The 72,089-nt window shown below is 43.5% G+C and overlaps 1 protein-coding gene across 1 annotated transcript; it reads left to right on the forward strand.

Annotated features, from left to right (window-relative positions):
- Positions 1-15,714: 15,714 nt before the first annotated feature.
- MSRB1 (methionine sulfoxide reductase B1) lies at positions 15,715-41,988 on the forward strand. Its single transcript, XM_078664869.1, has 4 exons — positions 15,715-15,898; positions 23,764-23,906; positions 32,609-32,723; positions 39,825-41,988. Exons 1-4 carry the CDS (start codon positions 15,844-15,846, stop codon positions 39,845-39,847), a joined length of 336 nt encoding a protein of 111 aa, XP_078520995.1. The 5' UTR covers positions 15,715-15,843; the 3' UTR covers positions 39,848-41,988.
- The last annotated feature ends 30,101 nt before the right edge of the window (positions 41,989-72,089 follow it).

A 72,089-nucleotide genomic window follows, 5' to 3' on the forward strand; every position in this document is an offset into this window, starting at 1 on the left:
TTCCCGAGGTTTGGTTTGCCGTAAATAGTCTGGAGTGACAATGGAAGTGAATTTGTAGGCCAAATTATGCAGAAGGTGTGTTCGGGTCTCGGTATTAGGCAGAAATTCCATGCGGCAAACCACCCTCAGTCAGCGGGCTTGGTAGAGTGCTATAATGGCACTCTCAAGCTCAAATTGGCAAAGATTCAGGCCAGCACGGGTCTTGCTTGGCCCGATGCTTTACCTTTGGCACTCCTATCTACGAGAACAGCTGTACACTCTCGCTTGGGACTCAGCCCATACGAGGTTGTTTTTGGGTGCCCAACTAACGTTTGGGGAGTCCCACGACCTAAAAAGTACTCCGATGTTCCGTATCCCATGTTGATTGACTACTTACATGACCTCACCACTAAATTGCGTGTTCTTCATCAGCAGGTCCAAAACGTTTTTTCCCGGAGGCCTCCGCAGACCCAGGACACTCCATCCAACCCGGAGACTGGGTCTGTCTGAAGAATTTTCAGCGAAAGAAGAATCTGGAACCTCGTTGGGGGCCGCCTCGGCAAGTTCTTCTGGTGACACGTACAGCAGTAAAGGTCGCCGGAAAGAAGAACTGGATCCATGGCGTGCACTGAAAAAGGGTACCTTTGCCTTTGCCATTTGACCAGTGGGTCCGCAAGGGTATAGGTGATAGTGAGGGCGAAAGAGTCCCTTGGTTGGTACCTTTCAGTAGTGCACGTCTGGATCGGATGAGATCTGAGAAAGAAGACGACGACGTGTTGCAAGAAGCAGTACCATCACATCTGCGATCGAACACAACAAACCCAGAGACTTTGTTTCGAGAGCAAACGGTACCTGACAAGACTCGGTACAACCTAAGACCTAGACTGATTAAGAACAATTGAACTTTTTCTTTTCTTTTTCTTTTTTCTGGTTACACCTTTTAAGAGACATTCCTTTTTGCACCATCCGTTAAGTTGCAGGGTCACGGTAGGAGTCTTAGGCTGTGACCTGAGTAGTGACAGTAGGTCTGCAGGACTTGCAGTGTCATAGGACAGCTAATAATCACAACTAAGTGATCTAGGAAGATTACCGTGAGCAACGCTTTAGAGGATGGATATTGAATTGGAAAAGAATGATAAAAAACAAGAAATGAAAAGTAAATATAAGAAACTGTTGTTTAGTCCATGTGGCATAACTTTGTGCATTTTAATATGTTCATGTATTTTATTGGCTTGAGCGGGTTGGGTTATTTACACTGTGCAGCAAGCACCTGTTCCTACTTCTGTTTCCTTGCCTTTTTCTACTACTGTTTCCCCGCATCAGTTTCATACATTCCCAGAGCACGAACAAATTAGGAGAACAGAATACTTTAGCAATTCATTCATTCAGCTGTTGCATCAGCATCAACTGGCAGTCAATACTACTGACTGTTGGGTTTGTGGACTCATGCCCCATAACACAGAGAAAGGGATGCCATATTTAGTCCTTCCGTTTTCTTATGAAGGTTCTGCTTGGGCCTATTTGGCCATGTTTTCCAATTCATACCAGAATCAACTTCGACATCCTCTTGTTGGTCCATATGGTGGTGGAGCAGATTTTAGTCGTAGTTCTTTGATAAAGGGAATAGTGTCTATGGCTAGAGTCGCCGAAAGTGGTAAGATTCCCGTTGATGAGAAACGAGCGTATGATGGTTGGAATGTGACTCGTTACGTTACTAGCCTCACAGATAAGGCTAAACGAAGGAGATCCCCACCAATTTGGACCATACCTCATCGAAGCAATTTGTGTTTACAGATAATTGGTCAAAATATTAAAAACCAACAGAAAAAGAGTGTTTGTTCTCGTACATACATCTATTCATCCCAGATTTCTTCACCGTTAATACCATCTCAGGGCACATACTTTGTTTGCCACGACAGAGCCTACACGTGGCTCCCCACCAACTTTTCAGGAACATGTTATGTGGCTTTTCTTCTCCCTCCGACATACACTGCTCCTTCAGGTCATCATAGAAATAGATATGGCAGAGGGGTTATCGATTCTAAAGACACAGCAGGACAAGAGAGAGGGGACTTTTTCAAAGGGTTCCTTCCTTTCTGGGGCCCAATGGCCAATAGCAGAAACATTAGACAGTTAGTTCGTGTTGTTGAGGCTACCATAAATGTGACTTCTGGAGCCTGGAGTAATCTAATGGCCGAACTTCAGACGGACCGCCTTATGACTTTGCAGAACCCGATGGTTCTAGATATTGTTCTTGCAGATCACGGAGGAGTCTGTAAATTGATCGGGTCCAGTTGCTGCATTTATATTCCTGATAATGCCCCTACAGTATACCAAGCCATCTCTAAATTGCACGTAATATCCAAGTCGATTCACCATGATGCAGTAGATTGGTCTGTGATGGGATGGTTTTGGAGACTACTGTCCACATGGGGATGGAAGGTATTAACCTTCCTTGGAATGGTTTTGGCCATCATTTTCTCTTGTTGTCTTTGTGTACAGTGTGGCCCTGCCATCTGCGGTCTTTGTACCACCATGTGTGTCCCGAGACCTGTGTCACAGAAAACAGAGCACATTAAAATGATGTTGCAGCAACAGCTTGACAACCTCATGGCCATTGACATCGACTCAGACTAACTTGAGTCTTTTGTGTTTTGCCTGAGTAATGGCAAAAGGAGGGACTGAGGTTCTTCGGTTTCCGACTTCGTCCCGTATTTGGCCGCCATTTTGTGTCCCGTCGCCATTTTGTATAGCCTTCACTCAGGCAGCACGGCGACCGGAGTGTTTTTGCCGTTTCTAGCTGCTACATGTCTCTTCTGTTAAAAAGTAACCCCCTGCCCCTGTTTACGAAGCCGATGTCAGGGTCTGGCCGAGTCTACTAATCCATGTCTGGACTGATTGATCCCTTTCTCGACTGACTGTTTGTCTCTCTCTATTCTTTTCTTACTTTATCTTATCCGACTGGCCTTCGCTATTCTCTCCTTGTATTCTCTTGTTACACAACTATCCTTTGAGGCACACAAATATGTCCTGCCACCTGCAAATTAGATTGCAGGCACTAGCACTGATTAACTTGTGGGGAGGGTTGACACACAGGGTCTGAAAGAAGGGCGTATTTGGGATACTTGATAGCTTGTTTTTCAACTTTCCTTATTGGCTAGCCTTGTATGTATTGGGAGTATACGTTGTAAATATGTGTGCTATAAAAGATTGTGAGCCACGTAGTAAAGTGGCAGTCTCCTAAGAACCTACTTTGTACTTCTGGGACAACTGTGCTTAGCTGCAGCTAATAAACCGGATTTTCTACGCCTAACAGAGTGTCTCGTGTCTCTGTTCGACAAGGCAGGTGAACTCGGAGATTTAAGGCGTACCCTGCGCCGCCAGGCCCATAAGGCCCGGTTCTTCAAGGTGGGTATGGAATTGTTTTTGTTGGACCTGGGCAAAGCTCTGCTAACAGCGGGTAGAAAGTGAAGAAAGTTACCTGCCTTGGTGGGGGGGCTTTGGATGTGACGGCTGCCACATCCAGAGCATTGGCAGAGTTACAGGGCGATCCGGAGGCTGAATGGTACATAGGGGTACTGATGTGATGCTTATGCTCTTACCTTGTTTGGAGCTTCCAAGCTCCGTTCGTTCTTCCTTCTAGAATGGTAGGCTGACGGCACTCGACGACTGGCAGTTGCATCTGTCTCGTCGAGGTGGTCGGACGTCAGGTTGTGCTTACAGTAAAAGTACTTACCGTTACTTGATGGCTCCGTGTCTCCTTCATCTACTTATCATCATAACAATTTCGCCGATGATCTTCTCTTATCTGGGACCCCTTAAGCACAACTTGGTGTCATTTCCTGCTTCTTGTGACCTTTCTCGCCTTCTCAGCGCTTCGTGGGACACAGGTTTTGATGTCTTCTCTCAACGCTTGACTTCGGTTCTCTCCTGCTTTTCGAGGTACTGTTTCCCTGGTTTTTTGGGGCTTTTGGCTTCCTGCAGCCGTTGAGGCACGCGCTACGCTACTGTTTGCAGTGACGTCTGCGGTGACGTGTTCCCCTACATCACTGGAACGCACCGCTCACTGTCACAATTCCTTACGTCTCCTGAGCAACGCACGCAACTTCACGTTCATTGCCGACATTTTGGTTTTGTATTTCGATCTATATTTAATTAAGATTGTGACATTTACATTGGACTGCTTCAATAGACTTAGCCGCTGGACTGGTTTTATCCACATTTTCACCATTTATACGGTATCGTTTACTTCAGTATTGCTTCCTTGGAATTCTTTACGTCCTGATATTTCAATCCTGTTACATTGAACCACAGTGACACCAAGTGGTCTTTCTTGGTATGGTTTCCTCCATTCTTTACAGTTATCTACAGAGTTGGCTCCGGTGCCGAGAAGACGCCGAACGAATTCCCTCCACTGATAAAAATAGAAGGGAGGAAAGACCATACTTACCGCTTGGAAGTGGGTCCAGGATTTTTACATAGCCATTTTGGTAACGGTATGAAAGCTAAAGGTGCCGTCCAGCATTTAAAACACAGTACCGCTGGCAGTGGCACCCTAAATTTCGCTTGCCCTGAAGAAATTGCCTGATAAAATACCTAAGGCAATGAAACATGTCGGCTGTGAGCTGAGTACGAATCGATAGGTAGTATTCGTACCTCTCCTTTTTATATATATATGTTTACTGTTGGCAACAAGAAAATATGAGTAAAAATGTTTTTGTATCTTGTTGCACAGTAGTTTGTGTGTTATATGTTGAACGTTGTTAGTCCTTGTCACATATACGTTTTTTGCGTACACTGCACCATTCACTGTCTTCCTTCTTCCTTTGGGTTTTGGACACGTTTACGTTAAGCTATTTGACACCGATGATGAGAACAGGGCCATCCTGGTGAGTACCAACCAGGGGTTCCATTGGTGGTGCGCCCGTGAGGTGTCATCTAGCTATTCACACTTTTTTCAAATGTTGTCCTTCTAGTGGATGTTTGTACTGTGTTGTCTGGTTATATGTTTATCAGAGACTGGCTATTTTTTATGTATGGCAATAGACTGGAACAGGGTAATAATCTCCATAATTAGAGTTATGATTGGAATGATCACTCGACAATCCATAGTTGTTCACAGTTCCACATGGATTATTTGCCCTTAGGACTGGGTCAATTTGTGATTAGTGGTTGACTGAGTGGAGGGCGACCTAGTCCTTTATGCCCCTCTTGACTCCTATAAAGTGGATACAGCTGTATTTCACACAATTACAATAATCCTTACATCCTGTTTTTTTTTTCTGGAAGTACAGTTACCCACAGTGATCTACACACCTCGTTCAGACTCATTTATTGAATTCTCTGTATTTAAATTATGCTGATAGCCAAACGCTTATAGCTTATTACTGAATTTACTGTTTTTAGATAACTGTTATTTCTGTTTTATTCTCCACCCATTCATCTGTGTTTGGTAGGATATGGCTGCTAATTTCTCAAATTAAATTTTTCCGCCAATGTTTCTTTCCCAGCCAGGTTCTCCGCTTATAATTTGGGAAGATTGGATTGAAATGTTACACAGTTACATTGTTGCTCTAGATGGTAATAATTTTTCCCCTGACAGGAAAAAAACTTTGTTATTGAGTGCATTAGGTAATGAAGGACAACGTGTATTTAAATATTTACCTGTAGCTATGGGACTGAATGGACAACCAATGGACGATGTATTCAAAGAAGTGATTAAGAGACTTGAGACAAGATTATCTAAGGAAGTAAATTTAGTGTTGGCAAGATACAAGTTTTATACACAACCACAATTAGAAGGTGAAAGCATTGATGATTTTGTTTTTAGGTTACGTGAATTATCTGTTAAGTGTCGTTTTGGCATTATGACGGAAGAACTGATTTGTGACCAGTTAATTGTTCAATGTTGCGATAGGAAAATACAAGAAAGGTTGTGGGCTGCTAAAGATCCTTCTTTGAAAGAGGCTATTGATATGGCCAAAGTCATTGAAGAATCTCAAAAATGTATAAAAGAAGGATAAAATGTCACAAGAAGTAGCTGATATTGAATCAAATGATGATTGCTTTGATGTTAATGCTGTATCAAAAAAAGGTTTTAGACCTACCAAAGTTTTGGGGAGCATATCTAAGTCTAAGACCAGAGAATGTTTGCGGTGTGGCAGTCATTACCAATTAGCTGATTTTAAGAAATGTTTTGCTATTGACCACTCTTGCCACAAGTGTGGCAAGAAAGGACACTATTCTAGGATGTGTAGGCAACAAGATGCCTTTGAAAAATCTAAGTCCAAAGTGAATGTTGTTCAATTGAGTAATGATGTTAAATCAACTGCAAATAGGGTCTTAGTGGTGGGTGAGATGTGCGACCAAACTTTGGTGGGAGTTACTCAAGACTCTCCAAGATTGAACAGGCCTACTGCTGTATTTAATGTTTGTGGCAAAGATGTAACCTTGATGGTTGATTCAGGTTCCATGTTCACAATCATTTCCGAGTCTCTGTTTCGATCTACTTGGGTGAATGTCTCTTTGTTGGACAAAGATATCAACCCACTTGGTTACCAAGGTCAGTCTATAGATGTCATAGGATACATGTCTGGTCAGATTTCCTTTGGTTCACATACCACCCTGGGCAAAGTCTATGTGGCCAAGGAGGGTCCCCCAATCTTGGGTTGGATGCACCAATATGACCTTCATATTGTCATTAATCCCAGGGCTCCAAACCAAATAATGGTTGTATCAGATGACATACAAGTTCATGATATTCTTAGAGACTCTCACAGAGTGTCCGAAGATAGACTTGGTTGTGTCAAAGGATATCAGCATCAAATCATTCTCAAGCCTAATGCGTCCCAGATACAACACAAGTTGAGGAAGGTTCCTCTATCTGTGAGGCAGGGTCTAAAGATGTGTTGGATGATTTGTTAAAATCTGGAGTTATTGAACCTGTAGAGGCGTCTGCTTGGATTTCTCCGGTAGTTTTGGCGCTCAAATCTGATGGTCGACTCCGTTTCTAAATTGATCTCATGTCCTTAAATAGAAACATTGTTACTGACACATTCCCACTGCCTAATATAAATGAGCTGTTGCAGTCTGTTGGTGGTGGTAAGTACTTTTCCAAAATTGATCTACAAACTGCTTATCATAAAATCAAATTCAACCCAGACTCTTAGTCCCTTACAGCATTCATCACAACAGAAGGCGTCTTTCAGTTCACTCGTATGCCCTTTGGGTTAGCTTCGGCTGCGAGTGCCTTCCAAAGAATGATGTTGAATATGCTCAAAGGTCTGTCTGGTGTAGTCTACTTCCAAAACGGCATTTTGGTGTCAGGGAAAACCATTCAAGAACACAATGCATCTCTTAGACAAGTTTTGTGGAAGCTTGAACAACAGGGTCTCGCAGTCAATAAAGAAAAGTGTAATTTCCTCACCAATCAAGTTGATTACTTGGGGTATTCTATATCCAGTGGTAGCATTTCTCCCAAAAACAATTTGTTGGAAGCCATAATAAGTGCCCCGTCTCCAAGAGACAAGGACCAACTCAGGTCATTCCTGGGACTTGCGAGTCCCGTGCAGGGATTTGCTTATTTATCGGAACCTTTGAGGAAACTTCTTCGTAAAGGTTGTAAATTTGATTGGGGCAGTGAAGAGTCTAAAGCTTTTTCAAGAATAAAGGAGCAAATTTGCAATGTCGGCATTCTTGCGCCTTTCAGTGTTTCTTGCAAATCATTTCTAACAGTTGATGCTAGCTTGACTGGTATAGGTGTGGTACTTTCCCAACTTCAGAGAGGTAATGAGAGGACAATTCCATTTGCATCGAGGAACCTTACCCAAGCTGAAAGGAATTATTCAGTGATAGAGCGTGAGGCTCTTCCTGCAGCCTGGGGAGTGGAGAATTTCAGGGTATATTTGTGGGGCTCTAGGTTTGTATTAAGAACCGATCACAAACCTATAATGAAAATTCTGTTGGGAGGCGGTGCTGGGAAAGGTTCAGCACGGCTTGCCAGATTTGCTGCGAGGTTACAGGAGTATCTTTATGATGTTGAATTTATTCATGGCTGGAGGAACCTACAAACTGATTGCTTGTCATGCATGTCACTTGATTGGGAAACAGTGGACAAAGAAGTAGTCAAGAAACTGGAAAGTGAGGAATATGTTGCCTTTGTTTTTGATGTATGTGAATGCAGTTTGGGTACTTTCTCTAAATCACAGTTGTCCGAAGCCATGATCAATGATTCTGTTTAGCAAGATGTTATTGTCCTCATCAAGAATGGTTCACCTCGTGAGAGTATGGTCTCAATACATGTGAGACTGTATTGGAAATTGTTAGATGACCTCTCTCTGAGCGGTAAAGATGTCATTATGAGAGGTGAGAGATTTGTGCCTCCTGTGGACCTCGGGTTGCATATTTTTAAACTAGCGCATGAGGGTCACTTGGGTCAAGGTATGACCATCAGACGTATCAAACAGGAATTCTGGTGGCCTGCTATGGATGATCAAATTAGACACTGGGTGGTTGATTGTTCTCTTTGTAAAGAGAGTGAGAAGAGATTGAAAGTTGGTTCTCAGACTTCAATGGGGCACATTGAAGATCCTGGGAAACCGTGGCATACCATTTGCCTTGATTTTATTGGTCCTCTTTCTGAGTTACCTTTGGGCATGTGATTTGGAGCTGTTATTGTGGATGTGCATTCAAGATGGCTGTATCTTGAATTTTTTAAAGAAATTACCTCAATGTCTACGATTGGTGTGTTGGAGGATTTGTTCTTGCGTGAGGGTATACCGCAAGTTTTACTCACTGACAATGGGACTCAACTCAATTCTGGAGAGATGCTTTGTTTTTTGGAGAAGTGTGGTGTGAGGCATTCATGTACTTCTCTTTACAATCCCATGGGAAATGGTATCGTAGAAAGGGCAAACAGACTTGTTCAGGGTACCATACAACTTGCCCTAGTCAATGGTTTGGCTCACAAGTGTCTGGTCCAAGACATGTTGTGGGCTTATTGTACTACTCCCCACAGTGTTACTTTGAAGTCTCCGTTCTTTGTTATGAGGAGGCGTCTTCCTGGTTCACGTCTTGTACCATCTTGGCTCAAAAATTGGGTATCTTCTGATAAGGAGACAGATTTTTATGACTCTCTCTCTAGACTCTCAGTCGGCGATTGGGTCAAATTGAAGTCTGGAAGGATTAGGGGTGGTCTCACTAAGTTTAAAGGACCTTTCCGTGTTGTCAGTGTGGGAAAGTATTTTGTTGTCATTGGAGGAGAATGTTGGAATTTACGCAGAGTGACTTTGTACCAAAAAGGTGGTTCAGTTTCCAATGGTGCCACAGATGAAGAAGGTTGTTCTTGAGTAATGTATATGCCAGATAAGGTTATGGGGCATGATGCTCAGCCCAGTCTGGTGAGAGATCTTTCATGTACCAATAATTTATTTTCTTCTTCTCGAGGATTTAGAGAGGAAAATCAGGAGGGTTTGTCTAAATCTTCTAATGTTGAGTAGCCAGTTAGGAGTCGTAGACCTCCTGTTTACCTTCAGGATTATGATAGATCTTGACTATTTTTTTTATCTAGAGTTGGCAGTTAGGACTCACAGACCTCCTGTTTATCTTCAGGATTTTGATTGATCTTGACTCCTGCTTGTCTTCAAAGTAATGTCAGACTTTACTTTTGTGCTTTGCTTCTCTTCTTTTCCTTTCTTGTTTTTCTTCTTTACTGTTTCTCTTTCTTCTGTATTTTCTCTATTGCATTTTAAGGGAAGAGGATGTGATGTGATGCCTATCCTCTTACCTTGTTTGGAGCTTCCTAGCTCCTTTCGTTCTTCCTTCTAGAATAGTAGGCTGACGGCACTCTACGACTGGCAGTTGCAGCTGTCTCGTCGAGGTGGTCGGATGCCAGGTTGTGCTTACAGTAAAAGTACTTACCTTTACTTGCTGGTTTCGTGTCTCCTTCATCTACTTATCATCATAACAGGTACCCTCTTCAGGAGCACAATAGAGGTGTGTATGCCAAATCCCAGGAGTCTTTACGGCAGGACCCTGGAGGAAAAAACTGTGCCCCGCTAGTCCTTCGGGTGGTTGAAAGCCTGAGCAACCAGGGGCTTGCCTTGCAAGGCTCTGCCCCTAATAAGGCGTGAGTAAAGTCACCGCTGGCTGCCCTTGGATCGCCCGTAAATTAACCCACCACGTTGGCATACTTTTATGAAATAAACCTGCAGGAAACTGTTTTCCAAATAACCAGCTTTGTGTGATTATTTATTGCAGTGCATGCTATGTTTATCATGGGAGAGTGTGGGGGGGATGTAGTATCGTGTGCAGCAGTCTAGTGTTTGGGGATAGACTCGTGGGAGGAGCAGGAAAGGGAGGAACAGGAAACGGGGAATGGGAAGTTAGTTAGGAGCAGGCATGGCTGAATAAAGGCTGTGTTGTAACCTCCTCCTGGCTCCTGTGTTGATTGGGGAAGGCGACAATGGCGACGAAGGTGGGATGAGTACTGAAGCCCACATTGCCTAAGACCCCTGCCGTCTGTGAACGGCCAAAGAACAGAGAGCCTGCAGCCTGTGTCGGCGCAGCGTGTGAAGAGCCGCGCCTGAATGCTGCCCCAGGATCCAAGAGACTTAGACCAGCGGTGTGTGAGCCAACTCCACGATCGTGTGAAGCCCTGACCAGCAAGCGCTGTTGAGCACTGGAGCCGCCTGAAGCCGAGCGCTATTGGCGCCCAAAATCGGGAACTAACCCCCGATGCGTGCAAATCGGCATGCACCGCATGAGGAGGGATCGGGAGCCCACACCGACCCTGCCTACCGCTCCATTGACTAAGGAGCGTCTCCGATGCTGCCTGGGGCCCAAGAAGGGTCCTACTGACCAGCGCTGTTGTGCGCCAAAGAAGATTGACTTCGAGCGCCACTCGGCGCCGACATCGGGGTCTCACCCCCGATGCGTGAGACTTGGCAGGTGATTGCCGAGTGAGCGCGTGACCAAGAGAAGTAAGGCGGGAGCCCACCCCGACCTCACCTGATTGCTGTGGCGCTGTAAAAAGGTGTGGGGACCTGGAGAAGAGTTGCTGCCTCTGAGACTGGCTGCCAGTGAGTCCTGTTCGAATCGGCACTGGTTAGAATGACTGGAGAGGAAGTCTCGTGTGCCCTGAGACTTCAGTGACGGCGGCCATCTTGGAGTCAGGCAGCTATGAAGACAGATCCCATGTGGAAACTATAAGCGGCCATTTTGAAGTCAGGCAGCATTGGAAGCTAGAACAAGCACTGCAAACAAGCGTTGGTACATGCCAGTTGCAGTGTTGATAACAGCCAACAAACATTGATAACTGCAAACCAAGCATTGGTCACTGCAGGCGAGCACTGAGGATTGCACACAGCGAGCGAACAAACACTGGCAAGTGCATGGATTACAGAGCAATCATCCATCAGGCAAAAATACAGAAAACGAGTAAAGACTACGCTGAATACTAAGAAGCACAAGTACAAATAACAAGTGATGAAAGGAATAAAAGTGACCAGACATACAACAAGCACAAGCCCATGCAAGAGGCCGAACAAGCAAAGAAACACATGCCAAGAAAAGGGTGAGAACACAAGCAAACACCAGAGCCAACGCAAGCAATCACGAGTAAATGCAAGGAGTACAACAATGCAACAAACAAAAGCAAATACAGATCCCGAACGGAACAAGCACGAGCAAAGACAAGTACCAAAGTAAACTCCAGAACCACGGGAATAATAATAATAATAATCCACATTTGTATAGCGCACAATCACCCGTTAGGGTCTCTAGGCGCTGGGGGCCGTCGGGAAGATTAAGCAAGCTATTGCCCAGAGTCGCATGGTGCTGGGCTAACCTGCCGCCGGAGCCGGGGATCGAACCCTGACCCCCAGATTCCAGCGTCAGTCGCCCTGGCCGCGGCGCCACACAGACAAATAATTAAAAGTGGAAGAAAAGGGAACAGTCCTATGACATTCTTATACATCCCACCATCATGTTGGTGAGAGAAGAAACACGTACATCCAAACCCTGCATTGAAATACCACCCCCAGTGACGCGGACCAACAATCGGAATTTGGGTCACCGATGGAACAGGTGGCTGGAATCACTGGACGACTTTCTCGAAACAACTGGCGAGCGAAGGGACGGGAAACGTCTACTATTGTTACGTCAGCTTGTGGGTCACGAAGGCCGACGTCTAATCAGAACATTGTCAGCAAAAGACACAGAGACATATGGAAAACTCAAAGAGACGCTACGCGCTCATTTCGACACAAAGGACACCGTGGATCATGAACGCATCACCTTCAACTTAGCATGGCAGGAACCCGGAGAATCATTACCAAACTTCATAACAAGGCTACAAAGTCTAGTGCACCACTGCCATTTCAACACATTTAGAAATGAGGAAGCAGTTCGACTCCGGGTAATTGAAGGAAACCTGAAACAAAACGCAAGATCCTTCAAGGGCAGTTCTCGCTACAAGAAATCATCAGGAGGGCGGACGTTGGAGAGCGAGTTAAAGCAAGACAATCAGCAAAAGAACTGCGCTCGAATACAAGTCACGAAGACAAAAGAATGGAGACGTCTCTCATGTCTGTGGAAAAAGCCCAGTTAACAAACAAAACCAGAAAGAGGGAGGGCGAAGGCAGAATAGAGACAAGACAGCGGAAGAAACCAAGTGACGTGAAACACCCTGAGTTAAAAATACAAAAGGCAGTGAAGGATGACTACGACAGCCCCACTGATACGTCTTCGTTGAATCATTCAACAGACATCACAAACTATTCGGATAAAGCATCAAGTGAGACAGACCACACAAAAGAGACAGATGACAGTCTGCTCAGTGGATATGTGGAAAGGACCAAATACAAACGAGTGGACAAGTCACGCCAACTCTGGACACTGGTATGCGACCACACTCGAGCAACCCACTGCCTACTAAATGTTATAGACACTCCTGACGAAGCGCCAAGCAGGAAGACACATTACACAGGTGTCACGGCCGTTGGTACACACAACAAACGAGAAGAAGAAACAAATCACATGAGGCGTGGTAAGCCACTCAGGCACCGGAAAGGGATGGGCATGTGCACTAAAGACATCCACGACAATGAGAAAACCGGGGAGAGACAGTCCGTGTCACGTGAGAGAGACGGTGACCAAATGCTCCACGACCAGACCAAAGGAATAAATGCGTGGCTAGCGAATAACCCATTCACAGCATTAACACAAAAGACACCTCAAAAGCTACACTCACAAAAATATCTCACAGATCACTCTGACTCCAGGAGCATGTCTTCACAAACCACCAGCTCAAGAAATGTATCAGTCAAAACGCTCTCAAAGAAACGTTTCCAGAGGAAACCAGCAAAAGGCTCCTCCAATTCAGAAAACATGTCTGTACGGTCATTTTGATCAACCGAGTCAAGGTCCTTACAATACCCATGGCACCAATCACCAAAATACACAACAGAATCGGAGAACATTCTCCCTGTCCAGAGCAGCATATCTCACGTCAATGACTCAAAACATTTGATCACCTCACAATACAACACGTCATGTCAGTCACGGTTATCCCAAGACATAAAGAACATACCGGCACCCCTGAAGGGGCCCGCAAGGCTGACTCAACGCGCTGGCAGAAGAAAACCAGAGCTACGGGACAACACCCCTCGGGTGAGAAAAGACTACCCTGCCACTCAGCAAGGAAGGCAAAATGGATGGATAAGAAAGGAACGTACACATGCCAGGATGATCAAAGAGTCCACCAGTCCCAAATGCGAGTGGGAGTGGGAGAGACAAACAGGGTCAACAAATGAGTCCCGAGACCAAACCGGGTCACCCATGTCAGACAGTGCCTCACTGGCTGGTATGCACGACTCGGAACCAGAGGACATTGCTGCCCAGTCAGACAGTGCCTTACTGACTGGTATGTACTACTCGGAACAAGAGGACAGTGCTGCCTCGAGTGGAAGAGACAGAAGGAAGTAAAATCTCATACAGATGTTCGGAAGAGAACCAGAACACCGTCCACTTCTGAAGGAGACCGAATGTCGGTTGAACGAGAGCTACCAAGAAAGGCAGATTGCCGCTATCGAGCTGAGCCACCAACTGTCATCTCACACAAAGCAGCCACGATCGCGTCACAATCTGTAAATGAGTGGATAACCCGGAAGACCATTGAAACCCGCAACGAATCTGAGAACAAGAAGATCACACACAATACCCCGCATGTTCAAAGGCACACTCCCGCAGTCAAGGATATTCTTGTCAAGGCAGCCGACAGCAGCTCGAACAATGCAGTGCCCCCAACAGACTATACCTTGCCAACGCCTGAGGAGCTGACTGGGTCTAAGCCTGGAACGGCAATGTGTCTATGACCCATGCAGACAACCCGCAGACCTGTGCGGACAGTCAAAAAAAAAAAACTGTAAACATGTTGAAGATTACTATTTTGTTAAGAAAGGGGGAGATGTAGTATCGTGTGCAGCAGTCTAGTGTTTGGGGATAGACTCGTGGGAGGAGCAGGAAAGGGAGGAACAGGAAACGGGGAATGGGAAGTTAGTTAGGAGCAGGCATGGCTGAATAAAGGCTGTGTTGTAACCTCCTCCTGGCTCCTGTGTTGATTGGGGAAGGCGACAGGGGCGTTGCCTATATCGGCACTAAGGATCATGACTAAACAGGTATGCCGACATGACACAGAGGACGACAACTATAACCCTGTTTAAAATAAATCACTGTTCCAAATTACCAACACAGGATCTTATACAGAAAACTCTGCAATCCACTAAGGGTTTTCAGTGTCAATCAAATACCAGTTTCAAACTGGTACTTAACCCCTTCAACACTCATGACGAGCCCAGCTCGTCATGGAGTTTCCATTGACTTCAATGGAAATTACATTTAAAGCCATAAAACACCTTAGCATCCAAGTGGTTAAAAGATGACAGGTGCGGTCATAAGGGTTCAGAGATATAAAACGTGTGCGTAAGAATTATGTTCTTGTACGCATAAAGGACAGGATATCAAAGTGATATCAGTGCTTGGTGAAATGATCTTGTTAATACAAGGTGGCAGTCAAACGCAACATGAAGAAAAATCTTTAACACACTGCATCCCATTTTATTCGTTTCAGCAATATCTTGACTTATTAACACGAATTCATGCCTGTTTTCCTAGTCAATGGAAGGGGATGAAGAGAGAACCCGATTTAAGCACAGAGTAGGATCCCGCCTCCTTATATTGGCTCAAAACACTTTTTACCCCATATTCTACGAGTGTGATGTGCCATGCCTACACTATTTGATCTGAAACATGTTTTTTCTACACGCGCATGCGTACTATGTCACGCGCCCTAGAAAACGCTGTAGAAATGGAGGAAGTACTTAAGTGAGAAACCAGCCATATCACTAGCATCATCCAATCATCTACGGCGAGGCGGCCATCTTTGAAAACGATGTACTTGTCTTTCATTACAAGGTAGACTTGAGCGAATGGAATAATAGTTTCAAATTGCACAAATTAATTTAGCAAATATTAAAGTATCCATACGAGGTAACGCCGAATATAGACGCATTCCACAATTATCTGGCAATATGAATGTATTAGTGTGCAGTGCATAGAGAACACTTTATGCTCTTTTCTTGTTACCATTTCTCATCGGTTTGCCCGGAAAGGCACTGCATTATAAGATGGCCGCCCGAAAAATGACAGCAAAGCAGTGGGCATGCTAGTCCTTTCTCCCTGTCTTAAGAAAACGTCGCTCACACACTGTGGTGCTTGTGTAACTGTCATGCAACAACCCTGCGGTGTACAGTAGTGTGCCAGGTTGATAAGAAGGCAGAAGCACCCAGTCGACAGTCTGCGTCCATTATGTCTTTCTGCTTTTTCAATGGAGGGGAGAAGTTCAAGGAGCACTTCAAGCCGGGTAATGTAGACACTGCCATGTTCGTCTTTTATACTGGGGAAGCGTCCACATGTTACAGGGATATGAGATCGTATCTGTCAACTTTGTAAGAGAAATATGAGACTGATATTAGCACGGAGCATCGAATCACATCAGCGGGTCATGGAGGTATTAGATGTCTTTCACATGGCGAATGTTTTTGAACTTTGTAAACATTACTTTGGAAGATAACCTATATAAGGATGAAGGATCGACCACTCCACCTTGCGTTTGGTGATCGTTCGGCAGTGTTACATTTAGAACTTCTGTAGCAACTAGAGCTTTTTAAAGTGCAGTTGGCCAGTGACATTGGTCAAAGGTGTTGTGACAAACTACTTCACGTGGTGTGATAAGAGGGGGCTGCCCCATTACTTCCCCCAAATTTGGAGAAACCCAGAGCACAAGTCCTTAAAAAACAGAAGTGGGTTGACTAACCAGGTTAGGCATTATGCAATTGATATAATGGATCGTGACCTCACTCATGGCATCACAGGAAGTGGCATCACAACCCATGACCTCCTAAGAAATGCATCAGATCTTAAGATCTCTTACATATGTTTTACCAATCTATCATGAGTACATTTGAGCGCATTACAGTATTTAACCAATTGGATTTGCGTCAGGGCTATGCCAAAAAGTGGCGCTACCCCGGCGCTAAATCTGGGCCTCAACTTCTACATATATTTTTTTAAACCTTACCACAAAGAAATTAGCAACAAGGAGAAACGTGGCAGTACATCTTTTCTTCTTAATTGGTTGCAGAGTCTGCATTTTAAAATATTTATGGGGTTAGGGCACCTGCTGCAGAGATCTTAGTGTGCCCAGTAAATCTTGGGGAATAATATTACTGATATGATAACTCTGGTGATGTATTTGCTGGACAGATCTGTGTTTTGTCTAGTCCCAGTTTTGAATCAAAGTAGCATAGAGGATTTATCTGTCTTCTTCAAAGCACATTACGTAACATACAGATGACAGATTTTTATTTGATGTAATTGGGTAAGCAGGTTACTGCTTTTAAAATGAATCCTTTTGTTACTTGCAGTTCATAAATTGTAATCCTTGTAATATAGCACAGTAAGCTATGAATTACATCTGGCTCCTACACCTTATAACCCTCACTCTCATATATAGCACATCCTGTACATTGATTTACACACCTATGATTTATTGTCAATGTATAATGTGTCTGTGTGATGTCAAACGCTCTGACACACTGTAAAGGGATGAGTAGCACTATAGCGCTAAAAAGAAATAAAACAAAATAGTGGTGTTTAAAAAGTTTTTGTGTAAATAGGGAACAGAGCAACACGTTTGACATTCTTACAGTGCATTCATATCTCTTACATACAGGGACTCAACAAAGTCAAAAGCATGCCTCAAGTACCTGTGAAGTGATGAGCTATGCTCCTTTGTTTCCACTCCATTGCATTTAGATGTGAGGTGCCAGATAGCTCCCAGCCAGGATACTCCAAAAAAAGGAGGCCTGATGGCCCCTTATCTTTGGCTTTTGTTTTGGGCCAGCTGGAATCTGATAAGACCCCCTCATCAACTGCATGTTGCTGCTCCGAGCAAAGCAGACAATATGCAGGTGCTGTTGAATGTGTCCCAGTGTCTAAAAATTATACTGGGACAAGTTTAGCATGTTTCTTTGGGGCCCAGCCTTTTGGCAGGATAGATGGCTTCAAACCCTATGAAAAGTGTGTGTAGATGATGTCTACCCTCGACTCATGCCCTGGAGAAACCATGTAATATAATAAACAAAGGACTGATTAGAACCAATAACTTAAACTTTAGTTTATAAGATCAGAGGAGGGGTAGCTCCCAGACAAATCCGGAGCCATGTTTTTGGAAATTGGGTACCTGTTAAGTACATTACAATAATATGTGTCATCTAAAATGGTTTAAATTCTTATTTGCGAGAAATAAGTGGTCTTACCTACGAAACGTGTTGTGGGAGGTGATGCATTTTAAAGCATATAGAGCCAGTAACATTGGTCCGAACTGGATACGACGTTACGGCCACTTCAAGAGGTGCTTGGTGTTTTACATTTACAAGAAACTTCATTTTAAAGAGGTATTTTGAAACTGAATAAAATGATGAGTTTTAAAAATACAATTCCTGACTATATTACTCAGAAACATGGTAGGTTTATTATAATATATGAACGTCCGCATAACAGTAATAACTTGTTTTATATATACAGCTTCATAACACTTTTCTTGCACTTGTAAGTGCTGTAGGCAACTGGTATTACTATTACCAAATTTAATAGTACTCAATTTACCCACCTTGGAAGGACGGAATTCTGAGCCGGCCTTCTCAAGAGTCCTGACCTGCAGATCAGTGTGTTATTCAGCAGCGAGCTTTCAACTCGCAGAGTGATCATGCTGTTGGTGTGTAATTGCTCAAGAGAGTAATTTACCTGACCAAGTCAAGGATGTTAATCTGACAAAAATAAATGCTGTTTATTTTTTATGGATCTTTACTAATTATGAACTCTCTGCTGCCTTTACTCAATCCTGGTGGTACACATAAAAAACTAGTAGTATTGGAAGAAGAGGTAAGGCAAGATATCACTGGACTGACATGTAATAAGGTCCCGGGCCCAGATGGAATCCCACCTTATCTTTATTTGTCGGATGTGGCACTTTGGGCTCCAGTGCTCAATTCAGTAATTAAAGATGTTGCTAGGTTTGGCACCCCGTCTTCATGGGCAACCTCTATTATTGTGCCAGTTTGTGAAAGGGGGGATAGGGACAGCACTGTCTGTTATAGACCCATCTACCTGCTGGATTCGGTGGTAAAAGTGGTTGGCACAATACTGTTGGATAGGTTATCGTCCTGGGCTACTGACAATAACATTCTGTCTCAGTATGTGCCTTAGAAGGTGGATCCCTTCCATTTTGAAATGGTGTTATGTTACCCAATAGTTTAGGTCCTTCAGGTTTATTACTAGTCTCAACCCTTTGTCCTTCTTTTCCACATGGAATAAATTGCAGACAAAACCTAACTCTGAACTCTCTCTTATTGCCCCTTTTGCTATTAAATCCGTTACTTACTGAGACACTAGAATCTTGTCTTCCTGTGAGAAAGACATCTCCCGTTGTCTCTTCGATTGGTTAAGGGTATTCAGGAACTCTATCTTGTATCCACTGACTGTAGGCAGAACCCAGGGATCCTGTGTCACTAGATTCCAGTTCCCAGAGAATTGGGCCAACCTGCCTCCCACCTTTATAGGGGTACCTGAAGGGTCTTTCAAGATTATTACCTGTAGAGAATCCTCTCTGTCTCCGTTCACCCCTGAAACATCTTCCACGTCTTCGTTGTCTTTGCGGGTAGAAGGGTTGGTTGGTGGTAAAGGTTGATTGAGAGAATCTGTGCCACGGCCGAGGTACCGACCCCGCATTCTCCGGGCCCTGCCAAAAACCCGATCATGGATTTTTTTTAATGTCCCTTTGGACTTCTGGATGGACCTAAATGGTCCTATGTATTTTGGCCATTTCTCTTATAAACTCTTCTCTGAAGAGGAGTCCTTGGGAGCTAGGCCCCCCATCCTTATTGGCTAGTTCTACTAGTTTGGGCTATATCTTTAGTAGAATGCCTTTTCTTCTCTTTGTGGAGATCACAGCGTTTGTGTTCCCTAAGAGGCAGATGGTCCTTAGGACCCATTGGCGTAACTCTTTGGCATCGATTGGGGTCTCACCAAGGTAGGCTACTTCTGCCATTTCAAATATTTTTGTAAGTGGCCCTTTGATGTCTAGATGGTGGTGTTGGAAAGATTTCAGACCTTTGTCAATTCCTTTTCTAGGGTCCTTAGCTCACTTAGCTATGAATGCTACCACCTTGGGGTTTAATTCAGGTGTCATGGCCACCTTGTTAGGGAGGGAGGGGCGTGGGCATTCGGAATGTAACCTGGATCTAACTTCCTTGGGAATTTCCTTTCTCAACGAGAAAGAAAGGTAGCCCGCAACATGTTGTGAGGTTGCCCACTCAGGTGATAAAGGGTGTTTGATTAGGAGGGGGTCAAACATATCATCCCAAATGGATCCACAATGCCCATCTTAGATCCTGAGGCCTTACATGCCTGGTCAGAACTTCCCATGCTTTTTACTTCCACCTCCTTGATATCTGTTTCGAAATCTGAGAAGAATGAAAGTTACATTTCTGGTTCAAGTGCCTCATCACTATCGATGGGGATAGGAAACTGAGGGCCCTTTTCTTGCCCTTCTGTGGTGCCCGAGGCACCATTCTTGTCACCGCCTAGAAAGCGTGAGGGAAGGCTCTCACTCTGTCTTCTTTGCTCCTTTTTGTAGCATTCCTCCAGCAGCCCTCTTTCTTGTGGCCTTACTTGCCCCATCCAACCCTTTGTGGTAATGTGTGCTTGTAGTGGGGCAGCCATTCTTAGAGAAGGTTTCTCGTTATTTATTAATGGTATCATTAAGGGACCCTATTACTTTGTCAAGGGCCTTATTTACCATTGTTCCAATGTCTCTTCCAAATTTAACTCTGGGGTTGCCACAGACATAGTGGGTTAGGCGAATGGCTGTAAGTAATTATCTGGGTAATCTTGCCCACCATTTTTTTGTTTGTTAAATAAGTATTTCTAATTCAGGAATATGGTGTCAGCTGATTGGCAGTTCGGCATCGTGTGGAGAGAAAAAAACTGTGAGTCCTAACTGTCACAGTTGCTTAGATACAGTGACCAACCATCTAAAATGGGCATCATGCTATTTTGGGTTGTGTTAACCCAATTGTTAAGATGGCGGGCACATATGTATTCGTTGTGTGTGACTATCTGGTCATGGCCTTTTCTCTAAGGATGTAGGCCCAGCTTTGTTTTCTTTCCCCTCCATTTCTTTTTTTTTTTTTGTGTGGACGGTGCAGTTTTTACATGCTGCACCGCCGTAGCAGGAGGAGGGGGGGGGGCGGATTCACTCCGCGTCCCTACTGCCCTGTCGGGGAGTGGAGCTATCGAACCAAAACCGCCGGAGCTGTCAGCCAGAGCTTGCGTTCAGAGGACGCGTCTCTGAGGTAATGTGGGTGTTTTGAAGTAAAGCCCATCCCCTTTATGTCTAGGCGAGGCGAAGCCTCGTGAAGTAAAGCCGGTCCTCAGGAGAAGCTGGTAGGGGTCAAAGGGGATCGTTCGGTGTTTGTTAGGTCAGGGGGGGTGGGGGAGAAAAGGCTTTAAAGTAAAGCCAGTCCAGTTTTACGGGTTCATTCTTTCAGCCTAAATAGGTTGAAACAAGGCATACGAGGTAAAGTGTGGCAAGGAAACCGAACCCACATTATAATACAACATCAAATATATAGTATAATAAAGTACATAAGACACAAGTAACCCAAAAGAAATTAAGAGGTACTTACTTAGCTTGTGAGCAGCAGCAACAACAAAGAAGGAAGATGGCTACGCGTGAGGGTACTTTATAGTGCAGCAACAACAAAGAAGGAAGATGGCTACGCATGAGAGGAGTTTATAGTGGCTTAGAATGTTTCCTTGAAGTTCTATATTCTTCAAATGTTGCTGCTGTGAGCTAGCAATAATGGAGATTTGCATGATGTTAGCCTCCGTGTCATGCCATAAAATTGTAGTGTCAAATAAAAATTGTTTCAACTTCAGCTGAGGCAAAAGTTGCGTAAAATTTATGGGCACAACACATCGCCAGACACTTTGCAAAAGTTATGCGGTCACTTGTGAAATACTAACTGCAGTATATAGGCATGAAAGAACTAAGAATATTTCCCAAAGTTTGTTAAAATCCCCTATTGGTTTGCAAATTGGGGAAAGGTGAGTTTTTTTGCAGCAGGAAACACAGACCTTACATGTAAATGTAATTCAGACAATGTGGAAAGGATGATACTTTTTTGTCAAGAAAATGCCTAGTTGCACTATTCATACACATTCCAGTTAACATCGCATAAACCATTCTCACAGCAACAATTATTTCAGAAGGGATCTTTGGGTTTAGATTCATCAGATACATTGAATTAATTGTACATCTCCTCTTAAGTTCTCTTGTCTTGCATCTTAAATTGCCTTCTAGTGAGAAATGTTCATAATTTACATGTAACATACAAAACTGTTGTGCAGAGGTAGTCTTCAAAGGGAAGAAGTTCTTGCAGAGGTTGTGCAATGTTGTCACAGAGTAAACCTAAATCTGAAGACCTATTTAAAAAATAACTGCCATAAGCAACATAAAAAAGGAGCTCATTTTATTACAAGAATCATGAACTTGTAAGCTTTTTTTTCTGCTGAATGCATCATTGTTTCATAACCATTACTTTACTTTTGGAGGTGGAAAGGACAGTTAATGAAATGGCAATCTTGTGATTCCATGCATGTTGTTGTTGCATAACATTTTTTATAAGATCTACTGAATGTATACTCTTGTTTCTTAAGGAAACTCTTTATATTCTATAGTTATGGGATCAGTTTTGAATTGATGCTTGTTAAATTATCCAAATAGGTGGATTAGAATGCCACAGAATATACTGCATAATTTGACTTTAAACACACAGTATGTTGCATAATGAGTTATGTTATAAAAATATAATCCTCTAAAATTGGGCGAGTGGGGCTAGATGGCTGATCGAAAGGAGAATTCACGGTGTCTGGGTATGTGGGAAAGTTTTATAGTTGTGGAACAGTTTCCAGACCATATCAGTGTAGGCTCTAGAGATACATTGAAAGGCCATGAGTGGCACTTGAAGAGAATAGGTATCCTGAGAAAACGTTTGCAGTGACTGAGAGAAGGGGCATCATAAGACACAACTGTCATATTCAGCAGTTCTCATTTATTTAGTAGAGGCACTGATATAACTTATTATAACTACCCCAGCGCCCCCAAGATTTCTTCCTTTCACTGCCACTGGCACTCTCAAAGTCTTAGGATCTAGGGGAATGGCTCTTCTAGCCAATTACTTGTATCCTGAAACAAAGTTGTAGTCATAGGTGATTTGAAATACTTTGGTGGACACTCCATCTCTCCCACGGCCAGCTATTAGGACTTCACCATTTCAATAAATTCCCCATTCATGATGTGTGGCAGGCAATATATTTAATAGTCAGTCCTCCTAACTTACTGAAATGAATGCATCCTTTTTAAAATAAATAAAATCCGCTGGCTCACATCTAGCTATAGCCAAGGAGTAATATTGTTATAGTGTGGTCAACTCAGCTTGGTAAGGCAAACGCCCTATACGATTAAACGATAATCAGTCACTTCAGATCTTTTAACATCTTTCGGTTAAGTGTCTGTGAGCAATTTACTCCAGTAATCCTGGCACAGGCCAAATGAGCTTGATGGGGGAAGCTGGTCCTCATGTTCTTTTATACTTCTCGTTAAGACAAAATGAACTCATTTTGTGTCGATCTTAATTGATCATTTTAATTCCTGAAGAGTTAAATCAGTATTATCAGGAATAACCTCTTGTAAATCAAAGAACTATGCCTCATTTTATAAAACAAATTAACATAACAAAGACTGGTTCTCCATAAAATGTCAATTTTGAGCCTTGCATAAGGGCTCTCCGTTAATGACTGCAGAGTGCAGAGGATGGTAGAGACCCAATTCACGAAGTGTTTGCCATGAGTAGATGTAAACCAGCGGTTCTCGTGGCTTATTCCTGCCACAGTCCTGTCATTCAGAGCAAGTGACAGCAAATTCTTTACGTTTTGTGCCTTTAGTATCGAGGAACAGAGCGTAAACCAGTTTCTCGTGTAGTTTAAGGGCAGGTTCTTATAGTGTAAGACCTTAAGAATGAATCCTAATAAATATTATTATAGTTGTTCGGCAACCCTGGTATTGCAAAAAAATGAATATGTTTGTGTTTTTCTTCGCTGCAGGGATTTATGTGTGTGCCAAATGTGGATATGAGCTATTTTCCAGCCGTTCTAAGTTTGAGCACTCCTCTCCATGGCCTGCTTTCACAGAGACCATCCACGAAGACAGTGTGAGCAGGTATAAAGAGCCACGTGAAGCATACAAGGTACAGGTTAAAAATATCACTTATCTGCGATCCACTTGACTGTGCATCATTCTTGGGTTCCACCTTGAATTTTCTTGCTGCCATTTTGTGTTCTTTAATGCTTTATGAAACTGTGGGTCCTTGGTTCTCCAGTACCGCATCCATTCTTATCTAAAGGAACATACGACCATATATGTTGGAAATTATTATCTTTATCACATCCCAAATGCCTTAACATTCCATTTAAATCATATACCCATTTCATTTTTTTAACGTCTTTCCCCATAGTACATGATGAGAGACCTTATTACATGTTCCACTCTGTAGCTCAAGCTAGGAGGCGTTTAGAAATGGGTTTAAACTGGTTTTGTGGAATGCTGAAGGAGGAGAAAAGGAGGGTGAAAACTCAGGTGGACCAATATGACGTTTTCACAAGTTGGTGGAGGTGGAGCTAGCGAGACGGGTTGTGATAATAAACTTGAGTAATGCAGGGCGTGAAACAGCAGTTGGACTGTCTGAGGAGATACGACTGGGCATATTGAAGCATACTGCTGATAAAATCGTTACAGACGTGTAGTGCAGATTGGTGGTTGCTTGAGAATCTTAGCAGTTGCTTGAGAACACATTGCGGTAATTGCAAACACAACAGTGATGGACTTCATTGCAGTTTGTTTTGGAAGTAGCACAATTTACTCGAAAAAAGAGTGCTCGTTGTGAAGAAAGTAGCAGATGTTGCTCACCACAAAGTTGAAAAGTCAAGTTACAAATTGGGAAGCATCACACTGTCAGATGGAAGGAAGGGGGTGCCAGGTTAGAAGAGATGTTAGCTTATTTTTTGTTTGCTTTATTGAATTATTTTAAACTTAACAAGCTTAGTTTTGCACTAATGAACCTTGCGGTAATTGCTGGCTCACCTGCTTGACTGCAAGTGTGGAGTTGCTCCAGTACAGGTTATTTAAACAAGGACTAACATGGACAGAATCCAATATGCGTGGATTTATATTAGCTCAATGATATAACATTTACCATATTTGTTAGTGTGGTATATATGGAACCTGAGAAATGGGTCTCTGCAAAGACAAGTAACATGCAAGATTTTAAATGTGAGTACACTGTGGAGCCTTATGGAGTTGAAAGTGAGATCTGCTAAAAGGGAGGTGGAGTATAAGCATTGGTAGAGGGTGCAGAGGAGTGAGCTCTGCGTATGTCCGTGCTGCTATCACATGATGTTCATAGTGCAAAACCTATTTTCACCTTCTATGGTCAGAGTTCCTAGAAAGGGGGACCAAATTTGTTCGACATAGGTTGCTGACTCTTGAAGCTGTGCACGGTGTATCAATTGTTCGTCAGGTCTAACATGCTTACTATTCAAGCCTCATTTGTTAGCCTGGATCTGTTTCCTTACCTTAGGTGCCTCCTTTCATAGTCATCAGTATAGCCACAACCATTTGCGTAGGTTCTTGGTTGTAACCCCATATCTGCCTACCTTCCTCCCCCACACTGGAAGTTATTTTAGCCTTTTTTGTTATAAGAGTTTCTTGGAGGAGAATACGACAATCTTATTACTGATCTGAAGCCTATTCTTTGATTTTGGGATATTGTTAAAGTACGTGTTGGTGATTATAGTCCGCAATGGCAACACAAGCAAATTACCAAAGGAATACCATGTTTTGAGTAAGATTGGTTGAGACACTTTAATTCCATCCTTGTGGCTACTGATTACAGTTACCCACTGGGTATTTCAGAACTGATAGTAAAGTAGGGATTCCTTTCAATGTTTGGCATCATATTGAACTTGCTATGTCTATTCTTCTCAATTACATATGTGTAGAGCAGAGTACACACCTTTGTAGCTGCCTCTTTGGTTTGTACTTTAGCAGTGCTGCACGACCCAAGTTCTCAACAGGCTTTTCCCTCACATTTTTTTTTTAAATGGAGATGTTTTTTAATTTCTGAGTGAGCAGAATAAAACATACCTGCACTTCTCTTCAAGAGAGTACATCTTCACTGTTGGGGATACTTTCTGTCCATGGTTTCCAGGTGAACGCCTTCCATTTTTTGTTTGTTATTGTCCCAGATAGAGACTTCTATAAGTGACCCACTGTTGTTTCTTTGTGTAACTTTTTTGCTAGTTGTATGGAGCTGTTTTAGATATGTAGCAAGTGTCCGGGTTTGGGACATAATTGGTAAACCTGTAATTTTATCTTCCAGTCACATAGTTGAACTCCTCCTGCCACTGTGCTTGTCTGTGATTTGTTTTCCCCTAATCAAGATTCCCTATGGTCCTAGTATAAGAATAAGGTGTTGTGAAATTGAAGATTAAATCTCCTTCATGCCAACAATGTGGTTTCTATAACTGTAGTTTATTCTCAGATAAACACTTCATCCACATCCTCTCACTTAGTTTCTCCCTTCGAGTGATACCTGCTTTACATACTAGTATCACCAAGTTGTAAATCCTCCCATTCCTTCCAACCTTGTCCTCATTTGGTGAAAGAGATTCGACGAGTCCCTTTTGAAACAGGATCCACATTACCATGACCGCTGTGTCATGGTTTAATTTAGTAGCTACAACCATTGTGATATGTGGACTTCGCCCCATATGTAGAATTTTTGTTGATCCACTCTTATAAGATCCTCTGTGATGAGATCTCACAGGAGGACTTGGCTGTCTCCCATCATTGTATCCAAGTCTATTCAGTTTAATCTCCATGTATTTCAGATGCTGATTATCCATTGAAATAGGTATCCTGTGTTTAATTTGTAATAGTGAACAACTCACATTTGTTTAGATTGTTGTTATATCATAAAACATTAGAGATTAACATGTTGCTTCCATTACATGTTTAATAAAGCTTTTCAGATTAGAAATCGTGACTATGATTTCCGTGGTGTAGAGAAGCAGTTTAATATCACCCGGTAGTCAGTCTTTTCCTTTGATGTTTACATTGGCTCACATTGCAATTAAGAGGTTCTGTGTCCAAGAGAAATAGGAGGGAGACAATTGGAGCGTCTCTTCCTAGTTCCCCCTTCTATTGTGAAAGGGACCTGAGATAGTCAGTGGCAACAACAAATATAGACTCTCAGAAATATTTTATTTCGAGTGAGATGATAAAATGTAAGTTCACCTTTGGTATCTTTAGTAATGGCAACCCATTCTATTCTGACCACTAATGGTTTTAGTGAATAGAATTCTAGGGTTACCCCCGGGCTATATTATACACACATTGAATAACCTGTTACAGGGGATTGATTAAAGAACTAAAAAGCATTAGCAAAGCTAATTGGTCTTGCTTAGCCCCTGCTAATATTGGCTTTGCTAATTTGGTCGAAGCATCTGCGGTTTTTGGAATTCTATTTTGTCTATTTGTTATTATTAGTACTACCTTTTCAAAATGTGTCTAGATGCAACGTGGGGGTCATCTTAAAACAGTATACCAATAATCAAAATGAAAAGAAATAGATTTTAGAGATAGCCATCCAATGGTTTGAGCAATGTCAATGCTTGCAACACAATTGTGCATCTGCTGGTTATGGGGCTGAAGTTCCATTGGCTGCTGAGGGTCCTAAGGGGCCAACAGGACCTCCTGTTACCTCCAGTAAATCCCACACAGAAGGATTGCTGAGAGGTGGTCTGGAGCCACGCCCCCTTTCTCCCCCACTGTGCAAACGCGCTCTTGGCACACTGCTTTTTACTTTTTTGTGGGACTCTGCTTCCAGCCAAGTCCCAAGATAGCTGTCAACACTTATTGGTTGAAGTGTTGGCAGCCAATCAAAGTTTACTAGGATCCGCGAGTCCACGGCAAGGACTTGCGTCCCCATACATCTACATTTTTTCAACTTTATTATCTCTGAAACTACTAAACAGATTTACACCAAATCACAAAAAGCAGGCTTTGTGGACAAACATCTAGCTTTCTGCCAAATTTGGTGTAATTCTGTTCAGCAGTTCCCCATAGACTTAACCTGGGGAAAACGACTTTTTGGGACCCACCTTTTTTCTTGGCTCCCTCTTGACAGATCATCCCAAAACTTTCAACACAGCAGCTGAACCAAAAATGAGAAGTTTTGTGACGATTTGTCAAGCGGTGCCAAAGTTATTGGCAAACAAAAAACGATTTTCCTATGGAAACTTTAGTCTTAACAATAACTACCTACTGGTGACCGCAAGTAGGAAATAAATATCGAATGATAGATAATACAATCTTCTGATCATCAGCAGGACAAAGAATTAATATTATAGTGTGCCAAGTGACAAACGCTTCAGCCCCCCATATAAGGTTAGTAAGAGCTAATCAAATCCTACAATATATTACAACTGTATAACTGATATTGATCTAGAATGGACCTCTATTGTGATTTCCCGTCTAAAATATACCCAAGCACATTGTCACAGTGCTGTTGGACATGAGATATATATATATATATATATATATATATATATATATATCTCACACACACACACACGCACGCACGCACGCACGCACACACGCCCCCCCCCCCCCAAGCTTAGACCGGGCACACTGTCACTTTCACCCACCATCCGGTTTACTGCCTTGCTGAAGCACACGAACAGCCTCTCAAATCATTTCCCCCCAATCCGACGCGTTTCAAGGCTTGTCACGCCCCTTCTTCATGGATTGTGGGCAGGGGAAAGCAAGAAGACGAAACCTCGTTATTTTTCCAACCTTTTATTGTTGAAAAAAAACGCCCCCAGTGGGCGTGGCATATTGATGAACAGCCAGCTGCATGCTGCTTTTTCTAGTGCAAAAACGAGGTGAGTAATTGTGCCTTGAGTAGGTTTGCTTTCGCTGCTCATTGCACTTTCAATTAGTTCCTTAAGTAGGTATGGGAGGATCTCTTCATGTGCTTTTTCGCTCGGTGAAAGGACGCTTCATGGGATGGCAACAGTTACCTTCCGAAGCTTCCTCTGTCTCCCGCTGGCTTCAGAGAAGAAGAGAATGGTGCTCCTGTCCCACGGCCAAGGGTAGCTGTGTGGAAATGTGAATTAGCAAAGGACCTCAAGCTTAGACAGGGCACACTGTCACTTTCACCCACCATCCGGTTTACTGCCTTGCTGAAGCACACGAACAGCCTCTCAAATCATTTTCCCCCTATTCAACGCGTTTCAAGGCTGGTCACGCCCCTTCTTCATGGCACTCAGCCCAGGAACCTCCAGCATCGCTCTAGCATGACAATTGCTATCAGAATGTTGCAACACTTAGTTGACAAACACACAGACTATTAACACATAGTCGCACAGGGAGCGCGCAGCACCGCACTGCCATTCGGAATGAGAGAGGCGATCTAGAAGCTCGGCACCACACAAACGAAACAATCACACATTCACTGCACGGGAGACAAGGGCACTTAGCCTCTAAACTGAAGCAGCAAAAAACCAAGCTGCCACTGACATAAAGCGGGCAATTAATTTTAAAACATTTTACATACCGCTATAAATGCAACACGATCAGAACACATAGCGCGACATTAAACGCACAAGTCTGATCATGTTATCCAAAGAATATATGGATAAAGTTAGTTGAATAATGTTAATTTAACTACGAATCCCATAATGCAATGCATGCCACATGTGTATAAAACAAGAAATGAAAAAGGGACTAACTGTCGAAATACTTGCCGTGATCAAGAACGCTTAGTTCGAAACGCGTAGGCGATCACAGTTGATGAAATAAAACCCTGAAAATTCCCTGAGTGGAGTGCCATCTTTCTTTTGAAACAATTGGATTGTGATTATGGACGGGATACTGTCTTGATCCCGAAAATGGCACCAGCACCCTAGTGCTCCCAGTGCGACAAGACCAGTTGCGAGGAAATATATATATTTTTTAGTGTTAACAATTTTAAAGAAAAAACATTAAATAAATAAAGAAAAGTGAATAAAATGTCACCACATATTGAAAGGAAGTGTTTAAGTAGAATCTAGAGTAGGATGTTTTAAATGTATTTTTAAGAACAAATAATGAATAGATGTACACACGAATCATATTATTGCACTCGATTCTTGAAGAGAAACAGGTGGCGATTTTGGGGGGGATTTATGCCCTTTATTGTCTACTTGAGTCACCCTCCCCCCAGCGGCCGATAATGACCCCACACAAAGTATCTTCTAATAGGAGCAAAAGGAGAGCCCAGCTATAGACCTGCACGCATTTCCTTAACACTCACCTGTGCATCAAGGAAAGCACTCCGTAGGCATGCAGCGTTAAAACTACCTACTCAGAATTGGAGAATAAACACTTGTCTGTTTTTATATAACAACCGTAGTAGTAGCAAATTGGCCAAACATCTCTGGATCCCTGAAGATGTGATGTTGCATTGCTTTTCACACATTCCACAGGCCTTACCTAGTCAGAAAGTGCTCAGGTTTCATGGGGTTCTACTCAACTTGCAGCACATGGCAAAGATATTGACTGGCACTTATAGAAAAGCTGTCCAGTCAGTTGAAATGGTAAGTGCATCCAGCCAGGGTCTCTATTGGATGCATGTTGTTTTTTATTGGCACATACATGGTGTGCTGCTGTTGAGAAATAATGCTTCCAGTTGTTGTCAAGTGTGAAGCGTTATTATATTTCACAAGTTCCTTTCCGGAACAACCAGTACAATACTGCTTTTTAGGTAATGCAGTCGAGGTTAGTGCTTTAAAAAACACAGATTGACCCCAGTTATTAGTACATCATCATTAGTGGAATCACATAATACTTGAAGCATCTCATCTCACTCGCTATGCGTGCTCCAAGCTGTCTCCTGATTCTCCCACAATTCTGCTAAAAGATCACACTCTAGTTTTTTCCCAATGTTGTCAGGGTATTACAGTCCTTTAGCAAGGTTGAGAAAAAGCACTCTTTGCTTGAAGATCTTTCCTTCTCCCGGCTAAAAGAATTTGTTAGCTTCTTCTAGCACTATCTAGAGAGGGCTTCCTGGATGGGAAGTTTTGTGGATTTGCCTCCGACAAAGAATACAAAATAAAACCTCTATGGCTCATGTCAGTGTGTTGGGAGGCACCTGTCCACCATTATAAAGAGCTTGTTCCTGGTCCACACGGCTTGTTGTGCAACATTTGTTGTAGTCCTTCACACTTGGGGTAGGGGAGGGACTCAAGTTATGTTTTCCGTCTTTCATTTGTTGTCAGACTTGAAAACTAAAAGGCAGGAGTGGGAGCGGACTGGGGCGACAGGAGTGGCTCGGTGGGATGTCTCTCGCGAAGCCCTGCACACTGTGAACACAAGGTCTGCAGGGATGAGTGCGGGATTCACATGAATGTCAGGGGGAAGCAGCCGTACAGAAGGTGTCTGGCACAACACTGCTTTAATAGCACCTTCTTACCTTTAGAGATTGGAATACGGAAGAATGTGTACACCTGCAGTGGAGTGTTCTAAACTAGCAGTGGACCGGCTTGACTCCAAAGCCTGGAATGCAACCGGCCTCTCTGGAGTTCGTCAGATTACTTTAATGCCAAGCTCGCTCATCAGCAGGAGGATTCCGCCTGGCATTTCAACTATTACCTTCCTTTTTTTGTCAAATTAAATCATTTACCTCCTATGTTTTAAATATGAAAGTATTTAGACTTGCAAAACAATGTAATAACTTCTAGGATTTGTAGTGTGGAATTCTACGACTTACTCGCCCCAAGAGTTTAAAATGAAAGGCTGCTCTGAGGGTTTGCAGTCCCAATGATTTGCAGTCACTTGTGTTAAAGTCCTCCTTATATTTTCAGTTCACTCCAAGATCTCATTTACAACCTGCTGTGCTTAATAGGCTTTTCATGTAAAGTTACTTTCAGCTCTGTGTGGGAGATGCTGTGAGTCCTAGCATGGTCAAATCATGTATTTTTCTATGGTGAATCTCTGGAAAGACTTTTCGCTAATTTGCCAACATCAGTGGATTCAGTTATTCCCGATGAAGTCTTCTCACTTACAGTAAGTGAACATGAAACCTAAACAAGTGTTTTTTTACTGAAAATAAGCCACGTTCTTGCCCAAGACCGTGCTGGTGATGCCCTGCCATAAAAAAAATCAAACTTAATTCTCCATCACTTGAGCGAAATCTGCTTTATTTAAGGAACTCCGAGGTACACATCGCCTTATCATGCCTGCATTGCAAAGCTGACTACAGTGCGCGATCTTGCTGGCTTGTCGATACACGTGTTTTGCAAATCTTACCATATCTTGGATGGAAGTTTGCATCTGTGGAAATGTCTCATCTGTACATTCAGAGTGTGAGTACAAGGTACTGATTATAGTGTGGCAGTAGAGTTTGATGTAGGATTTGACATGCATGTCAGGTAGTGGTAGCTGGGGTAGCATAGGCTCTCCTTGGCTTTCCTATTGTTACCATTGGAACTTCCCTCTCTACCTGTAGTGTCAGGGCTCAAGAGTGCACAAGCCGGAAGGAGAGTAATGGCTGTGAGGCTCCCTTTCACTTCTGCTCCAACCTTCAGTACCAAATAGGAGACTGTTGAAAAGCTAAGAGTTTGCAAAGGATCAACCCTGTGATATCATGAAGGTGTGTGACATCACTTCCACATCCCCTATTATTTTGGTCAACCGATGTCCATGGGGTGCAGGTTGCTACTTCTTACCCTCATCTTGACCATTGCTACAGGTCTTTGTTCTTGGTCTCCCATGTCAGTCTTGTGTGTATTTTGTACCTGTCCTTCATCCTGAGACCTCCACTTATGTGGCTTCTTGTGTCGCTTGCAGGTGTCTTGTGGAAAATGTGGAAACGGTCTTGGTCACGAGTTCATCGATGATGGGCCGAAGAGAGGCCAGTCACGCTTCTGAATATTCAGCAGCTCGCTCAAGTTTGTCCCAAAAGGTAAGAGCACACACTTCAGCCCTTGATTTTTTTTATTACCTACTGACTCCATTCATATATATTTAAAGGGTAACTTGAATGCTTTCATCATGATCACTGAGTTGGTTCTCGCAGGGTAAACGCATTTTGTGCAATTTTTCAACAAATTTGTTTAACTATAATTGCATTCCAACATTGAATCTTACTATGACGAGCTTCCCCTTCGGATGGGAGGTTGCACAGTATGTCTCAATGGTTGCACCAGACTGGCCTTGTGTAAAACACTTGACACCATTGCTGGCCTGTGGCTTCCTCCCCTATTTACGCCATATTTCTCACTACCACAGAATTTCTGAATGTCTTGCGCAGGGTATTGTGCAACATTGTTACAAAGTCCAGAAGCTGACACATCAGATGCACATTGGTCAGGGGAATGTGTTTTTTTTGTTTTGCTGGTTCTTGGGATGAAGGACTTTGAGAAGCTGTGCTGACCTGCGTTATACGTTTTTTTTTTTTGGGTTTTTTTTTTTTTTTTTTAGTCTTCCAATCTGCATGCCCATTGGAGGTACGCCGCATTTTTACTGCAATGTTTATCACCATAGCTATGATTTACCCAAAGTGAACCTCCAGTCTAAGCGAGTGTGGTTTCTCTCCCCTCATTCCAGGCTATGAGGTGACCGGCAGTTTGGCTGCAAAAGATGGTTGCTCTCCGGCTATTCTTTGTCTCTATTAGTCCTGCACGTCCCTAATATGACACCCCACATGTACCAAAATCAGTCTTCCTTATTCTCTAGGCACTTAACCATATATCAAGATTCTCAGCACCCTAAAATTCTACTATTGAGTCTGTTGGTATTGTTTTGTTGTTTCGATGACCTGTTGTGAGAAAAGGTTTTTTTTAGTTATAATTTTTTTAAACTGTTTTTAACTGGCAACAACATGAGGCCCAGGCTAGAGGTATGACATAATGAATTCAGTGTTCACATCAGTGGCGGCTCGTGATATTTAAAAGTGGTGAGGCGTAAAAGTTGTGGTGGAGAGCAGTGCGGTGCGCAAGTGCAACATGGGAGCCCGAATGGCATAAGGGGGTTTCTGGAGGTTTCTTCTCCCGGAAAAAAAATTGTAAAACGAGTGGGCAAATGGTGCATTTTTAAGCACGTTTGAGAAAGCAAGAAACGTAATGAAGCAGTTGTGAAAGTGTAGTTTTTACATCAATAAAGAGATATCATATAAAAATACACGTATCTGCTTTTGCAGTTTAACCACAGAATTTCATAACAGGCTTCCAGATAACATTGCTGAGTACCTCACAGATTCATTTATTGATACACCTTTAAAAATTACATGTAGTGGGGAAATACAATCCATTGTGATTTGTTGGATTCGGCACAATGAGACAGCAAGGAATAAACATTAAAAAGGTAGTAGGGCACCCTACAATGCACTGCACGTCTCATTGAGAGAAAAGGATGTGGGCCTTCTGGACTGGGATTTCCTTTCAGCCCAAGTCAATGATGCCACCCCACCATGGAATATATGTCTGTTTATGCCCAGACAAATGGCTTGCATTTTATTGCTCCATGCATTTGAAAGCCCTGCTTTCATCGAACCACTTTACGAAGGCTTCAAGCTATTTGTCAGGCCATAAACGGACACATCATGCATGCTTTTATTGAGATGGGGGGGGGGGGTGGAGGGATGCACTGGAGTGGAGAGGGAGGGTTCATGGAATAAACACTGAGTTAGTATTTTGTGTACTTGGAGGTGCCAGAAAATCTGTAAGGAAACATTGACGGTTAATCTGTTATTTTTACAAGTCCAATAATTTGGGGAAATTGCTCCCAATACCAGTGTCACAACGTAAGAATCCCACATTGCCCATACTTCCTGATGACAACGGCGCTTTCATGAATACATTTTAGAAGTTATAATCCATACATTCAAAAACTATTTTGAGTTTCCTCTCGGGGTAAAGCAAATGTATGTGCTTTCAGTACATAAATGTCATTCTTTCAATTACCTTTGTAATGGAGTACAAAATGCCCCGAGACCTAATGCTGAATGTAGGACGGTCGATTCGAACAGAGTGAAAGTTAAAATGTTTTAAAGCTATTAAACGTGCTACAATAATTTATTGAAGCACATTTAATTGCTTTAAAACATTATACTAATAAGAACTACTAAACAATGCAGGTATAGTGAAATAGAAAGAGCATTGGACAGCAGAAGAAAAGAAAAAAACATCGCAAGAGCAAGAGAAACCAAAGGAAGGGAGAGATTGGGAGCGAGATCACTGGAGCTGCGAATTTAACAGGTGCTGCCACTAATGAACACAGTCAACAACAACGCACAATATTTAATATGAATTTTAATGCACCATGCCCTCTGGGGCTATTCTTTATTTTAAACGAAGGGCTCGGCCCCACCCTGGTCCCTTCCTCTATGCGGCTCTCACCCAGGCAATGCTCCCACCTGCGGCACTCAGATCTCCTCCAGATGAGGCGTCAATGCCGGGAAGCGTGACTCCGATCTGAGTGCGATAAAGCACAGCACTCATGACGTAGTGGTGCCGTGGCGCCAGGCAAAATCTTAGAGGGTATTCCCTCCCCCGTTTCCCATTTACCCAGCCACTACCTATGTGGAGAAGCGTGGCTCAGTGGTTAGAGGCGGCAGACCCGGAAGCTGAGATCGGCCGTGGACCAAGGTTCGATTCCCCGCCTCGGCGGGTCTCGGGCTCAAAATTCCACGGACTCGACAATTCTCGCTCCGGTGCCTACTCGACTCACGGGGTCACACTCTGCGACTCTGGGCAATAGCTTGCTTAATCTCCACTATGGCCCCTCGCGGCGGGATGCCTGGCTTTCACCTTGTGGATACCCTGCCGGGGTATCTCACAGGGGAATACCAGGACGGGTTCCCTAAGCAAGCGCCTTGAGACCCCTGGGTGATTCGTGCGCTATATAAATCGAAATACATTTACATTTACATTTACCTACAGTTCGAAAAGGCCTTTGGCGCGGCACTGGCAGCCACCAGCCTATTACAAAGATATCCAGTGGGTCCCTCGATCTCGTCTGGGGTTCAAAAAGAACGGGAGTGCAGATGGAGAGCTCTGGCCATAGTGGATAGACTACTACCAAGGTACCATCCTGGCTGGCAATATAGTCCAAATAAATATATTGAACTTTCTGGCTCCGAAAGTTCTAATATATTTATTTGGACCAGAAAGCCAGCCGGGATGGCAGTGGGGAACCAAGTTCCGGCCTCGGTGTCCTGTTGGTGCAAGCTGTAATTCAGAATCACGTTCATCTGATTCTGGGCAATTTGGGCAAATCACTAGTCCCTGCAAATCGGGAATGTCCCCCGGGCCGTGCCTACCAAAAATTAATGTGTCCTTCATGTGTACAGGGAAGTCATTCATCACTGTCTACACACTGCTGAGGCGCGGGGAAAAGTAGGAATCTTAGTCTTTTACCCCGCAGCCCCAGTGTGTAGAAACACGGCTGCAGGGGCGGCCTTAGGCATGTGCAAGCTGTGCACCTGCACAGGGCCACCAAACCCCAGGGGCCACCACGCCAATATATATCCTTAATTAATAATCCTCTGAGGATGCATACATATTTGTGTGGCAGGGATTTGGCGGCCTCCAGCTCTGTTCCACTTCTAAACACCCTGACCCCCGCACTTCACTGGCCTCCGCGCTCCACCCCGCCCGGTCCCCCTCTTCCGGGGCCCCCTACCTACGCTCCCTGCCCAGGGCCGCCATGAGCCTAGAGCCGCCCCTGACGGCTGAAACGATTATCTGTAACGGAAAACTACAACACCCATTTAATTAAATTAAATTGGTAGTAGATGACTAGTTGGTACTCACAACACGTTCCTGTCTGCGCCGCTGTGATCAATCATCACATTCACGGAGGCCTGGAATCTCATTGTCAGAGAGAAAGGGCAGGGCATTCACACAGCATTTGCCGACTCCAAATGCCAAGTTGTGCGCGAGGCGGGCCAGGGCCTCGCAATCAGTCTCCGAGGCTCAGGTGGGCCACGAGGTCAGCAGTTCTCTTTTCTCTCCACGCTCCTTGTGTGCCGAAGAGGGGAGGGGGTAAGAGAGAGGCTGACGCAAGAATGGCCAATCACTGCATGGCTACACAATAAAGCCATGCAGTGATTGGTGATTATTCTCCCATGCTGTGGATTTGGAAATGCTCAGTCAAACCACTGCGCTCTTCTCTAAAGCAGCCAATCCTGGCGCTGCTCGAGCAGTGCCAGGATTGGCCTGAGCAGGGCAATTTGACGCTCATTAGGAAGCTTGGGGGCTACGGCTTCAATCCCACTCGGCTCCCTAATTCTACAGACGAGACTGCATAAGGCTGCGCATGTTGGGTTGGCCGGAATATGGCACTGTCCCAATCTGACATGCTCAATTGCAGCTTCTGCTCAAAGACCATCATCGACTTAAGCCTCACCCCCTCAGCCTGCCTGCTGCCACACGCAAACACTGAAATAGAACTAGCCCGCGGCTGAGGCAGCTGACTGCCGCAGGCTGAGATTAAGTGGTAATGCTCTCTTTTTTTGTACCTGCATATGCACAGTTAATTAGGGCCGTGGGGGGCAAAAATTCAAGGGGGGCGACGCCCAAACGCCCTCATGAAGGAACCGCCACTGGTTCACATTTGTATTGAAAACTACGCGATGGGCTTTTGGTGCAGGTAGTCTACATCATGAGAAAAGAAGAGTATTTTCATGGCTTTCCAAAGGATGTAATGAAGGACATGTGCCTGAGGTCATAAGATGAAGACCTGAAAGAGAGTGGGCCCTGATCTGAAATGGTCCTGCTGCCCCTGCTTTTGACCTTGACGCTGGCATGGACTTCAGAAGCTGTTCCTATCTTCTTAAGATTCTAGGTGGCTGATAGAGATATGTTTCTCCTGCTAGTTGTGGGTTAGGTTCTTATTGAACGTACTGCAGCCAAGTTTAATGTACCAAATAGTTTTATTTGTGATTGGCGCCTGTCTTATTGACTGGGTCTATGTGCACAAATAAATGAGTCACAGAGTCCTTATCACCTGAGAGCGTTTCCAAAGGTTATTGTTTGCCGAATGACCAATGATGCAAACATCTGCAGCCTACCATCAAAACACTATAACAATGTTGGTGCCCCACCCATCCGCGAGAGATACTAGCACATTTTGGTTTTCTTCTTATTCGTAACTGCTGTTTCTACTTAATTGTAAATATGTTTTCTTTCATGAAGATAAAGCACTGGCTTGACTTTGACTTGGAGTGGTATTTGCTGGGTGAGGCTGTATTTGAGTTTCTAAGCCCTATTATCTCTTAGAATAAGCCCTGATTGCTCAGCTTCGCTACCGCGGGAGTCACTTGTTATTCTTTGAATTCTAGTAGTGTTGATGACCCAGGTAAGCAATAGTAAAGACAAAGCTTTGGCCCAGTAACCGCTGACTGTCCCAGGCCCCACGAAAAGGCTTCACTAGATGTGAGGGCACAAAGGCCTGTATGTGAGCGCATTCGCCATTAGTGTAACTACACCCTTTGTATCTTGCCCCGGGTCTTTAGACGGCTCATATAGCAAAGCATTTGTCTTGAGGGTATAGTTCTCTGTTCAGTGCTGTAAAGTGTGCAGATTCTTTATTTTTTTTGCAGTGTGGTGTTGTCTTTTGGTTGTAGAAATGTGTTGTAGTCTCTGAAAGGAAACTGTATGGAAGCTATACTGCATACCTATGTGCTAAGAGTAGAGTGGACTTTAAATTGTTTGAGGCATTTTTACCAGATCTGCTCTTTTCTCTCCCACCTCTATATGTAGGCACTTTTTCTTCGGCTCTTCTTGCCACAATGTGTCTTTATTGTTACAATGTACTTCACCTCTATTGCATGAGGTTGCCTTTACATAACACTTTATTTATTTAACAGTTTAAGCAGTTTACTTACATATTCTCCACGCACAATAGTCAATTTACCTTTTGAGCTGAACACAATACCCTGACCTGGTATTAGAAGAAGCACTGCCAATAAACCTTTCATTGGCCACATACATTGTTTAGATTTAATACCTCTTGCTGAATTCAAGTAAATATATTTTTAACTTATTTTGACACATCATTATTGAGACCACATTTATTTAGAGAGACAAACTGGTGTGTATTTCTGCCAAAGTGTAGCCTGTGGTTTACGGAAGTCGTCATTATTTTAGGATAATGGAAGAGGATGATGTAGGGGGTGCACACAGATTTTTTTCTATGCCCGACGGCAAGTGTTCATCTTCGTATCATTGTGCACAATTCTTCTGAGGGAGACCTGTCACTTTGAGCCACAGTCACCAGGGATAAGTTCTTGATTCCTTACTGGAAAATGCTTACTTACCAAGATGCTAGATCACTACCTGTAAGAGAGGTCCTACCCTGACCCCACCACCTTAGCTAATCAGTGCCTCACAGTTACCAATGTTAAGTTTCTCCCATGAGCTTGAATTCTCTTATTCCCCTATGAATAGAACAATGACCCATCCATACTTGGCAATTTGACTGCTTTTGAGAACTCCTGCTACCAAGAGCAAGTGGCATGGGCATGTCAAGGCATGCAGTGGGCTACAGTTCCCAGCACTCTGTATTCAGCTGTGATCTTTATTAGCCTGTGGGGTACAAACACATTCCAAGGCTCACAGACATCCAATCCCTGACCTCAACAGAAGGAAGTGGATCCAGAGTGAAGTGTATGTACAAACTGGCTGAGAAATGCACTTCTCACATTGGTCTGAGTGCAGAATAGCTTCCACCTCACTCGAAGGGTGATGCATCTTTGGCCAGTGGTTAATCATAAGAACTGGGGCTTGATGTGCGACAGCTGATAACCTAGTAAACTCCTGGTAGAGGGAGCCAGGCTGGAGAACAATTTCCTGCAGTTGGTGCATGTGTTTTGCCTTCAAGGGCTGTTAAATGTGATCTTCCATCTTCCACTTCAAGCAGTTTCTAAACGTTGTTTTAAATTCAAGCCAATGCATTGATTGTTTCACCTTGGAAATTACTTTCGTGTTGTCCTGCCATAAAATTCTTCTATGAACTAATATGTAGTGTTTCTTTGACCGTTTTTCTTTCTTCTATTTTTCAGACAAAGTTGATGGCGGGCAGTAGAACGAGTGAGACGTGACCCAGTCCAGCATAAAGGAATCCTTCAAAGAGGGTTACACTGGGTAATATGAGAACCAGGAGCATTTCCTGGCATTGGATCCACTATATGACTGTCCCCGGGCAAACCCTATCAGGACACCTGGGGAGACGATGTGTCTGTGGTCCTGCTTGGAGACTTCCAAGGTTCCCGCTACTGTAATCACGTGATGATTGTCTTCCACTCAACAGCTACTGTTCAACACCGCAATACACATGAAGTGGACAGCATGCACAAGAAACCCGGACACAGTGCTCAGCAATAAACTGTTCAACCATTAAAGTACCAACTCTGTTATCGAGGGTTTATCTCAACCAAAGGATGAAGGAGAGTCCCAACAGACAGTGATTTGAATTTGTAGTTCTCTACATAAAGGGAAGTACAATTCACAGAAAAGTCCACCATTCTCAGAAAAAGCTACATCTTAGAGGGGTTAAAGAAAACAAAGTTCTTTATTTTGTGACAATGTCCCCTCAAATCTACTTCCTCTATTATTTTTGTTGTTATTATTGCTCAACAAGCTGCAGGCTGCAGGTGGGGGGGTGGTAGGGTGGCATTAGGGGTAGATCAATTATCAATTTCAATCAAGATTCTTGTAAAGCGTGACTACTCGCCCATTGGATTCTCAAGGCAATGTCTTTTTTTTCTGTAGATTGCTATGAATGGTATGATTATTATCCTGTTCTTTTATTTTTTTAACTTTCTATATTGTTGAAGTTGTTTATTATTCTCCACGCCTTTGAAGAGTGAAGTCTAAGTCCTCATTACCTGGATGAACCTTCGGAAATCACACATCCGACAACCGGTGCCTTATTCAGAGAGCCACTGCCCTGAACCATCCCTATGCCGGGCGGTTTGTTGACGTTAGTAAACATTGTCTGAGGCCTCTGTTTCCTACCTAGGAGTGAGCATTAGCGCTAAGAGTCCAATCCCTTGCCCTTTACTTGGTCCGGTGTTTCCTTAGATTTTATTTTCTTCCAACTCTTGCTTTGGTCCACTTTTTCTGTTTTTAATCTGAGAAATTCTGTAATATTTCCACCATTTACAAGGTAGCATTAGGCTGTGCTTATTTCCGTTGCTATAAAGTACATTGTATCATCCCTGAATGGTTTAAGATTGGCCGGCACTTCAGAGTCAAAATTTTAATCTCCATTCAAACTCTAAACATGGCCGTGTCAGTGGCGACAATGTCTCTCCCCACAGCAGCACCGCCACTAGAGCGGGCATTTCACTCCAGGGCACAAAAGTTAATTTCACAGTATTGGAAAATGAAAATAATGTATTTTTTTATATGTATCTGAACAAAAGCATAGTGTAATATAAATATTCAACATTTTAAGGTCTTCTTCTTTACATTGTTAATGACGTGTGGGTATTAAGTAGTGCCAGGCACCACAAGGATGAATGTGAAGGGAAACAACCACCCATATATTTTAATATATCTCCAAGCATTAACAAGTAATTTTAAGTGCTTATATACTCGAATCTGAGAGTGAAGCTGTTGACGGCCTTCCTGCATCCACAGTAACCTTTCTGGAATACCAGGCCCCAGTACTTGTTTGCAATCAAGGCCTGTTTGTTATAGATTTGGCTAGCATATTTGATCGTTATCGCCGGTCCTAGCTGTTATCATGCATGTACGCACTGCTTAATTTGTGCTGGTATACTTACGCACTTATTGCTGACAGTCCACCACATGGTGGCGCTGTCTTTCTTAAGCACTGCAAAGCAGCAGAGTGTTTTAAATATCAAAATACATTAAAATCAAAGTAATAATTGAGATCTTTTGGGTATCACAGAGGAGAACAACTTGACACATTTGTTAGAGAGTGATGGTTATTTAGTAAACTGCAGTAGTAGTGGCTTTTGGCAGTGCTGGCTTGGGGAAGTGGGGGAGTCAGGTTGGATTTACCTTCAGTGAACATCTTGGGCCCTGGCACTTATTGTTTTACAAATTAAGCACTTATGAGTCTTCAGAAATGAGCGTCCATGAACATGGTGACCACTACGCACTTTCAGGCCAGCAACCAGGAGTACATTTGTATGACTAATTTATATGTTGTTTCAATGTTGGAAATGATCAGACAATAAAATTAAGTAACATTTCTCTGCTTTTGTGGCCATTAGGCTCCCATTTTCTCTGAAATCTTAGTTACCTCTGAATTCTGAATTTCGTTGTTAGAGTGGTAAACCAGATGACATCCCAGATCTTCAGCTGTTTACTGTGCACTTCTGTGGTATTTACTGCAAATCTATTGTCTGTGCATAAAACATGTGCTGCCATTATGGTATGTCAGAGGAAGGGATTGGTGATCATCCATCGTGAGTCGCGAGCTAGCTCTGAGATTCCCACCTCAAGTTACGATCCATGCAGTGTGGATTTTGTGATATCCTACTTCTTCAGCATCATACAAATTACCGCAAACCAGATGACAATCCATCTTTCATAGAGGATCTTTTGGACTTGCTGAACCAAGCTTTAACAAATAGAACCATGCTCCCGGGAGATTCCAGACTGTGTAGACACTTACAGGAAAGGTGGAAGTTCTAGAGGACTTAGACTTGCACAAATGAGTTTCTGTCTGAAAAGTGTCCAGAGCACCACCACAGACAGAAGTAAAAGGTCTGTACAACGCTCTGTTCATCCAAATGTATCTTGAAATTTTACTGGGACGTACGAACTAGGACGCATAGAGCTCACCAGACTGAGCTCATCTTTCTTCCGTACGTATCAAGGTTCCAGTAAAATTTCAAGATACATTTTTCTTGTGTGTTGACTGCTCTGCACCGTACAACTTTGACGGAGATCCTCACATTCTAGTTCTCTGAGCCCAGGTGCCACGATTTATTCATTCTTATAAGTTTCATTTGGATGAACAGTGCGTCGTACGCCAAAGCCTTGAAAAAGTTGCCTAGTGTGACAAAACATGTGTTGGCTGCCTCCGTGGCTATATACAGAATAAAGAATGGAACCATCAGCTTCTCTGTGCCTACGTTTTACACATCGCATTTAATTCTACTTGAATGGACCTGTTAAAGTGACGGATCTTTTACTTTTGTTTGTGGTGGTGCTCTGGACACTTTTCAGACAATATTTGTATTTGGGGTTTTTCCTTGTACTTGACACTAGTTGAATGACATAGTGTGTCTGTCTTCATTGAGCACACCTGTCTCCTTCAGTGGCAATTAATACTTTCCTGAATTATGTATGTGCGAGCATTGTTGTATACCACTGTCATCCTATTGTTTATTAAACAGATGAGTTTCTCACCACCAAGGCCGATGAATATATGCTGGATCTGGTTTTCGCATACACGACCGGCACCATAGATAAAGCAGTCAACCTTTAACTTAATAATGAACTAACCAGTTGCTGATTACACTACACACAAAATTGTAATGTAGGGACTAAAGGTTAACTAAAAAATCAATTCAGTTTCTGAAAGAAGGACTCGCTGACCAGGTTCTAGGAATTGTTAATCTTTGTTATGACCCTCATCTAAACTGATAACTAGGGGTGGGCAGAATGCGCGTAATCGCGTTACTCGAATCTCTGCGAAACGGTAAAAAATCTCCGTGAACACGCGGAATTGCTTGTTTGCAATGCTTTTTTCCTGTACGCAATTGCTGTTTGCGTGCTCGGGGGTAAATATCTTGCGAACACGCATTTTGAGAACGCGAACAAGCAAAAAATTTCGCGAAGTCGCGGAACGCAGAATTTTGGGCAATTTCGCGTTCTCCGCGGAACGCGAAATTACCCAAATTCCGCGAGCGGAACAGAATATACCACCCAGACCTACTGATAACACGTTGTGTTCTTCTTGATTTCCCTCCCCCCCCCTTTCACGTAATTTATAGTGCATCAAATATTTTGGGCCCACTTCAATTAAAAAAGCTCAAAATCAGGCCAGAAGGCGCCTTATCAGTTAGATCTCTGGGGCTTAAAAGAATGTGCCACATTTAAGGAACAACAAAGGAGAAAAGGCCATTTAACATATCCTGGGGTATTAAGGAGTTCTCCTCTCATATTAGAGGAACACTGTGGAAATCGGATGGCTTTCTTTGTGACTAAAACCCAGACGACCTGAATTGAGATTGCATCGTTTTTGGGAAAAAATCACTTCTGCACTGACCAATACCTATATCACCTAAAAGCACTTTTCATGTTTTACAGCCTCAAACAAGTGTGCATTCCGGCCAGTACACCTCAGTTGAGCCTCTTCTTGACCTGAAAATAACAAAGAACATGTTTCTGTCCAACAAGGATGACTAAACTATACAAAACAAGTGGTGGATGGAATGCTTGAATTAATCTCACCCACTCGTAATCCCTCAGGCCAGTCACAATAGCAATACGAACAGTCCAGCCCATATTGCCAGGCCAGGTATAGCTTGAGACGGCTATGCCCAGACGTGGTCCTCTGCGTACCCTCAATGGAACCAAGCTATACCTGGCTGATGAGCCCTAACTAAGGTGAAACCGGTCACAGGATGCTTGTATTCCAGTTCAGGGAGGACCGGGCTTGGCAGTTTGGACTGGACTGATCCCACTGGAGAAGGGTCAAGACTGATTTGAATATGGCTGGGTCCAAACTGAGGTGGCATGATGCAAAATATAATGATTGACGGGGATGCAGCCTCAAGTAATTTCCAGTGGATGAGATTAATTCAAGCATTTTATCCATCACTATTTTGTATACTTAATGTACCTAATGTCTTACAACAGCAAATAATGTCTCCATTAGAAGAAATAAAAGGTGACTGGCCGATTGAAAGCTTCTAATTAGAGACCCATTTCATACATACCCTTTGCAGAAGGCTGAAAGAAAGATATAATGACATTACAAAGATTTGAAAACCAGAAACCTAGATTCTGTCAGAACCTAAATGAATGGACTCCCATTATCAGGGCTCATGACCATTTACTGATTCCCTGTGGCTCCGAGAAATAAGTTAAAACTTCATGCCACTGTTTTCATGGCATGGGAGGGACATGGCAGAAAATACTTTTTTCCAAAAGATATAACGTGCAAAGTTGTGAGGGCCGGCAAAGGAAACTCAATCTCTAGGGTGAGATTCAATGGCAATTTCTCAGTGACCGGTCGCGCTGGGTGATGGGAGCACAACTTTGAGGGCATTGCCTAAAGTTCTTAGGATGGAACCAAATCTGGCACCTTAAAAAAAATGCCAGAAACAATCTCCATTGCCATCCTGGTACTGCAGATATTACCACCCTGCATCCCCATTTAAAAGGAAAACAAACAAGATAATGAACGGAATGTTGCACAATGGCAGTTGTGACTGGGAGTGAATGTTTTGCCATTGTGCAACATTCCGTCCATCATCTTGTGTGTTTTCCCATTTAAAAGGGGCTGGGCCCCAAAGAGTGTTGCTTTTCTGGATTGGAACATCCAAACAAGTTCCTCAATTCCACACAGAGACAGTCTCGCACAGTGGGAGTGTGTGTTTGACAACTATGCCTTAACCTACAAAGGGACTATGGTGGCATTGTTAGCGGTTTACAGAACAAATAACTAACAGGGTGGCCTCAGACTTGTGTTGTCCTGGCCCTTTGTGTTGTATATTCAGTGTGTTGGATCAACGGTGGCGTCTAGCAAAAACACGTGCCTGGCTCCCGAAGAGCTGCATCAAATACATCATACAATTGTAATGTGATGAGATTGACAGAATGGACACCCTCAGAACATCTACAAACATGGTGGCATTGCAACGTGAAATTGAGATCATGGATGCGGACATGAGCAGAATGGCTTTTCACATATTGTTGCTTTTATATGCAACTTACATCTCATCTCTTCAGTTGTCCTCTCACAAATAGTCTAGAAGGAAGCTAAGTGTAGTGGTAAAGAAGTCCAGAGCCATTGCAGGTGGGGCTGAGGTCTCATAAAAGGGGGAGTATTTCTTATTTATTTGTGCTGCATTTTTAATATAGAGCTGCTTTACTGGGTGTCTGTGTTCTTATATTGTAACAACTATAAAGAAATATTTTCTGTTCTCTTTACAATCTGTAATATTAAACCTTAAAACATGAGATGCAAAAACTCATTGCCACTTTAATGCAAAAGGTGAAAAGACGGGGGCGAGTGGGAAGCTTAATATAGATTCAGGTATTATATGGGCAACTTTAGCGAGGTTAGTTGCAAAGATAGCAGGTGAGTTTTCTGTTGTGTTTTTTTAACTGTAGAATATTGTTCTGACGCCTGAGGTGTTGAGAGGTCCTCAGCAATGTGGATGCCCCTGAAAATCAGTGGGATCGAGCCTTGTGTGACGTGAATTTTATAGCTTTTAATCTCAAATTGAACCTTCTCATGTAGTTTTATTTTTAGCCCACCTGAGTTTATTGTAGATGGTGGTAGGTTGGAGTGATCTTGGGCATATGCAGGCTAGTTTGAAATGGTTTCTTGCTTTTGTTGGAAGCTAGTGGAGATCCTTCAGGATGAGGGTGAAATGCTCAAAACTTCATTTCCAGCTCATTTCCAGCTCTGAGTCTTGCAGTCAAATGCAACACAGCTTTCAGCCATACTAATTACGCCTTCGGGTTGAATTTCTATGGTCTAAATTTCAGTGAGCGCACTAATAATTGTACAAATGAAAACACGTTTTTAGGTGTCAGACAACTACTTTTATTATAATAAAATATGAAATAACAGTATTCAAAGTAGTTGTGTGGAGAGTAGTATCTCAGTATGCCCCATTTTTGAGCTTGAGAAAGCCACCATTAAAGAAATAGAGGTCGCATGGGAGATTGTTTTTGCAAATATATTTCTCACAATAAGCTAGTGTAATGTGGTGCCCAGAAATTTCTCAGGTGAAAGTCCGCTTTACAAGTATACCTGGTATGTTTGCAAGGAGGCAACACTTTGACTTGCCCATCCTGATCCAAAGCTTCAACTTTTATTTGAATCTCTCAGTGATTTTGTATTTTTTGTATATATGCCTTCCAGGGGATACTATATGGCAGAAGCTGTTGTCACCAGATTAGAAAAAAATAGAACCAGGCATGAATAATTAAGGCCATGGAACATAGCCAACTATTGAATGTTGATGCATGTTTTGTATTTTTAGGTCTGGCATTTGCCAAGACTTCTTGATTTTACTGACATGATATATAAAGTGGTTACTTACAGGGGCTTTCAGTCAGCCTTTTCCATCCAGTGGGCTGTTGTTGTGTTGTTTACATTTTGCTTCTATCCCTTTCAGCATGCACCATGGGCCAACGCAGCCACGGGTTAACTTCCTGTGAGTGACAGCTCTCTGCTCTTTCGCAAGAAGGATATCCGAATACAAAGTGTTTCCCTTCTGTGCCAGGGACTGTTATTTCAGTTTAAGCTTTTTGATTTTAGCCAGTTTATTTTTTTTCCTGCTAGGCAGCTCCCCCAACATAAAAAAAGTTTTACAAAACCCATAACAAAAGTCTGGCAGTCACCAGAGCTATTTTCTTTGCCAGTGCTTGTTTTCATGTGCTTAGTCTGGCCGTTTGAACCTACAGTCTGCAGGGTTTCGAGCCTGTGTTGTCTAGGGATGTGGCATTCAGGTATTTAAACCTGTCTGGCTACGGGGTCAGGCAGACCTCTTGGTATCCCCGCCTGACCCCAGCTGGAAGACCTCGCGCCAACTCTGTTGTCAGTTGCTGCCAGCAGCGCCCTGGGCAGAGGCGTGGGATGGACAGGAGCCACGGGCGTGTTTTGCGCCCTTTTATGCGAGCACGTGATACAAGATAAGGTACAAAACATGTTGACCTACGATAGAGGACAGCACTTGGGGACCTTCCAGAAACGAGTTAAGCATTAATTTAAAATAAAAAACAACAGTTTAGTCGCCAACCTGCTGTTTGTGGCTAAAGTCTTGTGACAAAGTTATTTTATTATTGCAAGTTGTCGATTGTATAGCGCGCCTTTTACTGCTAGGGTGGTGTCGCGGCGCTTTAGTCGTATATAGGTCAGACTGTGATAGAATGTGGTAACCCGAATTCGTCCCTGAGACCAGTAATGTTTACGTTTAGCTGTGCAATACTTGCGCCTACTAATGATCGGGCTGGCTAAAGGTAAAGCTGAGCCCCCGCCCATTTCAAATCAATGCATGGGCCCCCCTAATTCTCCCCGTGAGCTGGGGGGCCCCATCGATGGAAAGGAGTGAGTTGTAGTGGTCCTACCACTGACTAATGAGCAGGGAACTGGTGCAGACTGACCCTGAAGTAAACTTAGAGTTGCCATTTTCTGCCTCTGATATGGAAACAAAATGTACACGTGATGCACTACTGGGCAGATGTTGCATAAACACTGCCCAAAGGCAGGGGCGGTGCTGTAGCCTGTGAAACAATTTGTCTGTGCCTAGGAAAATAAGCATTGGCGAAGCCAAAAGCGATTTGCCGGGCCCTGCAACATCATAGCATTTTTTTGGGAATGAGCCTGGGCAGCACATGCGCTGCGGGGCATGCTGTATTCAGGTAGGGACTTGAAGCTCTGTCCACTCTCTGCCCATATTTGTCATTGGCTTGCGTCATTGTCCAACATAAACTGTGGCTGTTCATTGGTCAATAGGCTTAATAGTCCCTTCTTTGGACAGCCTTCTCTCATTTTGTAGCCTCCCATGGCGACAGCCCCTGTTACGTGTGTTGTTACTTGGTAGGCTTTAATGACAGCTTTTGAGCACTATTTTCTCAAATACACGTTCCCCCAATGCTTTAAAAAAAAATTCATAGCACAGATGCCGAACGCCTTAGTAATGCAATCGGTCTCGCATTTGCGAGAGTTGAAGCTATTGGCATTGTAAATGACAATGCCTTTTATTTATCTTTTTTAAAAACAACACATAAATACAAGACATTATTATTTACAATGCCAGTAGCCCAAACTCTCGTAAATGCGAGACTTGTTGCATTGCAAGTGCTTGTTTTCTTGCTGGCGTGAGTGGTGGTGAGGCGCAAGGAAACATGGTGTACACAGGTGTCGGGGGATGCTATCCGGCGGGCAGAGGTGTCCGCGTCATAGAGATTTAACATGGACAACAGAGGGAGGGCAGGAAGGGGGTGGGGAGGGTCAACACGGACCACGGAGGGGAGGAGGGCAGGTAGGGGCAAGCCATTACACTGATTAAAGTCTCTACTTAACTCAGCATATGCACAATTCTTACTACCTCACTCCTACTGGCCTTCATGCCACAGTGTGTGAGCTAATAGTAGTCGTATTCTTATCCAGTATTAAGATACTGTAATGGAAACTTGGTTTCAGTACATTCCTAGCAGAATACTTTTTTTGTCCTATGCTTGGTCATCTTTTGGTGTAGTAAACTTATTGAATTTAAATATGCTCTGTTGTGGTGAAATAAATATACTGAATTGAAATGAACATCTTGGAAAAGAAGCTCAGCAGAGGCATTCAGGTAAACCATTAATTAAGCTTCAGTAAACATGAGCAGCAAGGACTAGAACTTAATTGGAGAACACTATTCTCAGTTCCACTTTCTATTTCTCCATAATGTTGACCCCAATCACTACAGTTACTATTGCTCCATAATATGCAACACTCACAAAATCTAAGACATTTTCCACTCTATACCTGAATTAACTATCTATCTATAGACGATTCCTCCCAATAAAAGAACTTCACGGAAATCCGGTGCAAGTAAAAGATATTTATTCTGTTAACTTTTGCAAAAGCATAAGCGCCAACGCGTATTGGTGTTCCTACACACCTTGGTCCCGACGCTGACCATCCATCATTCAATTACTAATTAACTAAACATATGTAAATACAGTTGAAGAACAAAATAAAGTTTCACATAGTTCAATACTACACATTAGCCGCCATCTTAGAGTGGCCATCATTGCATGGGTTTCTTTGGCATTACTAGCAATCATTCAAAAATGTGCATGTAACAAAACAGCATTTCATTTTGTTATTCTCAATATTCATTTTTTATCTATATATAAAAACGAATGTCTGTCTGTCTGTTTGTCCTTTATGCATTACTACACCATTCATCTGATCGTCATGAAACTTTGGGAAGTTGTTGAGCACACTCCCGCGAAGGTTTGTGGCATAACATTTTTTTAAATATCAGCCCCCCAGGGCCCTCATAATCTTTCGAATACTTATGTACGCACCAAACAGAAAAACAAAAAATCGTGTATCCACAAGCACTCAAATAAATAAATAGAATTAAAACACCATTCATCCGATCACCAGGAAACTTTGGGAAGTTGTTGAGTACACTCCAGCGAAGGTTTCTGGCATAATTCTTTTTTAAATATCGGCCCCCCAGGGCCCTCATAACCTTTCGAATACTGATGTACGCACCAAACGGAAAAAACAAAAATCGTGTATCCACAAGCACTCGAATAAATAAATAGAATTAAAACAACACTTTGAAATGTTTTCCATATTAAAATGAATACGTTTCAATAAAAATGACACAATGTAAATTGAATGTTATCATAACGAGTTTCCTTGAATTTCCTTTCTTCGGAGATGGCAGCAACGCGCGATGGGTAAGCTAGTCTACACTAATATAATAAAGAGAGAGCCCACACCTTTGAGGCGGGTAATCTCAGGAACCACAGCACCAATCACAGCACCAATCACAGCACCAATCACAACACCCAATACAGCGTTGGAAAGGGCAGTTGCAGCAGAAGGACATAGGCTATGCACATGCCCACCATATACATTTAAAAGGTAAAAGAACCGTGCCAGCAAAGTAGTCCCTTGTGGGCGTCTCTGCGTTGTGCTGTGGGCGTGTGCTGGGGGCGTGACAAACGCTGGGGGCGTGTGGTACGTTCCGTCCTTCATGCCATGTCTCATATCGTGTGCTGTTGGCGTGTGCGGGGCGCGGGATTTCGAAAAAAAAAGCGAGCGTTGTGCCCAATATTTCATTGTTTTTTTCTTCCCAGGTTCTGTACATTCCAGCTCCTGGTGTCCTGTGATGTATTCCTATAGATTCTGTATCGATCCCCCTATTCCTGACCCTATTCTGGTTAGCAAACTAACAAGTTAACTAGCAGCCATCCCATGAGGCAAAAAAACCCCCATGATGCAGGAACCGTTATCTGATAAAGCCACACTACGGCACAGGAACGTGTTATCTGATTAGGTCATAACGCTTGCCATCTAATTAGACAAGCGATATTCCTCCAGCCCCTGATAAGGCATACAGAGTTCTCATAACAAATCAAACCTATGACAACCTGGGAAAAACCCTGCGGCCATTGTTTTGATTTCACCGAGAACTTCAGCAAAAGAATGTGCTAACGACCTGGTCGTATGACAGCCTTATTGACGTATCTATGTCCATCCTTACGTCAATCTCTGCACCTTAAAGGTATAAATATTACCGATATTGCCCTATGCAAACACACGCGGTGGTGACGAGAACGGAGCAGCCAGACTTGCCGAAGCCCAGAGCAGAGCAGACCCCGCTGGCGCCGCCCCGCCTTCTGACGCGCTGAGAACGAGCAGCTGCCTATTTCTCCTGCCGAGAAGTCCAGCTCCGGCGCTTCCGGGTAGCCCTCGCAGGCAGCCTGGAATATCGAGACCAGAGACGAGAGATACCATCCCTCATCCATCCTAGATTCCAGGTACAGAACTGAATAACCCCTCACAGAGAATTCTTTAGTCAGTCACTTGGCAAAACAAACTTAACGTAAACTGTAACTTTCTATTCCCGCCCACGTATTAGGCTTAGGTCAGATACACGGGGTAGGCGTAGCTAGAAACACCAGTTGAGTACGATTAACCAAATGTATATGTGTATGTAATAAATTTTATTCATTTTAAACCTTCATATGGCTTAGAAACCATATCAATGTTTTTACAGTATTATTTTATACTTCTGCTTTTAATGTATGCACTTTACTTAACCATAAGTATTGCAATAATATCGATCCATTTCTCTTGTATGAGAAAAGAGACTGATCAATAAATAACATCTTTTATTGAACACGCCCGTCTCTTCCTTTTCTCTACAAACTGATGAGACTAAGAATGCACGTACTGACTGAGTAAAATAAATTGCCTTTTGTTCACACGACTCTCGAGATACACTCTTGATTAGGGGAGAGCAAAGTTGTCATGTTCTATGGTTGTCAGAAACGAAATCCCTTCTTGTCTATCCAGGGAGGTTCAACTCCTCCTTGCCTATTCGAGAAAGTTTCTAGTGAACTCTGAGCTAGCTGGCAAACCCAAAACTTTAAGTCTAATATCGACAGTAGTAGACCTAGTTAACGTCTGGTCTAGGCCTATACTATTGAAGGTATTATTCCAATGCGCAGAGCCTATTGGGATAATAGGAACTACACTACATGGCGCCCAACACGTTTGGAAGGGCGATAAAACTAACGTAAGACATTTAGAGTAACTCAGTCGTGCTTTCTCACTCAGACCCCTTTTTCCCCATAATACTCCAAAGACGTCTGGAGTGGGTGAAAGGTAATATCCGCCAAACCTCGCAGGAGGAAACTCCTATGTATGGTACTTGGTTTAGTCAACGTTGAAGGATAAACCGTTCCAAAATATTGTGCATCTAATCTTTGTTTCCATAAGAAACCTGATCTGCAAACAAACAAAATAACCTTCTGTGGGTACAATGTCAGACAGTGAAGGAGAAAGAGAGGCAGTTAGATTAGCAACTGAAATAGCAGCAGCTGATACTGCACTGCAAGACGCAGACCCGGATATAATACTCATCCCGGTCATTAAAAGGAAATCTATAACTTTAAAACTTATAGAAAATGGACTGACACCTAGAGGTGGTACAGTCATATTCGTAATTGAGGCACACGAATATCGGCAGACAGAGGTATACTATTCATGGATACATTTTCCAGCAGCAAATGCTGTAACAAAGTACTTCCACTATTACAAAGTAGAGGAACCTCCTGGAGAGTACACTCCTTTCGAGGAGGTGGAAGTACCACTTAAATTTCAAGAGCATTTGCTCTTATTTAATGGCGCCCTAAAACATAATAATCACATCACCAGGCTCGGTCCTTTAGGTAGACCAGGAGCAACGTGGCCGGTCCTAGCTGGATACACACCACATCCAGACATCAATGGGATGTCTGCAGCAGAGCTGTTAACACAGCTAAAACAATTAATAAAAATACATAGACAATTAGTCCAATATGTGATGCGGACTTCAACAATTCAGCCAGCAATTAAAATTCCACAGCTGACCCCTCACCAGGGGAACACAAATAAAATTACACCACAGAACATTCAATCATGCCTAAGTAAAGTACCAGCTAAACGGGAACAAATACCATTCTGGTTAGCACAAAAAATCACCCAAATCGAGGCTGTGTTTCCAGACACCACCCCGTTAGAAAAACACAGGATTCTGACTATCTGTCTTCCAATGGGAATCGCACCACACATTGAGGACTGTGACACTTGGGGTACAGTCTTTGCTTCCATCTACACAAAAACGCACGGTGTTCCATCCATTTCGGTAATACCAGATGTGCTAAAACAAATTCAAGATGAATATGGTCCAGAACCGCTTTAACTCTTGGTATGAAATTACTAAAAGACTTCAAGCAGGTCTCTGCTATATTATTAGCCAACATAAAAGGAGAAGCAGCGAACGTGGCGATCCGCCAGAGGTTAAAAGAGACAGATATAGCAGACCAACCAGCTGAAATTGCCAGAATCATAGAAAAATCCTATGAGGAACTAGGTAGAGATAGTTTAGGTGGAATACCAGTAAAACCACAACTGATTGAAAGTCCTGAAAAAATATTTTTTAATAATAACTCAACATCACAAAAAAAGAGCTGGGATGGAAACAAACAATCCAATCCTAAAGAAAAGAAATTCCAGTCCAGAGGAAGGTCTCCTAGGCGAAGAGAAAAATCTCCGAACCAAAGACACAGGTCACCCCAGAGTGACCCCTCTGGGAAAAGATATAACCTTAGAAATAGGGATAATATAAAGAAACCTGATAGATATCAAGACATTGATACACGTCCCTCTCAATCTTTTCAGACTTCCTCGCAGAAATCGGAAAGAAGAGGACGATCAGAACAAAGAGAAGAGCACGCCAAGTCCAAAGACAAGGAACCTGCTCAGCTAAAAAAGAAATTACAATTTCCAAAAAAGAAGGTAGCCAGTATCAAGGTAATTAACAATGCCGAGAATACTGAGGACACAACTGAAAAACGGAGAATGGGCTCAGACAATGCTAGACAGCGCAGCAGAAGTGAGCATAGCTCGCAAAGTCCTTATGAATCATCTGGAGACAGTGGACACGAATGAATATCTTCAAGTGGAAACTGCAGACACCAGAGTTAGCAAACCTCACAAAATATATGAAATAACTTTACGTATAGAAGGGGATAAGACTAGAAAAATAAGGGGACTATTTTGGGATAATCTCTCCAAGGGCTATGACATCCTTCTAGCTGAAAAAGACTGGCCACCAGAATTTGTCAGGGAGTGCCCTCATGGCGAAGAAATAATTATGCCTGCCTTCTCAAATCATATCCCAATTCATAAAAAATACACACTTGCCAGAAAGTGGGCAGTAGCCCTAGCTCCTGCTTTATATAAAAATCACGTAGGATGGGATGAGGACTCTCCTCCTCACAAAATCCAGTTAAAATCACAACGGACAAAGTATACTACTACTTTGATCCAGAACTAGAGGAACTAAAAAATCTGGAATATGAAAGAACATTCCCTCTGCCAATCGACATTCTGCCCTTACGACAATACGCTTGCGTAATCTATACAGACGGACATGCTCAACCTTCCGTTTGGAGAGAACAAGCATACAACCCAACATGTGAGATCACAAAAGAAGTGTGGCGCGGAGGTAAACTAAGACCTCTATTAACAAAAACACACTCAGTAGAAACTAATTCAGAACAACAGACTGAAATAATAGCATTGAAAATGGCGCTAGATAATGCAGAACGCGAATTCCCGACACTTATAGTGTCCGATTCATATTACTGCGTCAAATCATATAACAACGATTTGCAGACATGGATTCAAAACGGTTACAAAGATGACACAGATGCAACAATAAAGCAGAAACTGCTCTGGGAACAAATAGCTCTTTTACAAAAAGAACTACCAAAGACTCACGTTACACATTCACTGAGTCATCAGCGTGATGGCGTTCACGTTGCAGGGAATTCATTGGCTGAAACAGCCACAGCGGTAGCAACTAAATCGGCTTCCGTAGTTCGGAAAAAGCGTACAGTGAAGTATATTGACGGTGAAACAGTGCTGGCGGTGAAAACGTCATCAAAAGGTGACTGCTCAGCGCTACCGATCAACTACCCACTCAATTATACATACATAATCGATGCAAACTCCGTCCCTTTTGCTCGAATCCCTGGAGTGGGGGATAGAGTGATTCCAAACATGGACAGGAGAAACTTGTTAATAGCAGACGCACATATGGGCGAGGGTCTCAGACACCTCAAACTAAAAGATTCTCTGGAAGAATTACAATCAAGGTACTGGTGGCCAGGCATGAGCCTGCATCATACCATTTTTGTAAAGAACTGCCAAAACTGTAACAGAAATCGCAGTGGTGAGAGAAACGGTGTAATACCGTGTCGTTTCACTCCAGAAAAGATCAACAGTAAAAAGCAAAGCGTCCGATTAACATATACAGGCTAGTTTCCACTTATAATGTAGATCACCAGCACTCGGCTGACGTCTGGACTGTTATACAAAGATTTGCGAGTCTAAATGGCATATACGCTAAGAGCATGCTACGTTTGACCATTGTTTTCAATCTGGCCCTCCAGCCTGAGGGGAAACATGGCCAAATGAGCATAGCACAGCGGGAATCTTCTCACTTCCTTCCTGAGGGATACTGGATGGTGTAAAGAAAAAACCAAGGCATAAAGCAATCTATAACGGAAAGGTATTAGGTTCGGGAGCTGGGTGGGTCAAACATCTAATAAGTGTCCAACGTAGTCTAAATAACCTGCCAAGAAATTCTCTGAAGGGATTCAGTCCGTACGAATTATTATTTGGAACTAGGATGTTAATCTCTGACCTTGACAGTCAGACTTCAGTGGTAAAGGAAAAAAGCTTTGATATCAAAGATCGTTTGGCTATTTTACAGGACTTAAACGAAACAAGAAAAGACCTGAGCAACATAAAGTTGAAACAGCAGCCAACTACCACTGAAGAACCACCAATCAATCAATCAATCAGTGACACTTATAAAGCGCGCTACATACCCGTAGGGTCTCAAGGCGCTGGGGGGGGGAGCCGCTACTGCTCGAACAGCCAGGTCTTCAGCTTCTTCCTGAAGGAGAGATGGTCTTGGGTCAGGCGCAGGTCGGGCGGGAGGGAGTTCCAGGTCTTGGCGGCCAGGTAGGAGAAGGACCTTCCTCCTGTAGTCGCTCTTCGGATGCGGGGGACGGCGGCGAGGGCGTGGTTGGCTGATCGGAGGTGGCGTTTGGGAGTGTAGAAGTTGACTCGGCTGTTGAGGTAGCTCGGGCCTTGGTCGTGTAGGGCTTTGTGTGCGTGGGTGAGGAGGCGGAAGGTGATTCTTTTGTTGACGGGGAGCCAGTGAAGGTCTCTCAGATGTCCGGAGATGTGGCTGGTTCGTGGGATGTCGAGGATGAGTCTGGCTGAGGCGTTCTGGATCCGCTGGAGTCTCTTCTGGAGCTTGGCGGTGGTGCCGGCGTAGAGGGCGTTGCCGTAGTCCAGTCGGCTGGTGACGAGGGCCTGGGTGACGGTCTTCCTGGTCTCGGTGGGGATCCACCAGAAGATCTTCCGTAGCATGCGTAGGATGTTGAAGCATGCCGAGGAGACGTTGTTGACTTGCCTGGTCATGGAGAGGGAGGAGTCCAGGATGAAGCCCAGGTTGCGTGCATGGTCTGTCGGTTTGGGTGCGGTGCCCAGGGCGGGAGGCCACCAGGAGTCGTCCCAGGCGGAGGGAGAGGAGCCCAGGATGAGGACCTCCGTCTTGTCCGAGTTCAGTTTCAGGCGGCTGGTCGTCATCCACTCGGCTACCTCTTTCATCCCTTCGTGCAGGTTGGCTCTGGCGGCGGCGGGGTCGTTGGTCAGGGAGAGGATCAGCTGGGTGTCGTCGGCGTAGGAGATTATGCTGAGGTTGTGTTTGCGTACGATGGCCGCGAGGGGGCTCATGTAGACGTTGAAGAGGGTGGGGCTCAGAGATGATCCCTGGGGGACGCCGCAGATGACTTCGGTGGCCTCTGACTTGTACGGTGGTAGGCGGACTCTCTGTGTTCTCCCGTCGAGGAAGGAGATGATCCATTCCAGCGCCTTGTCCTGGATTCCGACGTTGCTGAGGCGCCGTACTAGGGTGCGGTGGCAGACCGTGTCGAATGCCGCGGAGAGGTCTAGGAGGATGAGGGCCGCTGTTTCTCCGTTGTCCATCAGGGCTCGGATGTCATCGGTGGCGGCGATGAGGGCGGTCTCGGTGCTGTGGTTGGCTCGGAAGCCGGACTGTGAGGGGTCGAGGGATCCGTTCGTCTCGAGGAAGGCGGCCATCTGCTTGTTGACGGTCTTCTCGATGACTTTGGCTGGAAACAGGAGGAGCGAGATGGGGCGGTAATTCTTGAGGTCGGTGGGGTCCGCTGTTGGTTTCTTGAGTAGAGCGCTGAGTTCGGCGTGTTTCCAGCTCTCGGGGAAGATGGTGGTGTCGAAGGATGTGTTGATGATGTCTCGCAGGTGGGGTGCGATGACAGCGTCGGCCTTGTTGAAGACGTGGTGAGGGCAGGGGTCGGTCGGTGATCCGGAGTGGATGGAGTTCATCGTGCGGATGGTGTCTTCGGTGCTGATCGGGGTCCAGGCGTGGAGGGTGGTGGTGGGGGGTGGTTGTTCGGTCATGGTGTGCGTTGGTTGGTTGTTGAAGCTGATGTGTATGTCCGCGATCTTGTTGTGGAAGTATGAAGCCAGAGAGTTGCAGAGGTCTTGTGATGGGGTGATGTCGTTGTTTCCTGCGCTGGGGTTGGAGAGCTCTTTGACGATGTTGAAGAGTTCCATGCAGTTGTGTGCGTTGTTGTCCAACCGGTCCTTGAATGCTGTTTTCTTGGCGGCGCGGATCAGCTGGTGGTGTTTCCGGGTGGCAAGTTTGAAGGAGGTCCTGTTGTCCGGTGTCGGTTCCCATCTCCAGACTTTCTCGAGGGCTCGGCAGTTCTTCTTGGAGCTCTTGAGTTCATCGGTGAACCATGGGGCTTTCTTGCTGCCGGGTCTGCTGGGCGGGGTCCTCAGTGGGGCGAGTTCGTCCGCGCAGTTGCTGATCCACTTCGTGAGGTTGTCGGCGGCCTGGCTGGGGTTCGCTGAGCTGGCAGGAGGGTGCTGGCTCAGGGACGTGGCGAGCTGGTCTGCTGTGATCTTGTTCCAGCTTCTGCGGGCGGCCTGTTGCTGGTGGTGGTGGGTCGTCGTTTTCTTGAAGGTGAAGTGGACGCAGCTGTGGTCCGTCCATTGAAGCTCTGTGGCGTGGCTGAAGTCGATGTCTTTGCTGGGTGAGAAGACAGCGTCGAGTGTGTGTCCGGCGAGGTGGGTGGGGGTGGACACCAGTTGCTTGAGTCCCAGGTTGGCGAGGTTGTCGAGCAGGGTGCTGGTGTTGCGGTCGTTGTTGTTCTCCAGATGGAAGTTGAGGTCTCCCAGGAGGATGTAGTCAGCGGAGGGGAGGGCATGTCCCAGCAAGACCTGTCTGGATTCCAAAAATCGGGGATCTAGTCAGAGAAATGATCGCGGTAAAGAAGGAATTTGGGCCTTCTTACAGAAAAGCAGTTCCTGTCTTGTCTGTCAACGGGACAAGATCAGTTGTACTACCGCCGCTTGCTGGTAAAAAGGAGAACCGAGTTGTATCCATCGACCTGGTAAAACCACAATCATGTGGCCGATAACAAATAGTAGGCCGAGTGGACTCCCCATAAGTAGCAGAACACCAAGGTTTGCTACCAGTACAGAGGTACTAACAAAGAGGCTAATCACATTCGAAACGCCTACAGAAGAACAACAAGGACTATGCAACAATGCAATGGAACTTAGACCTCTGAAAACCCAAATAAAAACATTTAGCAGAGACACACCAACCTATAATGAAGTAACAAACGAATATGCAAGAAACAGTAATCCTGAAGCTATTGGAACAATTGACAGAACTGCATCCGGCTACTTCATAAACTTCGATGATTCCTCTGAAGGCTTCACTGAATCAAAAACACAGCCATCAACAAAAACCTTTAAAGATAAAGTTAAAGTACTTTTGAAACAACTGAAAGAAACATATCTACTTTCTCCATGGATCGAATTTTGGGTGGGTTTTGGTGCATTTATCCTCATACTTTGGCTCATCATGATACTTACTTTGGGACGCTTCATTGAGGGAAAATATGCTAAAATGGACACAGCAAGTCAGAAAATCAACTTGATCCTCAAACCACACACATCTTCACACGTCGAGAAAAGAGAACTTTCTTCAGTCAACTTCACAGCCAATCCTATACCGGGTGGGGTAGCATGGGACAACACTGACTACGAAATCTATGGTCCGGTTGAAATCCTGAAATATCCACACCAAATTAAGATCTCATTGAGTGACTTTGTAAAACCAAGCTCATTTGCTGATGATTGGGACTTCGAAAGTATAAACAATATGATGTCTGACTTAGTGATGTCTGCTAAATTTACCAAACATGATTATTTGCAGGGTTCTACAAATTATGATAGTATGTACTGTTATAACCACTATGGTAACCATTTTCTACATAGATCTGCACAACCTAGAAATGTTTTAAATTATAATCAATGGGAACGTTGTGCAACCCCTCCAAAAGGAAGCTCACGAACCGTTTACGACAAATATTCATATTTTTCAGGTTTTAACATAAGTAATGCTGAAACATTTTATTTCAAATTGTCAAATAAGACAGGAACGAAGACCATGATAACAAACACAAAATTGATCTATTCAGACTAATTCTTTGAACAAATGAATACTTTTGGTTTTGATTATTGGGACAAATATGTTGAATTGAAAAGTGTTTGGGGCACAAAAGAATGGCAAGTACAGGGTATAGAATCTTTGTTTAGAGCCTGCATGATCCCAGAACAAATTATATTTTTAAATGACACTGTTCAACAAACTACCTGTCTTGGCTTAGCCAAAATCAAAGACTTAAATAAACCGTCTATTCCAAAACCAACAATGAACAGCAATAGCTCTACAGAAGAAGAGATAGACGTAAATTATGTATTAAACCAAAACAGAACACATCCAGATTGGAAAAAGTGGTTGATCTGGCCCACAGATACTAATAACTGTCAAGACAGATTCCTGAACAAAACACAGGGGTTCAAAATGACCAGGCCAGACCCTAGATATTCCCAAAGACATCACCCAGGAATAATAACCACCTACAGTGTGGGCAAATTATGCCTTCAATGGCTACAAACTTCCACACTGGCAGAAATTAAGCAACACCTAACTTTACTTACTGTTGGTGCTGACTTGCGTGATTTCATTTTGGGACCGCGCAAACAGCGTCAAAAACGTTTCATAGCAGCCTCTGTATATGCAGCATACAACGAGGCCTGGAAGGTTACTCAAATTGAGACAGCAGAAAGGATACGGGAAATTGACCGTATTAATTTGGAAAAATCACTTTCTGTAGTGGACAATGGGTTAATGACTCTGTCCTCCAGAATTTTTTCTCTGGACAGCATTGTGTCTTCAGCAATCGACATATTATCGCAAGACTTACTGTTGTTACAACACGGTCAGTCTCAATTGCGTTCTATTGTACAGCTTGGCTGGACGTTACAAAATCTGCGTTCAGGCTATGTGCCTTGGCGTTTAATCAACACAACGTCACTTTTCAATATCTTTAACCTTACTGATAGACAAATCAGTATGGCCCAGAAGGGTGCTGATTATACAATCCTGAGCATTGAGAAACTCGAAAGATTACCAGTGACAATGTCAGAACGACCTGTCAGTGAATGGATAATACATGGGATAATTAATATTCCAATCTCAACCTTCAGGTTTCAATACTGCCAAAAATATATACAGGCTGGCATGTACGAAAAGCTGGGAAAGGGGTACATTAAAACAACATGGAACTTGCCCTATTCACATGCATGTGTCAGTAATAAAGGACAGAAAGTGTTTCTTAGTGGCAATAATTGTGCAATGTCACTAAGCGGTACACTTCTGTGTAACGGAATTAGTTTGCATGGAGCCTGTGAAGGGAACTCAAATAACCTTTCATGTCACCAGCAAGGCGCACCTGCAACAGAGATTGAACCATTCTTTCAAAGACTCTATAATGGGAGTTACATTCTAATTGTAGACCGCAGATGCTGTAGTCTTATGCCCGGGACTCCTTATCTCGTAACTACGACTGCGAAGGTCAAGTGCTGTGGACACTCATTGTTCCCCAGCTCCTTTCCAGACAGGGAGGCAAGGGCATGGCCCAACTTGAAAATTACTTCTATTCGAATAGATACTTTAAGCAGAATGAAAACAGTGCTTCTTCAGACGCCGACAAGGCTCACGTCATCAAAAGAAACGTATGATCTCCAAGTCGCAAGGACGACTGCAGAGATACATTCATTGTTATCAACTAATTCCCCCATACATTTCGCAGAAATCCTGAATGAAATCTTAAATATTTCTGATACCAGTGGAGTCTCAAAGGTATTTAAGACAGTATTTTCGATGGCATTAACACCATTCAAAGCCATATTGGGTATTTTTCCAGATTTCGTCCATTCGATTTTTGGCGGACTTCCCCTCATTTTGGGACTAATTGCAGGAATCCTATTCCTAGTCCTTATATTTCGTTATGGCAAACCATGTCACAGAAAAAACACCTGCGACAAGGGAAGAAACAATCCTAGCCATTGGATACCGGGACCGGATATCAAAAATCCTGGGACTATCCCGGCTTAGAGACCTGAACATGACTTGGTTTCTATCCTTTCGACCAATGTGGCAACGATGTGTTTTACCTGTATTAAGGTGCCTGCTATGCGGAGAAGAATGCGTGTTAGACACCTGTCTGACGCTACAATCGGATGCGCCAATGGATGCAGAAACATTGTTGAGTCCAACAAAGGCTCATGCTTTGTGCTGCCCTCAACGGCTACCAATCCTGATGACGGCATTCGTGGAAGCTTCACCACTACGATTAAGGGGTAGTGAGGTTCAAGATGAAAGCAGCATCGATCAGGTACGACCTTCTGTCAGCAATCCAAATCAGAATGTCAATGGAGACAATCATGCGCACGAATGCATGGTTACACCTATTTCCGAGTTAGTGGAACTCTCCCAGGAAGCTGTTGACAACTTTTTCGAGAGTCTAAATGATATGATGTTCTCACCGGAGCAGAAATAGAGACTTTTGAGCAAGCTCGTACACGGCGTTCTCTGAATTTGGCCTTCAACTTTAATAATACAGTTGCATGAACAATTTCCCCTCCAGTTCACGGACAGCATATTTTTCAGCAGCCCCAAAATATTTTTGCATATTTTTCGGGACACTATCTTCTGCTTAAAGTAAGAACTATTCTTAGAGAACTAACATTTCTAATTTTAGATAGTTTATAGACATTAGCTGCCCGCTGGTATGTTCATAAATATTTTATTCTGTGATGAAATGGTCTCGAACTTTTTTCTGTATTAAGAGCCATTTCATGTGTAAATTTTCATATACAAAATAGCAATAATGTATACAAATGCGTGATTACTTTAGCATTTTCCTACAGCTTGAGTGCATACTATACATATGACTGCATTTTTTCCGTGTATTTGATAATTTCAAAATGCATTTATGTATTTTGGGGTGGTAAGGTATACACATTACTCTATAGTATGTTTTACTATGCATAGATTAGTAAATATGTCCATAGTTAGCGTGGAGTGGGTGTGATGTATTCCTATAGATTCTGTATCGATCCCCCTATTCCTGACCCTATTCTGGTTAGCAAACTAACAAGTTAACTAGCAGCCATCTCATGAGGCAGAAAACCCCCATGATGCAGGAACCGTTATCTGATAAAGCCACACTACGGCACAGGAACGTGTTATCTGATTAGGTCATAACGCTTGCCATCTAATTAGACAAGCGATATTCCTCCAGCCCCTGATAAGGCATACGGAGTTCTCATAACAAATCAAACCTATGACAACCTGGCAAAAACCCTGCGGCCATTGTTTTGATTTCATCGAGAACTTCAGCAAAAGAATGTGCTAACGACCTGGTCGTATGACATCCTTATTGACGTATCTATGTCCATCCTTACGTCAATCTCGGCACCTTAAAGGTATAAATATTACCGATATTGCCCTATGCAAACACACGCGGTGGTGACGAGAACGGAGCAGCCAGACTTGCCGAAGCCCAGAGCAGAGCAGACCCCACTGGCGCAGCCCCGCCTTCCTGACGCGCTGAGAACGAGCAGCTGCCTATTTCTCCTGCCGAGAAATCCAGCTCCGGCGCTTCCGGGTAGCCCTCGCAGGCAGCCTGGAATATCGAGACCAGAGACGAGAGATACCATCCCTCATCCATCCTAGATTCCAGGTACAGAACTGAATAACCCCTCACAGAGAATTCTTTAGTCAGTCACTTGGCAAAGCAAACTTAACGTAAACTGTAACTTTCTATTCCCGCCCACGTATTAGGCTTAGGTCAGATACACGGGGTAGGCGTAGCTAGAAACACCAGTTGAGTACGATTAACCAAATGTATATGTGTATGTAATATATTTTATTCATTTTAAACCTTCATATGGCTTAGAAACCATATCAATGTTTTTACAGTATTATTTTATACTTCTGCTTTTAATGTATGCACTTTACTTAACCATAAGTATTGCAATAATATCGATCCATTTCTCTTGTATGAGAAAAGAGGCTGATCAATAAATAACATCTTTTATTGAACACGCCGGTCTCTTCCTTTTCTCTACAAACTGATGAGACTAAGAATGCACGTACTGACTGAGTAAAATAAATTGCCTTTTGTTCACACGACTCTCGAGATACACTCTTGATTAGGGGAGAGCAAAGTTGTCATGTTCTATGGTTGTCAGAAACTAAATCCCTGCTTGTCTATCCAGGGAGGTTCAACTCCTCCTTGCCTATTCGAGAAAGTTTCTAGTGAACTCTGAGCTAGCTGGCAAACCCAAAACTTTAAGTCTAATATCGACAGTAGTAGACCTAGTTAACGTCTGGTCTAGGCCTATACTATTGAAGGTATTATTCCAATGCGCAGAGCCTATTGGGATAATAGGAACTACACTACAGTCCACCCTGCTCCCTTTAAATACCCCTGCACCCCATAATCATAACCCACCCTTACTCCTTAAAATACCCCAACACCCTTAAACACTAACCCATATTAACCCTATAAATATACCCTGTACCCCAAAACCCAAACCTATCACTAAACCCTAAAAATACCCCTGTACCCCAAAACCCAAACCTAGCCCTGAACCCTATAAATACCTCTGTACCTCAAAACCCAAACCTACCCTTGAACCCTAAAAATACCCCTGTACCCCAAAACCCAAACCTAGCCCTGAACCCTTAAAATACCCCTGTACCCCAAAACCCAAACCTACCCCTGAACCCTCAAAATACCCCTGCACCCCAAAACCCAAACCTAGCCCTGAACCATAAAAATAACCCTGTACCCCAAAACCCAAAACTACCCCTGAACCCTAAAATACCCCTGTACCCCAAAACCCAAACCTAGCCCTGAACCCTAAAAATACCCTTGTACCCCAAAACCTAGCCCTGAACCCTTAAAATACCCCTATACCCGAAAACCCAAACCTACCCCTGAACTCTAAAAATACCCCTATACCCCAAAACCCAAACCTAGCCCTGAACTCTAAAAATACCCCTGTACCCCAAAACCCATACCTATCCCTAAACCCTAAAACTACCCCTGTACCACATAACCCAAAACTATATCTGAACCCTTAAAATACCCAAACACCTCAAAACATATACCTCAGTACCCCTAAACATATACCCTTATACCCATACTTACCTTATCCAAACATTTAAAAAAAAACATGCTTTTACCATTCGTGCATTTACAACGAATTTCGTTTTAAATGTATGCGTGGTAAACGCATATAAAATGTAATGCCATGCGTTATAATGGCATTGCGGAGTCATGGTACTTTCGTAATGAAAGTATGCGGAGTGATGGTATGCGGAAAGAAAGTTGCGGAATAATTTGTGTTTACCCTCCCCCGGTAAGTACATTGGTGGCACGGCGGCCCACATCTCCAGCAACATACTCATATTTTTTCACCACCGATTTGAAAAATGCACAGGTCTCTCTCATTGATGGCCAGCACCGACATACACTTTTAGACACACCACCCGCCACAAGTTCTAGAATTGCGAACTTTAGCACTGGGGAGCTACGGTCGAATCTCGGCATCAGCTCAACATCCTGTGATTCCAGGCAAATCGCTTTGTCTTCCCGTGCCTACCACAAATGAATGTGTTCTTCTGTAATGTAAATTGTGCTCATGCCATGTTGTCGAGTTCGCGCTATATAATATTGCAAGGAAAAATAAAGTAGGGAAACTCGAGTTCACACACTACTGAACGTGCACTCTTAAGTGCATCAGCAGTGCACTGTGAATCGGAGCGTTTCACAGGCCTGTCACAGATAAGAAATGCTATCAAAACGAAATCCTACAAAACAATAGACTACTGGCCGGCAGCAATTCATACCCAGACAACGTCGGGACGGGCTGCTAGTATTATATAAATTCAAATTCTTGCCTCATCTGACACTTTCCATAGTTACGCCCCATTTAGTTTATGTAAACATGATAAACATAATAAAAAGACTGCCCCAGACCACATGAATCGTCTTCTCACAGTGACCTTGAGTACATGATTTAACAAAAATTCATAGTTTTTCATAAAACAATTTCCATCACTTTAGAATAGTTTTCACACCAGTATTAATAGATTGCTTCTGTTTAGGCCACCGTAATCATTCCAACTCTTTGGTATTCTATATGGATACAATCTATATCATTCCGCCAGGTGGGCTTTTCTATTATAAACTGTAGCAGGTATTCTGCTCCTACACAGTACTGTGCATAGAGACTCAGGACCTCAGTGAATTAGGGTGTACCAAAACTCACCTTAGTACCCAAAATCCCCTACCAGACTAGCATCAGTGTCTCATTGGCTCTTCCATAACACCAATGATTAGACAACCCAGAAAATGGAACTTAGATTACCTCAGGCAATGTGGAACACATGAACACTCTTTCGTTATACTAACAAACCAGTCCAAAACAGGGAGTAAATGAAGACACGTGCAAGTTTGAAATATTTATTTCTAATGCCGTGTTCTCATGCGCAGTATCTTAGGATAATACAAGCAGACATATTATAAGCAACAAGATTATCAGCATAGTTACTATTCCATAAAATACAAAGGGAGGAAGCATATTATAATGCTAAATGGAAACAGGTTTAAAATATACCTATATTTCACCCTCCCTTGCTAGTAGGTTATTTTATATCTACAGAAGGTCTCTTTGGGATTACATAGGCAGCCCCATACCTCTGGTATTTAGCAGAAGTGGATCACATCAAATTCTGCACAAGCTCTCAGCATACGAATGTTCTCCAAGTGTGTGTAAGCATGCCTACGCAGTGCATTATTAAACACACTAAAATCAGAGGTGGCCACAGCTGCATATATGTTATGTCTAGAACGTGCGCTGATCAGTCAGAACAACAACCACTGTGTTGAAATAACCTTGAAGGCCTCGGCACTCACTGTTCAGACTAAGCTTACCAAGCAAGGCTACTAGTACAGAAAACATGTTATTATCGTGTGAAGCAAAACACTCTGCTAAACTCAAAACATTTATTATAATATGTGCCGTGTGCAGAAGGCAGCAGAAAGGAAAAATGGCGTTTAAACTTCTAATAAGCTCATGTCAACTTAACACAGTGTGAATGCAAGGCTCAGCCCTACGACACCCTCCCTTGATCTGAGCACAGATAAGAAGGGGGCAAATTTGGAAAGCAGAGTTCAAGAACAACAGTCAGAACCAAGTTCAAATTGCCACATGTGAAAAAACAGGAGCAAACTCCAAAAATAGAATGTACTTCAAATCAAGAAACTTTATCCACGGGCATAGAGAAGTCAATAGGCCTGGGTGTAAAAAAAAAAAATAAAACGAGAAAAAAATAAAAACATCCGAAGTCTAACATGTGACCTCGGTCATTGAAGAGAGAGAAGCGATAACACATCTCAATCCAACAACGTATATGCAAAGTATGTTGCAACAGCCTCCAACAGGAAGTCATTGTTCTCATCTGAAAACATTTCAGCCATCCAATTTAGCAATGGGAAGGAACATACATGTTCCTCAATAACTGGAGCCTCTAGCACCATCAGAGGACAACTCGGGTCTTCTTCAATATAACTGCATGCCAAGAAATCATGCGCCGCTGCGAACAAGTTCCAACGTCCCAGGACTCCATGCATTCCTGCAAAGGCCATACCTCTCCGCCAGAACAAAGCAATACATGAGCAACTAAGGGGCTCATCAGTTGATCATAATCCGCGTTGGGAGACACCGTATTGCAGAGACACAAATCCAGGGCCCAGTCAAAATCGCAACTCAGGCAATGAAAAACAGGCTGGATGCATGTGAAAAAGGAAAATCGAAACGATAATCCATAAACCGCACTCAATGTAGCAAGAGGCAGCGCTCAATAATATTCAAGCATTCGGTTACGGAGCAGCAGCAGCCGTGACAGATCTTCTCGCAACACATGACGTGCATCCATTTTGAAATAAACAAAACAATAGAAGTACGCCTGCAACCAGAGCGAGTATTAAGGGAAATCCACCAAACAGGCTGGAAAAAGTCGAATGAAAAAATGCCAGGAACACAACAAATATAGGGGTCGATTAGGATGGCGGTGAATCCGCATCCCCCGGGCCGGTGGAAGCCACCACCGGCCCGGAGGATGCGGATTCCCCGCCGCGGTCCCTGTAAACACCACCCGCCAGATCAGGATGGTGGTAGGATCAGCAGCGGATGCTGATCCGCGGGGTGTAGCCTGCTATTTGGTGGCGGTGTCTGCAAGACACCGCCAGCCAAATTAGGAACCATGTGTAAACATGCTTTTCCATGGCAGTTTTTCCGCCGTGGAATAGCATGTGGACCTTTGCTTCTGGGGGGTGGGGGTGCACATGGGGGTACCTATGGTACCCCCCTGCATTTGCATACACAAAACGTCAGGCACCGCGCGGTGCCTGACGCTTTGTGCGTGCAAATGCAATGCATGCATTTTTAACATTGCGGCGGGTGCTGCTTGAAGCAGCACCCGCCGCAATGTTAAAGATACAGGATGTGACCGCCAGGGTGGCGGTCACATCCTAATTGGCATGGAGGGAACGCCGCTGCCCTTGCGGACGGTCCCTCCACCTCGGGGGTGGCGGACAGACGCAAGTCCGTCCGCCATCCTAATAGGCCCCATAGTTTGAAAAGAAGTCACAAGGCAACTGCTAACAATTTTTAAAAAGTGAGCCAGCCCTGTGGTGGAGGACGCATTAAAGATAGTGTGATTTAATTCACCGAAATGCAAGGGCAAATCCTTATTTAATAAAGCACGCACTTCTGTGCGGGTGTTTGCCACATGAAGGACAAATGTTTCATAAGCAGATGTGAGGGCGACTTCTTTCTGAGACAAAAGAGCTCTTATATGACTCATCTTGTTGAACTCTGCTTTCAAGGTCGGAATAGACGGCCAGATGGAAACATCCAGCTTCCCATGTGGAGGAGGAAACATTACGTTGGTACAGCAAACGACACGTTCACTGACTGTAACCACGTAAGGAATGCCGGCTACCATCCCACAACAATCCTCATTATTTAAAAGTAAGTAACTACCGTTAGCTAATAACGTGAACGTGGGTATGATAGCAGGTGCCGTGTACCTTTCAAAATACAGGCTAAATTTGGCTCATTCTGATTACAAGAGCCATGCAATTGGATATTCCTACAAATTAATGAGTGATCTGGTGTTGTAGTGCAATCCTCTCCATTCAAATAGACCTCTTTTCCCTCCCTAAGGCACCTATAGGTAAATGGTGGTGACCAAGCTTCATGAAGATAAGCGGTGCCCAAAGGTTCATATCTGCCAATTGCGTAGTACTTCATGCAGGCTTCGAACTTGAACAAGGGAAAAGGTAATGTGATCAGCCCATGGATAAGCCACACAGCTGAATTTGTTTCGGCTACAGAAAATGGTAACGCTTCTAATTTTTCAATATGAAACATAGAAAAAGTTGCATCTTTCATAGACATAAAACGTTGTTTGTCAGTCAAATTAAAAGGGGCAAACAAAGATGATGTATTCATATAGTGCCAGGGCACTTTTCCAGATTTCAATGTCTGCAAAGTCCAGGCAAACTGCATAATAGAACGCAATTGATTTTGGCCATGGTACAAAACAGACACATCTTCTTGCACAATATCAACAACAGATTAAACTATATTATCCAATGTGTAAATGCGGGAAGAAAGCGTGTTAATGCTGTTATCTACAACTGCTAGCACCTTTTCTAATTTAGGTTGATCAATTGCTCTAATGCGGGAAGCAGCCTCAATCTGGGACAGTTTCCAAACTTTGTTGTAAATAGCATAAATCCACCTTTTGGATCTGCCGGAAGCCGGGCCCTTGACAAAATCATTCAGATCAACATCGTCAGTCAATTTAGATAAATGTAGCTTAACTGACGCTAAAGTGGAATATTTGAGCCAACTCTGACATTATTTGCCTACAGAATAGGTAGTCACAGAATGGCCACTCTCAATACGGGGATCCACTCTAACCTGTGTATAGCCATGAGCCAAACCCAGAAAACGATGCTGGCAAGAATATGCACTCTTGTGCCACAGCAACCAACCCTTAGGATCCAAACTGGATATGTTAAAGGTAGAATTCAGTAACAGCGACTGTAATTCTCTAATTGAAAAATTTGTATTATTATCCCAACCAGAGTATTCTTTTAATTCAGGAAAAGATGGAGCGTTTAATTTTTCAGTAGTAGCCATTCCAAAGCAAGTCATTTGTGAAATCGTAGAATTCAAAAACAACATATGGTTCGCAATGAGACATGCACTATGCAAAGCCTCAGTGCCTTGCACGTGCCAACTTTTAGAACCCCAAACAGATTTAAGATCAATAGTATCCTTCCACAGTTCATAGCCCCCAACAGCCAATTGGTCTAGAAAGGACTTCGAATAAAATAATTTTGTGTGGGTAAGTCTAACCTTGAAAGTGGACTTCTCGGTCATTTTGAAATAAAATGCATTGGGATTTGGCTGATTAAAATCAGTAAAGTAAGTGAACCACTAAAAGAGAAGGGGAGCTGCCTTCAACAGGAGCTGTACAATGTACCCATTGTGTATAATTAACCATATTCCTCCTGGTGTTAGCCTTATGCATGTAGTGATTGCCAAAGTGTTGATAACAAAACAAATCACCATAATTTGCAGAATCTAAATACAAATTTTCAGCATCAAAGGCAGCATAATATTTCAAATCAGAAAACAAAGCCTCTACGGCCTGAACATCCCAATCATCAGAACGTATATTTTGTTTAATCACATCACCCATAGAAAGCCTTAAAACATTTGTGACATTAATAACCTCTGTGGTCAGTGGATTTGAAATCTAATAGCATCCCACACAATCCCATATAAGACGGGCCAAGCAGTAATGTTAACAAAAGCCAGGTCCCTCTTCAATCTGTGCGATGAGGAGTGGGGTGCCAATGTTCCATTAATGTGTCGAATACATGTTCTTTCTTCAACATAGTGTCCGTTGACAAGACGGAAAAAATACACCACAAATCCAATTGACATGAACAAGTAAATCAAAAAAGCACCAACCAAATGTAGGTCCAAGGAGGAATGTTTTTTAAACGATAATAATAAAACAGACATTTTTGAAGGGGTCTTCGATGTGTCAGAGTTAGTGTCAAATGAAAATCTGGACTCAGTAGCAAACAAGTTTGCAAATCAGGCATCAATAAGTCTGTGGGGTAAGTATACTCAGTCTCATCAAGATGAGCATCAGGAGTAGAACTCAATAAAGGACTGGAAACTGCAGGCATCTGGAGGGCAACGTCAGGCCTGGTATCAGGAGTCGAGCCAAAACAGAATGTCTCAAAAACGATGGACAGGAGACTGCTGGTGTCATACTAAGAAGAATCGGCCACTCTGTGTAGTTTGACATTGTCAATGGAGATACACCTTTTTTCCTTAAGACCTGGAAGTGGTGGTAAAATAACTGTTCTTGTGCCCTGCACGCCAAATACAGGAACTGGAGCTCGATATGAAGAAACAAATTCTTTCTTGTTTTCAATCTTCTCTCGAACCAGCTCTCCAACTCTGGGTAACCAGCCAACTACCGGAATCTGCAACGCAGCATCAGATGTGGAGGGCAAGTGTTCCTTTGCAAGACTGTCTCTCGTCTCTTGTAGATTCTGTAAAACATGACAATGTTCATCTACGTCAAAGGGGGCAGCTACCGCCGCCTGGTCTAGACCTTCAAGGTCCGTGACGAACATTTTGATATCAAAGAGCATTTCGTATGGGGTCCGCCCACCCAGAGACCTTCTAGGAAGATTATTAAGTGCACGTTGTACGCTATTGAGATGGGCTAGCCTGTACCTGCCAGTACCTATAACCCTAGCTGTTAAAGACTGCTTTAAATCTCGGCTCATTCGTTCCACAACACTATTACCCTCAGGTCGGTATGGAGACGAAAACTTGACTTGGACACCCAACGAAGTCATGGCATCCTTGTACACCTTAGAGGCGAACGCTGGACCCTGATCCGAATGGAAGATGCCACAGGCAAAATCCCTGCAAAGATACGCAAGTCTCTTATGACAGTTCGCGAATCAGCACTGTGGTGTGGCCACACCCAAACAAAGCATGTGCAAGAATCAACTGTAACTAAGATATATTTATACGCAGTATCAGAGGAAAAAGGACCGCAGTGATCTAAATAAACACAACCAAGTGGTTTATTAGAAATGTACAACCGTGTCTGGAGCGGACGTGTAGCAGTCGAAGGTTTGATCTGCTGGAAAATGTCACATTGAAGGACATAATCACGCATCTGTTTGTTTAGCCCCTGCCACCAGAAACGTTGTTG

Source organism: Lissotriton helveticus, chromosome 10, assembly GCF_964261635.1.
Source record: "Lissotriton helveticus chromosome 10, aLisHel1.1, whole genome shotgun sequence".
NCBI lineage: Eukaryota > Metazoa > Chordata > Amphibia > Caudata > Salamandridae > Lissotriton > Lissotriton helveticus.